The sequence below is a fragment of the Arachis hypogaea genome, chromosome 5 (genome assembly GCF_003086295.3).
Source record: "Arachis hypogaea cultivar Tifrunner chromosome 5, arahy.Tifrunner.gnm2.J5K5, whole genome shotgun sequence".
NCBI classification, from domain to species: Eukaryota; Viridiplantae; Streptophyta; class Magnoliopsida; order Fabales; family Fabaceae; genus Arachis; species Arachis hypogaea.
In genome coordinates this window covers 104,866,335-104,938,423 of record NC_092040.1, presented here as the reverse complement: position 1 = coordinate 104,938,423, position 72,089 = coordinate 104,866,335, and the positions used below count along the sequence as shown (strand labels likewise).

Below are 72,089 nucleotides of genomic sequence, written 5' to 3'. Positions count from 1 at the left end.
TTTTCGACAATTGCTAATATAACTGCTATAAAGTAGATAAATCTATTTGTTATGGTTGTAAACTGCCACTATTTATAAATAGGATTTTAAAAAACCGTAATGATTTTTAACTGCGCTATCCTGTATGCGTATAAAGAATATTTGTAAAATCTTTCTTAAATTAAGTGTGTTTGTATGAGTATAATTTTCAAATATATAAAAATATTTTGAGGGTTATTTGAAATGGTGATTTAGGTCTGAACGTGAGGTTCGGACCCTTTCTGAGGCAGCGTCCGACTTGTGCTGGTATCGAGTTGTTGCTATCTGAGTTCTTCGTGAGGAGGCAGGAGTGGTATCTGTAAGAAACTTCGATGCTTAAATTAGCAAGGGTTTTAAGCATGTTTTTAGTAGATTGGGTTCTGAATATACCTAGGGTTCCGTTAGTATATTTATAGTAAAAAGATAACCATCTTTTGAAGTAGTTCCATCTTTGAGGGTGGGTGACTATTTCTTTTATCTTGGGAATTCATTGAAATTTTCCTTCTAGATAAAGTAGAGAGATAGTAGGAGATACTTCTAGAGGCATTTACTTATTCAGATAAGTAGGGTAGAATTACCTTTATGTGTCCGATCTCTAAGAGGTCGGGTAAGTAGATGAGACCACTTTTTGAGTGAGCTTTTATTATTTTTGGACTTGGTTTAATGTTTTTGGGTCAGGATATAAATAGTACTCCTGCTTGAGTCCGAGCTTTTATGAGGTCGGGCTTGAGCATTTGTGGCTTTAGTTTCCTTCGTCGGGTATACTGCTTCAAGAGGTCGGATACTAAACGTGTTTTAAAAAATTTTTCAAGCGTTGTGCTATTTAATAATACGATGTGCATTACATTGCGGTTTTCTTGGGATCCGTGCGTGTCATTAATGAGGGGTGAAAAATGTCACTTTTACCTCTAGTGTCTTATTATAAATACTCCATTCTTCCCTCTTTCTTTCCATTTCCGCTTCTAAAACTTTAGCATCCTTTCTTCTTTTCTTTCACTTCCTTCTTTCTTGCATTTTGTTCCAACATTCAAGATTTCTCCATCTTAAAACTTTTAGAGAATTTTGTTCGCACTTTGGGAGAGGATCGTTCGAATTTTTGCAATTTGTATTGCCCTTCTGTTTTCGTGTTCCTTCAAGGTTGATGCTTTATTCCCCTTTTGTTATTTTTTTGTATTCTGGGTAATATCCGTGTTTGTTTTGAATGAATGGTAATTTTGAAATGTTGCTTGTGATTGCAACTTTGAATTTGGGATTTTGCATTATGAAAATCTGATTTTGGTTGTTGAAAGATTTTTACTCGCTTTCTTTTCTGTGATTTTCTTTTTTGTGATTTTGAATGAGGGGTTCTATATTGCCCCCAAATGATGCCATTTTCATATTGGAAATTGCCTTATTTCTATATGTGAAAGATATAGTATAACTGTTGTGCTCTGGAAGTGTGTTTTGCAACGTGACCTGACCTCTTTTGAATTTATGAATGCTTGTTTTGCTTATGTTTTACCTTCGGGATGTTGGTGGTGATCTTTAAAATTGACCCGACCTTCTGATTGCTTGCCTTATTTTGTCCGATTTGTCAAGTTATATAATAAGAATGGTCCAATTAATTATTGTGGTGGCATTACTTTTACTTTCTAGATGCATGAATTAACATTACATATTTGATGTTGAAGTTAAGTGCGTTGGCTCTTGAAAGAATGATGGAAAATGTGAAGTGCTATCGGTAATCTGCAAAATCCAAATATTGATTATTGAAGCAAGAAAAAGCAGCAAAAAGAAAAAAAGAAAAAAAGAGAGAAAAAGAAAAAGTAGCTAGAGAATGCACTGCAGATTCCAAGAGAGTACTTGGAGACTTTGGATAAGTGACATAAAATCTCATTGACCGTGGGTTGCTGAGGTCCCTGTGGCGTTAGGGCTAGAGTCTGAAAAGCAGCATTCCCTGATCCGAAAGATCCGACCTTGTCTGTGGCATTTTTAGTAGGATCGCGAAGGGGAGTGAATTGCTTAGATCTTCACCTTCGGCTATAGTGGGAAGCCATGAGCTAACTTTATGAGAGGACATGAGTGTTCAGATATGGTGGATTGCTATGGTTTAGAAAAGACTAACTTGATAAGGATGCTACATGAGTTAGTCAATTACGGCTGCCATTGAATGAATCATTCGTTATTGAAGTAGACAGTAAGAAAAATTAATCCGGAAAGAATACGCATCTCCGAAGCCTTAACTGTATCTCTATCATTGTTTTCACATCAATCTGGCATTTCTTTCATTATTATTTTATTTATGCTTTCAAACAAACAACCATCTTTTCTAATCACCTGACTAAGATTTATAAGATAGCCATTGCTTGCTCAATCCGACAATCTTTGTGGGATTCGACCCTCACTCACATGAGGTATTACTTGGACGACCTAGTGTACTTGTCGATTCAGTTGTGCGGAGTTCAATTTCGCGCACCAGTCGGCTACCATGAAAATGCTTTGGACTGCTAGAAAGAACGTTGCGTAGAGCATACAATTGAAAGAAGCTGGTGATACTGTTGACCTATCCTCGCTCTCGAAGTCAGACTCGGGTGCCTCAACCTTTCTAAAGGTTATTCCCGACTTGACCTCTCGACCAACTCTTCCTCCTTTTAGCTCGACCAAAACAGCAGTCCGTCCTCTACCTTCTACTTCCGAACCGAATCCCAAAAAAATGCAAGACCTTGGAGTCGAGGAGTATATACGAGCAGGCTTTTGATGGCCTTGCTTGGAGTGAAAAGCACATCCTTCCATATAGCTTTATCAGCATAGATGATGTTGCCATCAGAATCCACCTTCAGCTCCTGGCTCGAGGTAGAGTTCAAACGGCCAGTATTTGCACAGCCTTAGCCAGAGAGTTGGAGAAGGCTCCCCTTAATATCACTCAAAGCTCCTTGGCTACCTCACAGGATGAAGTGGCCTCCTTGAGGGGAGTATAAGAAGGAGTTAGAAGAAGAGAGGAACTCTTTGCTCTCCGACCTTGGTAAAGCTCGGGAGAAAGTCAAATAGGCGGAGGTTACTTTGGCCATGTCGGAGGGTTTGAAGAAGAAAGGTGAAGAGAGTTATACTCGAGTTTTTAGGGAAAACATTGATTTGGTGGATGAGGTTTCTAAAGTTCGGGACAAGTATGTGGAGCTAGAGGAGACTGTGGCCGAAGGTATAGATGAGATGGTTGCAAATTTGAAGGCTCAGTTCTGAGTAATTACTCTTGAGGTGAACCTCTCCCTCATCTGCCCAGACAATATAGTTGGTGGACAAAAAAATCGTTCATGCTCTGGATGATGAGAAGGATACTTCTGTGCTAGACCCAAAGACTTTAGGGGAGCAACTTGGACAGACTTCTCAAGTTCCTGATCCTTAATTGGGTGACGAGCTCTGTCCTTTTCCAACTCGCCCATTTCCCGCAGTATCGGTGTCTGAATATGCCCCCAACCTCTTTAGATCAAGCTGAGGATGTTGTCACTAGAGAGCAGCTCCATCCCTTGTAACTTCTTTTATAATTGGAATTGCCTAAGCTTGGGTCTTTATCATTTGTAATAATTGACAATTTTTCTTTTGCCATAGTTGTAGTTTGAACAACTTTGATATTCTATTAAAAAACCTTCCTCCACTATTTTAGTAATGGCTTTTTGGTATGAATGATTGCGTTGTTTGAAATATATATCTTAGTTAGTACAGTTTTTTGGTTGAAATAATTTTTCATTATTTTGACAACTTCCGATGTTATTTTTTGCTAAGTTAGAAAAGACCTCGACTCCATAGGTCGGTCCTTTAGGACTTTGCATACACAATTTGTTTTTCCTTTAAGTATCAACTTCGATTTAATCAAACTTTATCAAGTTACTTTTACATTTTTTTTTGTGTTCGATTCTTTTAAGGTTAGACCATGAACTATTTACATAATCTCTTACACTAATTTGTACCTCGTCGCTTCATCTTGCCGACCATGTAGGTTGGGCAATGATTTTTGCAATTTTTCGAGCTTAAATTAATGTGTTTGTAAATGGAAAAAATGACTTTATTGTTTATAAAAAATAGGATTTACAGAAGTCGGTTTGCTATTAGGGTTTTTTCTTCTTATCCTTAGCCCTTACTATGGTGCCTTATTAAAACCCCCGTCTGGAAAACTCTTTCGGGAGAAAACCATGAAGTTCGAAAAAAGAGTACACCAGTGAGTAAGGTATGCTCTCTAACCTTGGGAGCTTGTTCCCTTTCAGGTTGGACACTTTATAGCAACCTTTTCCTAAGACCTCAGCAACCTTGTAGGGTTCTTTTCAGTTTGCAGCCAGCTTTCCTTCGCCTGACTTCTAGACTCCGATATCATTTCGGATCAGTATAAGGTCATTTGTGGTAAAGCTTCTCTTGATTACTTTCTGGTTGTACCTTAAGTCCATCCTTTGATTTAATGCTTCTTCTTTAATCCAAGCTTGTTCTCGGACCTCTAGGAGGAGGTCGAGTTCTTCCTTTTGTAGTTGGACATTGATAACTTCATCGTAGAATCTGACTTTCAGAGATTCCTCAGTGATTTCTACAGGAATCATGACTTCTATTTCATAAGCAAGTAAAAAAGGAGACTCCCTTGTTGTTGAATAGAGAATTATCTGATATGCCCACAAAACCTGAGAAAACTCATCTGCCCATGCTTCTCTTGCATCTTGTAGTCGGCATTTCAACCCGACCTGTATTACTTTGTTTGTGGATCTAAAGGTTGAGTCGGTGAATTGAGTTCTATTATCTATGGTGATGGAGTGTGGATCTCCAAACCTTGCGGCAATGTTCTTATAAAGAAACTTCTGGCTTCGTTAAGATGTGATGGTCGCTAATGGTTCTGCCTCGATCCACTTAGTAAAATAATCAATTCCTACTGTGAGATACTTTACTTGTCCTAGAGCTTGTGGAAATAGACTGAGGAGGTCAAGTCCCCATTTTGTAAATAGCTAAGGTGAGGTGACACTGATAAGCTCCTTTAGAGGTGCAACATGGAATTTGGCATGCTTCTGACAAAGCGATCATTTTTTAACAAACTTGGTCACTTCCCTTTGCAAGGTCAGCCAAAAGAAGTCAGTTTGGATCACTTTCTTGGTTAGTGATCGTACTCCTAAGTGATTTTCACATATTCCATTATTAACTTCTTCTAAGACCTTTTTAGTGTTAGAGGTCGGGACGCACTTCAATAGAGTTATAGATATCCCTCTTTTGTAGAGAACATTATGGATCATGGTATAATTTTATGCTTCCTTTATGAGCCTATGTGCCTCTTTTTCATCTTTAGGAACAATATCAAATTTAAGGTAGTCGACTATGGGAGTCATCCATCCTAAACTTTGATAGGATATGGTCATTATTTTCGAGTTGTCATCTCCCTTTGACACTGATAGTGCATGGGGAATTTGCTGGATAAGGCTTCTATTGTTACCCCCCGGCTTAGTGCTGGCTAACTTAGAGAGGGCATCTGCTTGGGTGTTGGATTCTCGAGCTATATGTTGGACCTCTCTTTCTGAGAACTGTGCTAATTGTTCTCGTGTTTCTTCTAAGTACTTCTTCATGTTGGGTTCTTTGGTTTGATAAGTGTCATTAACTTGGAAAGTTATCACTTGAGAGTCACTAAACACTATCAATCTTTCTATCCCAACTTCTTTAGCCAGCTTCAATCCAGCAAGAAAAGCTTCATATTTTGCTTGATTATTAGAAGTAAAAAACTCGAATCTTAGTGATAGTTCTATCCGAGTTTCTTGCTCATTTTTCAGGATGACTCCTGCTCCGCTTCCGGCTTTGTTGGATGATCCATCTACATAAAGGTTTCAGGTTGTTGGATTTCCCTGGCCTCTAGTGTATTCAACCATAAAGTTGGTCAGATATTAGGACTTGATCAGTGTCCGAGTTTCATATCTCAAACCAAACTCAAACAGTTCCATAACCCATTGTAGTGACATTAGTTAGCATTAGTGCATTTATTCATCAAGTTAGCATTAGATCACTTGTGCACCATTTGTATATTAAGTTAGCATTAAGGCATTTGTATATTATATTAGAATTTCATAAATTGCATTAGTTCTGTTTTCTCATACCAGTGGCATTAGTTAACATTAGTTCATTTATACATCAAGTTAGCATTAGTTCACTTGTGCATCATTTGTGTATTAAGTTAGCATTAAGGCATTTGTGTATCATATTAATATTTGATAAATTGCATTAGTTCAGTTTTCTCATACCAGTGCCATTAATTAGCATTAGTTCATTTATGCATCAAGTTAGCATTAGTTCACTTGTGCATCATTTGTGTATTAAGTTAGCATTAATGCATTTGTGTATTATATTAGAATTTGATAAATTGTATTAGTTCAGTTTTCTCATACTAGTGGCATTAGTTAACATTAATTCATTTATGCATCAAGTTAGCATTAGTTCACTTGTGCATCATTTGTGTATTAAGTTAGCATTAGTGCATATGTGTATTATATTAGAATTTGATAAATTGCATTAGTTCATTTTTCTCATACCAGTAGAATTAGTTAGCATTAGTTCATTTATGCATCAAGTTAGCATTAATTCATTTGAGCATCATTTGTGTATTAAGTTAGTATTAGTGCATTTGTGTATTATATTAGAATTTGATAAATTGCATTAGTTAGCATGGGCTGACTCGTTTGGGTTGAATTCGCATTAGAATCTGTTATAATTTGGTTCACTTATTTATGCTTTTTTGTTCATTTGGAGATGATATTATGCTACTTTCAGGGTCTTCTTGAAGCAATGAAAGAGGTGATGCCAGAGGCACCACATCGAAATTGTGTGATGCATATGTAGAAAACTTCATTAACCGTTTAAGGATCTGCAAGTCAGAGATGTGGTTTGAGAGTGTGCAAGTTGTTCAACCCCCCTGAGTTTGTAGAGACCATAGAAAAGCTTAAGAAGATTAATGGAGAGGCATGGGAGTATCTTACAAGATTTGATCCTCGGGTGTGGGTGAAGGCTTACCTTAACCATGGGGCGAAGGTTGATTCTTTGACAAATAATATGTGTGAATCCTGGAATGCCGAAATCGAAAAGTACAGAGTGAAGCCCATTCTTACAATGTGTGAAGAGTTGTGCTGTTATGTCATAAGGAGAATGAAGAAGCATATCACTCTACTATCAGCATATCTTGGAAAGCTTGCTCCGATACAGCAAAAAAGACTTGGCCAAATGATTAAGCTCAGCAATAGATGAAATGTAGAATGGACAGGTGAAAATGAGAGGAAGCGGTTTGAAGTGAGTCGCAAGACATCAAGAGTTGATGTTGATTTGATGAAGCATACATGTTTAAGCAATATGTGGCAACTAACAGGTTGAGTTACCTATTCTTATATTAAAAACTTGTTAAATGAGTAAGGTATTCTAAACTTGTATGTGATTGTTGAGTTATAGGAATGCCTTGTGTTCATGCGATTGCTGCTATTAGGAAGAAGCATGATAAGCCAGAAGATTATATGCACAAATGACTTTGCATGGAGTCCATCCATCTGACGTGTGCATACTCTATCCAACCAGTTCCCAGTGAAGAATATTGGCATAGAACAGGTTACATCAAGCCAGATCCTCCACCCATCAAAAGATCGATTGGTAGGCCAAAGGTGCATAAAAGAAAGAAGGATCCAATAGAGGATTTGATCCAAGGGGACAAGGTAAGAAAAATATTTCGCATAACATGCAGAAAGTGTGGCGAGAAGGGTCACAACTACAAGACGTGCAAGGGAGCATCATCTAATCCTAACTGGAAGCCTAAAACCAGGAAGTCAAAGCACCAGAACTCAAGTAGTCAAGCACTAGTGAACTTCCGTTATCCCAATCTACTCCAGAGCCTGAGGTAACAAAGCACTTGAGGATTTAGTTGTCTTTGTTATGAATGATGAAGGATTTATGTGTCTTCAATATAATTGTTAAAGGATTTTTGTGTCTTCAATAGAAAAGTTAACGAATTTATGTGTCTATCTCCATTATAAATGTTGTAGGCTGGCCAGAATTGAACACACAACAAATAGCTCCAGCTGAACAAGCACACGACACTCCAATGGTCCCAAATCAAGTCTTACCATGACCATCAGCAACTCCAGCTGTACCAACAGAAATAACTCCAGCACATGCAGCATCATTCAGCCAAGCATCAATTAAGACAACAAATCGGACTCATTCTAAAGCACCAGCTAAATTTAGACCAAAGGAACCAATCAAAAGGCCACCTGCACCAACTACAACTCAGACTCAAGTTGTTCCACCAACTTCAACAAGTGTGATAACAAGATCGAGTGGAGGAGTATCAAAGGAGACCCTGGCAGCAACAAGTTGTGTCACAACAGGAATGTTCAAGTTTATAGCAAATTCAGGCTTCAAGAACCAGAAAAAATGACCTGTTGTTCCTTAATTATTTTGGAAACAAATATTAATTTTTTGATGCAATATTTGGTTGTAATACATATTGACAAACTTTCTTTTAGCCAATTTAGTTGCTTTCAAATTAGTATTTTGGAAATCGAGGGTTGATATACTTGCTATATTTTCTTTTCCCAGACGTTATTATGCTATGGTATGACAATACTTCTATGTTATGGTTTAGGTTGAATGAATGAATTATTGTTGATTGAATGAAGTATATATGGCTTATTTCTGACTTAGCGGTAAATTGAATGAAAATAAACATTAATTTATACGCATTCTATATCTGTTTCAAGGCAACAAGATATGGATAACTCAAATCTTAATTTTTTCATTCATATTAACCAAAATAGTCAATAGACATAATTTACTACAATCCACATTTTTTTTCATATTTTTCATACCCTAAATAAACAAAGACCAACAACTACAACAATCAAGCCTATAACTATGACCCAGAAGTTACTGTTTTTCTTATTCTCTAGGTAAATTATTCTTTGCTCTAGATCAGCCATTTTATTCTCCAATTTTTTTTCCCAAAATGTTCTTCAACATCTAAGCTCTGATTGTCACCCAATTTTCTTGTTGGCTCCATGCACCCAATTCTTCCAATGTGGTCATCAACCCACACAAAAAATTTGCAATATGGTTGTTTCACCTAAATCAATTCGGATAGTATAAAAATATGTTGGTAAAAAAAATACTCTCAACTTCATCCATATACATGAAAAATTGTGAGCTTACCTTGAAGAATGGGCATTCGAAAAATAGCTTGCTTAAGTTGGTATTTGTCTTCGACATGTAAAATATGGCATACATCCCGCAGAAACATTTTGGAGCGACGCCATTTTTCCATCCCCAGCGTGCACTGAACATGAGGCTACATTTACAACCGAGCCTTCCTATCGTCTGCCACCACCTCCACGTTGTCTCGTGATTGATGAGCTTCCATCATTGGCCATCAATATAAGCAACACCACCATGAACAAATATGAACAACTACTGTATATGTTACTTCAGAAAACCCAATTTAAATCTCATTAGGGTTACCTTTGCAAAACAACGTCGTTTTCATCCGCAAGAACCTATTTGTCCTTCGAACTTTATTTTCTTTTCAGCATGGCATTGTAACGGATACCTGGACACCGTTTTAACTACGTCATCCAGTTCCGTTTGGTGTATGAGAGGCAAATGGATGGAAGGATTAAATTGTCCTCTGTTTATTAAAATTGGAAACTTTTTTGTATTTAAATTTTATCAAGAATATATTTATCAAAAATTTAAAATGTCAGGACCTATTTGTCTTTTTTCCTTAATGTTTTATAAAGTTATCTAGTTCTATACTGTTAACAAATTTAATTAAAGCTTAGTTGATATTTTGTTTATTTTTGTCAAAAGAAAATAATTTTTTGTAATAGCTATAGGTTCATTTTTTTATTTTAATTTTTCCAATGCTAAAATATTTAATTATTATAGAAATAATAATTTTTCAAAAGTTTGAGTGATTTTATTCTAACCAAAAAATGAAAAAAATTAAACGATTAATCATTTTCATTTATATTCATTATTATTTTTAGTCAATAATTTAATATTTTTAATTCAATAATCTAATAATATTTTAGTTAATATTTTTAAATATTATTAATTAATTATTGATTAAAATAAGTAATTCTATTAGTCTTATAAAATTATTGAAAAAGAATATTATATTTACTCCAAAAACACGTATTATGGTATATTAATTAATATATGTTTTTAGAGTACATAATAAATTTATTAGTAATAAAATTTTTTAAATATTTTTATTTAATAAATATAAAATAAAATATATTAAAAATTTAAATTTTTTATATTTTTAATAAAATAAACAATCTTGGTGCACTGATCGCGAGTCGTCAAAGCAAATAGTGAAGGAGAAGGAATGAAGTAAAGATTAATAGATTATCCCATTGGGTGTGGTTAGTGTAATAATTATATCTGATCTCGATTATTGTAACCTCAAATAGCTATGCTACTAATAAATAATAATTAATCAAAGAAATATGCATGCATGGCACCCCACTCCCCTTCTTTGCTGGGTACTTGGTGCCTTGGTGGTGATACTAATAATAATTAAAAGATGATATCATACAAATAAAAAGCTCCTGCTACGTGGGTACCATTTTATGCATAATACATTTAGCATATAGGCAGATATGGGTTAATTAATATGATGATGTGGTCCACTTTAATTAATTATTTAATCGCAACACTTTATTCAAAATTCAAAATCACTTTAGCTTGGTTAGAATTAAGGATCTACGCTTTTATGAGATCAGCAGTATTGACAAAATTACACAAACAATTATAACTTGAAAACAAAGACCATTCTTTACTTTTTTTTTTTTTTTTTTTTTTTTGCTTCTAGATATCAATCATCTACGCAAAGCTTTTAAAGAAATTTTATCCATATTCTTAATGTGGCTTAAGCTTGTTATATGGCATTATTGTTTTTAGGGTTTTACCTTGCCTTTTTCAAAGGTTTGACCTCATTTGTCCTCTTCAAGTCATGATATATCATTTTCTTGAAATGTTTTATAAAGCTTGACTTACATATTCTTAATAGGACTTTTAAAATGAAGTAAAACAGTTAGTCATGAATAGGCTCTTTTTTTTTCAAGGGCCACTAATTCACCATTCTTATTATTAAAAAATCTTTACTACACTCTCAATCTAACTCCACCAATAGAAATCCTATTAGCGTTTTATAGATTAAGTTGATTAATCTAATCATAATTTAATAATTATATAAAATTTAATTTAATTTTTTATTTTTATAATAAATGCTTTTTTTAGTTTTATTTTAGATTTAATTAATTATTATTTTTAAATTTTAATAATTCATTAATTAGTTTATATTTATTATACTTTTCAAGTATTTATAAATTTATATTTATTATATTCTTTAAGTATTTATAGAAAAAATAAAAATAACAATTATAAAAATAGAAAATATTTTGTAGTTAATAAAATATTATTTTTTTAAATTTATAAATATAGTTTAATTTTATTTACATAATATATTTAATTAAAAAAATTATGTATAAAAAATAATATTTTTTTAACTTAACCGAGTTTGACTGAATCGGTTTAAACTGATTTTGTTGAACGAATTTTATCGAATTTTATTAGGTATAACTAAGTTTGACCGGTTTAATTGCTTGACCACTCGTTCAAATAATAATCTAACTTGGATAGATAATCGAGTAACTAAATTTTAAGTTAGTCCGATCGGATTGATCAAATTTGATAACTATGTTAAGAATTTTTGTTTAGAGAGGACCAAAATAAAAAAAAAAAACTAGATAAGAGGCCAAAAATAAAATTAAGAGAGTTAAAACATAAAAATATAAAAATTTTGACTATGCTACGTGTACATTAAAATTAGCTATCAAAATCAGTTATTAATATAAAATACGTGTTAGAATATAAATATACATTGAAAATAAATTAAATCATATATAAATATATAAATACATTATTAGTAGTTGATTTTAGTAGCTAATTTTAATGTAAAAATAATATTTTTGTAAAAACTTTACATGTAAAATTATAAATTTGAGAAGGGCCATTGTTCTCTTTGGACTGTACTAGGTTCTGCCTTTAGTTTTGTCATTCTCAAAATTTTGAACCTAACTAGCTTGATCAATCTTATATATATATATATATTTAAGTTTTGCCAAGATACTTCTAAATGTACTTGGAAAGTACTCGAAAAAAATATTATATACATAATAAATTAAGTTAATTCTATTTCTAATATCATTGTATGTATTCTGTGTTAATAGCAATAATACTAATATAATATAAATATAAGTAAACTCATTAGGTTCGATAGACCTCTAGTCTCCATTGTCCATAGCATGCATGTAACCCCACATCCTTTTAAGTAAAAGGACTTGTGTGGCTGAAGTTTGTGTACTAGCTAGTGATAAATATATTTGTTTCTTAGAGAGTCACACCAAGTTCGATTTCTAGTAGTTGAAAAAAAAAAACTTGGTGTATATGAGTGGGTGTGTATATATATGGCAAAAAAATTTAGATATAAAAGTGGTATGAGTGATATATTTTAATATGATTATTTTTGTATTTTTTAAAATTGTGGGAGGTATATAAATTCAACAGTTCGATTTGTGTTTAAAAAATAAAAAATATTTGGGGTGCACAAATCGGACAGTCCGATTTGTATGCCTCTCATAAATCGAACGATTCGATTTTTGTACTTGTACAAATCGGACGGTTCGATTTTTATATTTCTAACAAATCGAATGGTCTGATTTTTATTTCTCTAATTAAATGATTTCACATTTGAGAATAATACTTCAACAGTCCATATTTTAAAAAAATACCATTATCATTTCAATATTAACAAAAAAAGATATATATATATATATATATATATATATATATATATATATATATATATATATATATATATATATATATATATATATGACCAAAAAAAAAGTAAAAAGACTTGTGGAGCTCCAAGGCTGATAAAAATTTATAAGCTTCATACACCATATTCGGGTTCGAGTCTCATCGGAGAGGAGATGAAAAATCCTTAAATAAAAAAAGTGTCGTTAGAGTGTATGAGTTATATGGCAAAAAAGAAAAGTAAAAAGATTTAATCTCGTTTATTTTCATAATTGTTAAATTTAAACTGGATCGGCAGTTCTATCAAAAAATTGACAAACCAAATTTCAATTCAGTAAAGTTGAAGTTTTAAAATTATTTTTGTTATCAAACCGGTCAAACCCGGTTAATAATGGTTAAAATTAAGGGTATTCGAGGTGCAATTTAGATCGATTTTGAGTAAAAAATTTATCTGATTCGAACACTAAGTTTAGTTGGGTGCAGTTTGGATTGGATTGGATTTGCGATTTTGTAAATTAAAAACATTAAATATATATAACAAGTCTCAACATCAAATTTGACATAACCAATAATAACATAACAAGTCTTAATAATATCTTAAAAAACCAACAATAACATAACAATAGAAATAAAATTATAAATTAGTTAAAATAAATAAATAAATCACATTTTAAACATAAAATATTTATTAAATGATAATAATACATGAAAAATATAAAAATGTATAATAAATTGAATATGTTATAAGTATAATTGTAAATATAATAATACAATAATATTATTATCACATATTGTACAGTTTGAATTGGATTAGATTAATTGTGAAAAGTAAATTCAAAATCTGATCCGATCCAAAAATTTACGAAAAATAGAATTCAATCAAATCTAAATTAATACGATTTTAATTAATTTTCAATTCAAATTAAATTAAAATTTAATTTAAATCGGTTTGAATTTTAACTCCCTAATTAAAACAGTTGAAAGTCATGCGATTTTGTATTCGACTGGTTGCAAAGGAGGATTGGACTCATGAATTGTGCACATTTACGGTGCACTAGCAGCGCTGCTAGATCATGCTAGGAAGCTCTCTTTTGAAAACTAATTCACAAAAACACTTTAGAAATAATCAAATCCTGGACCGTAGAGACCAAGGCCATACCTCCCTCGTTCTTGCAATTAAGGTAGCCAATGTAACACTTCCTGTATATAACATTAATAATAATTTTATATAGGTAGATTCTAGCTAGCTAGTATGTTGATATTTACAGTAGATACGTAACTGTTGTTAAGATTAAAATTATTTTTTTATATTTTAATAATATTTTTTAAAAAATCATTGTTAAAAAATTAAAAAATATTATTTTAATTTAAATGATACTTTTTAAAACATTATTATCCCGGTAATTACGATGGCATAATATATTAGAATGATCTTTTTATATGTTGTTTAAAATCTCTTATTAATTGTAGTTTATATATTATGTATTTTTACTTATATATAATAAATACGGAAAGAAATTGGTATAAATTCTTTCTTAAAATACTCTTCATTAATATCTAATTTATAAAAAATATTTTGTTAACTCCAAAAATTGAACTCGTGACATTTTGGTTTTAGTGTAAAATACTTATTATTTTGACTAATTTCAAATATTATTATTATTATTATTATTATTATTATTATTATTATTATTATTATTATTATCTACATTTAATTTAGAAAAAATGATTAAATATACTAGTTTAATTAATTAGGGTTTGAGTGATGTAAAATATTATTTAAATATTCAAGAATAAATATTTTATTTATTTATTTTATCATTTAAAATTTAATTTATTATAATTTTGTATATTTATTTAAATATTACTAGACTAAATGATTCGATTAATAATTTATTGGTTAAATTAATGATCCCATAATATAACCAAATTAATTATCAATTTAATTTTGATAACTATATTTATTTTTTAATCAAATAAACTAGGACAAATTAAATTAAATTGAATATGGCTAGGTTAGGTTGAATTCTTCTAAAAAAGACTTCAAAGAACAGTATGATCTATTTAGAAATTTTCACCTCCCCAATCTATGAACGATGAAACTCATTCTCTCTATTCTAATCACATTGGTAATTGAGTGGCAATGGATGCCTTGATTTAGTAAACATATTTGGTGAAAAAAGGATATTTAGTATTTTGGTTATCCAAATGAATTTTTTTTTTAATTTTTGTTAGGAGTTGTTAAGAGTTGTTAGTAAGGGTGATAAATGAGGAAGTCCGTTCTACTGTGTCCTATCTTAACTTGTTCTATCTAATTAAAAGTTTGTTATCTGATGGACTGGTCCGCTCCTCTCCACTTAGTGAGGTAGTTTTGAATTTCTCTTTAATCTGCGAACTGGTGGGTTGACGGCCAAACCCACCAAATTTTGTTTTATAAATCATTAAATATTAAATAATACATATAATTTCACAACTATTTCAATAAATTTATAATTCTTAAAATCATAAAAGAATTATAATTTTTAAATTCACAAATATTAAAGTCTTTATAATTATAAATATGTGATAAATATAATCATAAATCAAGTTCTTTGAAACAAAATAATAAAATTAACATTGTCTAAAGTAAAACAAATATTGTCCAAAACATATAATTAAACATCTTCAAATTTATAATCAAACATAAAACAAAATCCAAAATATAACTTAGAACATCTTCAATTATCATCTTCATCCTCTTGTAGATCAATAACACCATAGAAATTTGTAAAAAACGACCCTTACAAAAAAAAAGCCTGGCCCGCCAGGAAAGCCGCCCCGCCAAAGCCCACGGATCAGGCGATGCAAGTTAGCCAAACTTTTTAAGTTCAGCGGTTTTAAAGTTCTAGCCCAACCTGCCCTTTTTGGCGCATTACGCGGCTGACTCGACAAGTTTCGACCCGTTTGCCACCCCTTAGTTGTTAGTGAGTCTGTTAGCTGAGCTAACAAAGTAGTTAGGATTTGCTGAGCTGGCCTTTAGTTTATTATATGTTCCTGAAGTATAAATAACCACTCTCACCTCACATCACTGCAATAATTCACTACCTCTAATAATCCATTATTATTTTCTCTTCTCAATATTGTCTTGTACTCTCTCTATAGCCGTCTCTATACTCTGATCACTTTGCTTCACACGCCTCCACATTGGTCTCTGATACCTTTTATGGCATCAGAGTATCAGATTCTAATCCATGGACAATCCTATTGTCCCAATTCTTCCGCAACAAGCACTGTGACATGAAATGCAAACCTCCATCAACACTATAGCACTCAAACTTGATGAAAATAACTTTGTTCTCTGAAAGAGGCAAGTGCTCACATTCATCAAATTCAATGGTCTGAAAGATTACTTGAATTCGAAGAAAATTTCACAGTGTTATGTATCAGAAGAGGATAAAATCACAGAAATCGAATCGCAAACCTTTCTTGCTTGGAAACAAGATGATCAATTCTTAACTTCTTGGTTCTTTAGCTTAATTGACCCCTTTTTCATGAATTAACTAACCAATTGTGAGTTCACATGCACAATCTAGAACTAATTAGAAGAATACTTTCAAAATCTAAAATCGCAGATCAAGACAGTAAAGCTTTAAAACTCAGTGATTGAATACATTACTAAGCCGAAGAAAATCACCAATGCACTTTCTACACTTGGATTCCTGCTCACAAATGAGGAATTCATCAACGTGGGGTTACGCAAGAGTTCGATGTTCGTCACTATGATTAATGAAATTAGGACTCATCTTGAGATAAGCCGATGTCTGTGTTTAAAATGTGGCACCGAAGATTGGGACATCCAGCTATTTCTATGGTACAAAAAATAATAAAATGTATAATATTGGTGGTAAGGGACTCAATAACAATAACTTGAATTTAGTGATTAAGCCATTTTCCAGTGCATGCTGTAAAGGCAAACTACACAACTTACGTTTTCATGACTCTTTAACCATGTATACACAACTGTTAGAGATAGTATTTTCAGATATCTAGGGTCCTACACCCATGGTCAGTAACTCAGGCTTTCGATACTACATAGTGTTCATTAATGCCACAACTAGACACACCTGCATCTACTTATTGCACAATAAGTCTCGGGCACATCAGGCCTTCTTATAATATAAGACTTTCTTTGAGAACAAGATTAACTGCAAGATCAAGACCCTACAAATGAACAATAATAAAGAGTACACCTCTCGAGCTTCACTCGAACATTGATATAACGTGAAATTACACGTAGAATAAGTTGTACTTACATACATGAGCAAAATGATTGTGCTGAACGAAAGCACTGCTATATCACCAAAATAGGACTGACTCTATTGTCCTAAACAGTCATGCCACTGAAGTTTTGGGATGAGGCATTTCTAGCAGCCATACACATCATCAATCAAATTTCTTTACCTTTAATACATCATAAGTCATCATCTGAACTAATGATCAAACAAATATGAGACTACATAGCTTTAAAGACCTTTGGATATGCATGCTACCCTCAATTAAGACATTACTAACACCAAAAATTTAATTTTAAAACCTCAAAATACCTTTTTCTTGGATACTCTTCACATTATAAGTGCTACAAGTGTCTCACCCAAGATGAAAAGATCTTAATCTCTCGCCATGTCATATTTAATGAAACTGAATTCTCATACCTAAGCTTATTTACCACCATTCACAATACAAGCAGTTCTATCCCTTATTAACCACACATAACCTTAATTCAACTCTCTAAACCAGTTCAGCAACCACCACAACCTGTGACTTCGATCTCATCACCTTAACTACCCACCAATCCATCATCCAGTCATACAACCCCTCTTTACCAATCTCTACCTTCAGCAGCAGTAGCTCATACTTCAATCCTAACAGTTCCTGATCTTGTGTCACCATCTGATGTAATACCACACACCATACCACAATCTTTACCCTCCACCATTAACGTTCCTACTTTGAGACTAGACCCATATCACTCCTCTCAGCCCTCATCTTTACCTTTTAACCCAATATTAGGGTCTATTGCCAATGCTACTAATGTCATTCCTTGTTTATTTTCTGTTAAGAATTGTTAGTGAGCCTGTTAGCTGAGTTGATAAGGTAGTTAGGACTTGTTAAGCTAGCTTTAGTTTGTTATATGTTGCTTAAGTATAAATAACCATTCTCATATCACATTACTACAATAATTCACTACTTCTAATAATTTATTATTACTTTTTTTTCTTAGTACTCTCTCTATGGCTCTTTCTATACTCTCATTACTTTGCTTCACACACCTCGACACTGGTCTTTGGTACCTTTTAATCGTAACCATTAAGTAATTATTTATATATAAAAAATTATATTAACATGAATTATTAATTACTTAATATTTGTAGAATTTTGATTTTTCCTTTTTATACTGATTTATTTTTTCCTTAATATATATCCTTCGTATCTCATCATCCACTTTCATTCTTTTCTCTTATGTAAAAAGCAATAGTTACTCTATAAGACACAAAATTTATGAGAGATTGTAAAAAAAATTCGCAAGATTTGTCCATTGTGTTCCACCCTCCAATTTATAAAAAAATTATCCTCTTCAACTATCTCATCGCTAATTTTTTTCAAGTTTGTTTTGCTCTTCATTGTTTCTTTCGATCGACCGCTTCGTCATTGTTGAGAGGTACAATATCGCATGGTCCGTTGATTGGGTTCTCATCTGAACAATCACAGATAGAATAATCACCTAGCTCAGGAAGTACTTTAACACTTTCTTGAGTATTATCAAGATCAAAAACTATAATTTCGATTTCAGTGAATCGAAGATTATTTTGGCAAGCTTTGACTCTGGCAAATTCTCTTGCCTCTAAGAGAGCAGACTCTCTAGTCTTGTTGAAAAATTAAACTCCAATTTTGTCCTGACAATGTAAAAATAAAAAAATAATTAGTAATAACATTAATAATGTGGCTGCACAGTAATAAATAGTGTGGTGGTCACTATTGTTTTGGTGGTCACTATTGTTATAGATAAAAACAAAGGAAAGAAAATGAGAATGCTTACAGAATTACTATTTTATTTTTTAATTTTTTTTGCTGAGACCATCAAAATCTCAAATATTCTTTTTCCACATACATACGCCCAAACATATGCATACACACGCACACGTATACGAATACGCACATGCACGTATGCTCACACACACATACATACACACATGCACGCGGACGAACTAGGGATTAATTTATACTTCTTATGTACGATGAATTTTATTTATTCAATCCTTGAATTCCAACATCTTACTGTATGTTTACGTATATTATACCTCTAAAAATACATAAAAAACATAACTATTAGATTACATACCTATCGATGTCAGAAAATTTTGGAATTTAGAAAACTTGATAGATTATCATTATAATATGATATAATTCATGAGTTGAATTGATAAAATTTATCACACCACAAAAAATTATCAAATGGTGTAAATCGACAAACTTATGCTAAGTGTAAACAAATTCTTTCTAAGTCTCACTATTAAAATAGTATTCTATAAGCTAACATTACCAATTTAAGCTACTCTACTTTCTATTTACCAAATTTTTTAGCTCACTTCTTTTTTTTTCTTTTTCATAATATCAAAATTTCACCTATTTAGAGGTGACAACACTATCTAAATTCGTGAATATCTAGTAAGAATGGATCTAATGCCCACCCCAGCATATATATAGAGAGAAAAATTCTATAACCAAAAAAAATATCGAACCAAATTCAACCAATTTGTTATTAAGGGTTTAAATTCACGCGTGCCTCTTTTTCACTCATAATGTTGCTTCTTTTTCTTTTGTTATTATCGCCGCCGTCACCACCACCACCATCACCACCGCCACTACCACCACCTCCTCTTCCTCCTCCTTCTCCTCAATCTTCATCATCACTATCATCATTATTATCATCATTATCATTATTATCATCATTGGTGTCTTCTTCTCCTCCTCCTCTTTATTTATCTTTCTCTTTCATTATCGTCGCTGTTACCACCACCACGCCACCATCTCAATCTCATCCTCCTCCTCCTTCTTTTTTCATTTGAATTTCTTTGATCTCCTCTTTTTTATTCTTTTTCTACCTCCCACTCTATCATCATTATTATCATTATCATCTTCTTTTTCTTATATGTATAACAGTTTAAATTTAGAATGCACTGAAATTCTTTAATGATGACGACATACAAACAAACTCAACTCAAAACAAGTTCAGACTAAAAGTGTACCTTATTTAAGTCCAAAATACACCGAAACTAAATTCAGAATGCATCGAAAGCATTGATGAACAAACTTGTTCAAAATAAGCACAGACCAAATGCACATTTTTTAAATCTAGAATGCACTGAAATTACTTAATGATTACATCACACAAATAAACTCAATTCAAAACAATCACAGGCCAAAAGAGCACCTTATTTAAATCTATAATGCACCAAAATTCTTTTTTCCTCCTCCTTCTTCTTCTTCATTATCATCATCATCATCATCATCATCTTCATCATCATCATCTTCATCTTCTTTTTCTTCTTCTTTTCTTATTCATCTTTTTCTTCTTGTTTTACCTTCTCATGATTCTTCTTATTTTACTCTCTTACCAAGAATAAAAATTAAAAATCAAACAAAGATGAAGAAAAAAATACAATGTTACAAAATTACTAAAAAGATGAGGAACCTAGCTACATTCATTCAACTAAATAAGATTGCAATGCATTACAAACATGTTCATTCAAGTCTAATATGAGAAGCAATGCTCCTTAAAGAAGAAATAAGAGCAACAGAAAAAAGAAAGAAAGAAAGAAGAATAAAAGGAAGAAGAAAAAAAATACAGCATTAAATAAGACATTTTTGTGCTTTTGTAGCAAAATTTCGGTGTAAAAATTAAAAAATTTATATGTTATTATTAAAAATTTTTTGTATTATTTATTTTGATAAATTTTGCATAATTTAAAATTTTTCATCATCTTTTTTTTGTTCTTCTTTTATTTTTGTCATAATTCTTCTTATTTTGTTCTTTTAAGAAGAATAAAACAAAAAAAAAAGAGAAAAAATAATATTGTAAAATTATTAGAAAGAAAAAGAAGAAAAGAAAAAAAAGGATAGCAACAACAACAATAAAAAGAACAACGATGAAAAAAATACGCAAAGAAAAAGAAGAAATGCGAAGAAGAAGGAGGAGAAATGTGAAGAAGAAGGATATGAATATTTACGTTCATGTTAATGGTTGGAGTGTGTATTTACGCTCTCACTAATGAAACTGATTTTTATTAAATTTGAGCCAACTTGGTTAGATTTAGTTATAAAAAAAATTTAAATGTGCAATAAAATTGATATATATTAAAAGATTAATAAAATAATTAAAAATATATTATTTGATATTATATTATTTTTATGTTTATGCATGTAAACATGTTTATATAAATTTTAAAATTTTATTTTATTTTATAGATTTTAATAATAGTTATGATTTAATTTTTGTTATTTTTAAGTAAAAAGAGAACAAATTTAATATAAATTATTGTAAGACAGAATTAGATCGGACAGAACAAAAATATATCCTGCTGCCACTCCTGTATCCATCATTACTGGTCATCCAGTGTCACTACTATATATATATATATATATATATATATGGTGAATGTTATGGTGCTTATTATTTTGTACTTAAATTATTAAAAAAGGTAAATAAATAATATTTAATAAATTTTATATGATTTACTTTTTATTTTAAATATTTTATTTTTTACTTTAAAAAAGAAGTTAGACAATTTAGGTATCATAATAAAGACACCATAAAACTTACCTATATATATATAAAAGAAGACGGGTAATTTCATCGATCGCCTTAATAATATATATACTTCGAGTTTTTTGCTATTACATCGTTTAGCCTCCGTGCAACAAAAACGAGAAATTAGCTTCTTGATATATGGAATCTATGAAGAAGCAGCTAAGGTCAAATAAAGTGATATTACCCCCTAAGACGATATGGTATCATATTATTAATTATATAATATGGCTTTAACCACTACTCAATATAAGTAGTGGTGGTTGGCTTTCTATGCCATATCAATGCGGAAATTCCAATACCAATAGATTTGTATTTTAGTGGCTTACGTCCATGGAATATACCATCCTCTTCTATAATGCTTCATCCTCATTGGGGTACAAAAGATGAGCCATGTAACTAGTGGTCTTGTCCATGTCATTTCTCATTATTTCGAGAAACGGAAAACAAATCCTCAATTAAAAACCGTATCTTTTTTATCAAATAATTTTATAATAAGTAATGTTATTATTTTCTATATTTTAAAATTGTTAGACAAATTAAAAATATTGTGGCTCTCTCTATCATCATACATATGGATTATATACATATTTTTTTAGTCAAGTGATTAACTATTAAAATAATAAATTTTTATAATAAAATAATTAAATATTTTATCATTAGCATACAATCTTTTCATGAATGTAAAAATACTCACCATTGTATTTTATACTTTTCTTAATATAAATTTTGATTACAAAAGTAAATATGTTTGATTATATTATTTGTAAAATGATTATATAATTGTGAATCAAACTTGATTATATTATTTATAAATTTTGATTATATCATTTATAAAATTTGATTATATATGTGAATATATAATTGCTCCGTATTTTTATATGTATCTATATATGGGTGGCTAATTGATAATTTATTTTTTCATATGCATGTAACAATGTTGAAATCAAAAATTAAAATGATTCATTAACTTTGAGTTGTAAAATTAATGTTATTCTTTCATTATTATCATCATCATCATCATTTATTATTATTATATAACTAGTGTTAAATCAGTCATTATATTTTATATGTATTAACCATGTTTTAGTGATTAATTTTGTATATGAATTTAACCTAACCATATGTATTCTGGTTGTATTAAAACATTTAATGTCAATGTAAACATTTGATAATTTGGGATGAAAAAAGTTTGATTAAATTTTATTATTTTACTATAAAATATTTGATCACTCTATTACAAAAAATTTAATCATTTTAATTTTTAGTCTTTCTGCTAGAAAAATACTGAAACATGTATATATATGATGTCTAATTTATGGTATTTATACAATATTTTCATTTTATATATAGAAAAATTTTGTTACAGTATCCTTGCTTATATAAAGGTACCAACGTCTTTTATCTTATTAATAAATCTAATTTTTTTTAAATTTTAGTTAATGTGCTCTATGAATATTTTTCAAGCACATACGCCATAAACAGACTAATTTTTATAATTTTATAAGATAAACCAATAATATAATTTTTTTTCTTTATATAAACTGTACATAAGAATTAAGAGCAACTTTGATGGGTGAATTTCCAACCTACTTTTGTCTGATAGGATGCAGTTCCATCCGTCGGAGAAAAAAAAAGATGAGTTCTTTCACATGATTTAAGGGAGAAGAGTTTCTCTTCAGACGGATTCTTATAGCGAATGTGGTAAGTTATCTTTAAAATAAATAATTATATTAAATTATAATTAATTAAAATTATTTATGTAAAAAAATTAATTTAATTTTCACAAATTTCAAAATAACTTTTAGTTAGATTATTTATTTTTATTTATAAAATTTAAAAATACTAACCATATTATAAAATTAGTTATTACAAATTTAAAAATACTAATTATATTATAAATTTCTTATATTAATATCTTTAACAATAAATTATTTTTTAATTCATAAATTTAAATAATATTATTGTAAAAAAATTAATTACATTAATTTTAAGTATTTTAATTAATTAATTATGTGAGACCACAATAAGGACTAAAGTTAATTTTTTTTAATGAAGAAGAAAAAAAATGCTGAGTTCCTATTTACTGTTTATTACGCAAAAACTGATGTAGAGTTATTTTTTATAACAGGTGAGCTATAAATAGGAATTGGAATGAGTTTCTTACCGGAGATGGTCTATGATATGAGAGGTCATGGGTCAACAATTCTCCTTTCAGTAATATATACAAAGGTGAAAGCTCAAGTACAGTCGACTTTATGTAAAGTTGATATTTGAGAACCATTACATAAAAATTTAGTCAAATCAGTTAAATCATTTAACAGCTCTTAGTTATCAACTTTACGTGAGAACTGAGTTTTCACCATATACAAAATATGAATATAATAATGCATGAGATAAGGTGAATCAAGGTAAGGGTTAGGTGACCCTAGTGTTTGTAATGTGTGTTTTATTGGGTCAGTCCAATTGATAAGCCAGTAAGGTCACGTCACTTTGTGAATTGTTCGTACCTTATTTAATTAATAGCATGCATATCTTTATCCGATTAAAGTAGGGTATCCCCTTCGGCAAGGTACTTTACATTGTTATTTTTTATTTTTATATGTTTATGAAAAAATAAATTAGATTATGATACTGATTTTTAACCACATGAAAGGACAGTGATGCAATGAACCATCAGATCCCTCAAATCTCTCTTTAGGGTGGGTTTGAATGAAACAGTGGCAGCAATGGCACAAGAAAGTTGAGACCAACCCTTGCCCAAGCTACAGGACATAAAATCAGAAAGCTCAATGCATGTTGTCATTTTTACTAGAATGGTGATATTTCAATGTAAGTTATATATATGGTATATTTATTTATTATTAAATAGAATATAAATTTTGCAATTTTCTTACGTTTTATAAACTAAAAAATATGTTAAAGTGAATGGATTACTTTGAGAAAACTACTAAGAATAGATAGTTTATTACTTTGTTAAGTAATTTTGTTAAATGTTTTGGATTATTTTTTTGAAGTAACCCTTTTTTAATGGGTATCAAATTACTTTATAACTTTTATGGTTAAAATTGCTTATGCTTAATTCTTTTATGGTAAACAATAATTTATTATTAGTTTTAATATATGGTACCGAACAATAGGTAGAAATATATTCACAAAGGAAAATTAAAGAAAAACAAAGAAAATTAAAGAAATAAATTACACTACTTGAGGCAATGAAACAATAATACGTTGACATATGTGTTACTTACCAACACTAGTTACAATTAGTTAGTCTCAATTTCTTCGAGTCCAACATTTATATATTTATTTATTTATCGTTAGATTAGATAGTGAACAAGAAACACTATGTACAAAAGAAATAATGCACCACATGTTCAATGCATCCAATTATTTGCAATTAGAACAAACTTTTTTTTTTTTGGTCTTGTAGAACAAACTTATTTAATAGGAGACTATTATTGTTTGAACCAAAGTCCAAACTATTCATCAATTTCTTCTTTTTCATATGATCATTCATTGGCTTAGTACTAATTTCCCCCACCAATAGAAATGGACCCCACCATGTCTCTCTCTTATGTATGAGCTTGTGAAGAGCCATATGGAAAATCCAAAAATCAGGTGCATTTTCAGGTGTTGGTCGTTGGGATTTTATTTCATATGGAAATGTTTATGTCATGAATTACAATAGATAGATATTGTATGATTTGCTCCTTTACCAAGAGAAAGTACAGACAAATTAACCAGGTAAAAAAGAAATGTGTAGATTATGTTTATGTTTGTCTCGAAGCTGCTGGATATATTTTGATTTGATTTTATAATAAATTGAAAAAATTATTATTTCTATCTATAAAATTTATTGAAAATACTGATATATTTATTTATAAAAGATGAAAAGTATCATTTATATTTATAAAAAATTGATTTTTACAAGCAAAATTATTCAAACTCTAAATAATTAAATAAAATTTTTAAATTATCCTCTAATTCCACCACTATACTAGTCTTCACCTTACATTCACCATTTCTTTTTTCATAGTTATTATTGTCATCACCAATACTTCATATTTTTTTTAATTCAATAACATCAAATACTTTAAATTCAACAACCACAAAAGATTGCATTGGATAGTCCTAGTGAGCTTTTGTAAAAAATAGTATATCAGAAAGAAATTACATTTAAAGCAAATATCAATGTTTCATCATGCTAAGCACATGGATAAAAATATCATATATTTTCACAATTTAACCTCATTAAGAAGACGAAATAATCAGATTGATACATAAGTAATAAATAGAAGAGTAGTGAGAAATCTAGCCAGGATCAAGATTGTTATAGTAGATTTCTACAAGAACTTATATCATCAGGAAGAGTCATCTTTGATAGATTTTCGGAATAAACTAGTTAATAAGATACAGGACGAATATGCTACAAAATTAAAAAGGATGCCTTTGGCTGAAGAAATAAACGAGGCAATTTGAAATTATGAGTCATCTAAGGCTACTGGCTGTGATGAATACAATATGAATTTTATCAATAAATGTTGGGGGCATTGGATCTGAATTCACTAAAGCAGTGATGGATTTTTTTCCGTCAACTAAATTACCAAGAGATTCTAATGTTACATGGGTGTTGCTGGCTCTGAAGTTTGTGGGAGCGAAGGAAATTAAAGATCTTTAGCCGATTAGTATGGTAAGATGTGTGTATAAGGTCATATCGAAGGTGTTGGTAAGGAGAATAAGGTAGGTTATGTCTGGTTTAATTGGGGAGACTCAGAGTGTTTTTGTGAAGGGAAGAAAAATACATGATAGAACTTTGATTGCGTGTGAAACGGTGCAGTGGCTGAAGATGAGAAAGAAGAAATCGGTGATTATTAAGTTAGATTTTCAAAAAGCTTATGATAGAGTTAAGTAGAAGTTTGTAGATATTATACTTCAGAAGATGGATTTTAGCCAAAGATGGAGAGTGTGGATCAAGGCTTGTGTTTGCACGACGTCTATGTTGGTTTTGATAAATGGTTCACCATATAAATCTTTTAAGATAGAACGAGGCTTAAGACAAGGTGATCCTCTTTCTCCGTTCCTATTTGTTCTTGTTGTTGATGTTCTTCATAGAATGGTGGAAGAGGCAGTTAAATATGGAAGAATATCTCCTCTGTTATTTGGGAAGGAAAATATTGAATTGTCTCATTTGTAATTCACGGATGATACCATACTATTCTACCCTCAGGAAGAAGAGACTATCAAAAACTATAAGAAATTTATGTGGTGTTTTAAGCTGATGTCTGGTTTGAGTATTAACTTCGATAAATCTAGTTTGATCCTGGTCAATTGTGAACAAGAGTGGTCACAAAGAATGTGTAGATTGTCAGGGTGTAAAGAAGCTTTGCTACCGGTCAAATATCTGAGAATTTCTTTGGGTGTGAATCTGAGATTGGTCAAGACATGAAAACCAATTATAGAGAAAATGCAGGAGAAACCTAGCTTGTGGAAAGGCAAAATGCTTAATAAAGCTAGTAAGCTGATCCTTATCAAATTTGTGTTTAATGGTCTATCGGTATACTACTTAAGCTTGTATAGGATGCCCAGAGCAATAGCAGAAAAATTGATATATTTGCAGAGGAGATTCCAGTAGAGTAATGAGGATGACAAGCATGGGATACTGTTGGTGAGGTGATAAATAGTGTGAGCTCCAAAACGGTTGGGAGATTTGGGAGTGGGTGATGCAGCGATTTAAAATATAGCGTTATTGTTCAAGTGGTGGTGGCGATTTTTAAAGGAAGAATGCCCATTATAAAAGAAAATTTTATGCTCTTATAATGACTTGAATCCTAATGTCCTACTGTCTTGTCAGCCTATACCTAAAATAGGAGGCCCATTGAGGGATATATGTCAGCTGCAAATAAAAGAACAACAGGTAGGAGATAAGATGGTTAGTGGGTTGCTGTTGGAGGTAGGAGATGGTAGAAGAATTTAGTTTTGGGAGAATAAATGGTTACCATATGGTGTGCTGAACGACATCTTTCCAAGACTTTTCTCGGTTTTAAATCAAGTCGGATCTGTCATAGGAGATTGTGGGTTCTACGATAGGCTTGAGTGGATTTGAAATTTTCATTGGAGAAGAACTCTATTTCAATGGGAGTTGGAATTAGTTAACCAATTTCATAGGGTTATACAATCTGTCAAATTAACAAATGATAGAGAGGACAGGAAAGTATGAAAATTCGATAGGTCAGACGTTTATTCTACTAACTCATTTGTGCAGGTATTGCAGGCGGAAACACTCCTAGAACATTACAAGTTATAGTTTCACTAGTTTTATTTGGAGGGGGATGGCACCACCAAGAGTTGATTTATTCACATGATTTGTGTTAGTTGAAAAAGTCAATACTAAGGACAGATTGAGGAGATTTGGTATATTAATCAAAGTGATAATCTTTTTGTTTTATGTAAAAAACATACTGAGAATGGTTTTCACTTATTTTTGGGGTGTGACTTTACTTGACAAGTGTGGTGTGCTTGGTTAGATGCCTATAATAAACTATGATCAGTTTCAAGAACAATCAAGCAAGATTTTGAGAGTTGGACCAGAGTACCTGTAAGGAAGGAAGAACATAATGGGTAGTTGATTGGTTTTTTTTTTCTATCATTTGGAATACGTGGTTGGAAAGGAATGACAGAATTTCAAGAACCTAGAAGTAGGTGTCTCGGTAGTTATCAACAAGTCGATTAGGAGTTACAAAAAGTGGACTGATCTTGATCCTTAGCTGTTGATGGCAATACCAAAGATGACTTTGGATTAATTTGTATTTGTTTGACTAGTGACTTTATGTACTCTATGTAGTCTAAGTGCTCCATCTTGCTGTGTTGAGCTTTTTTGTTCAAAAAAATTTTTTCACAAAAGATTCAAGATTTTTTTATAACAAAAAGAATAAAAACATTCATCAAATTTAAGGATGAAGAAATGAGCGAGATACATAAAAAAGTAGAGGCAACAAGGTCCACGCTTTGCCACTACTATCGCCGAAGAAAATTGTCTTCTTTAGAGACGCTGCTATTGCTAGACCTGACGACCCTTCTTGTTCTCTTTCACAACAAAGGAAGAATCATGGCAGAGCATGAAAAATGTGGTTACATACAGCAGCAGCAAACCTAGGAAGGGGAGTAACTCGGTGATGGCCTCCTTCAGTTGCGATGAAAACCACTGCGGGAGCATCTCTGTCGTTGCCATCTCCTCCCGATATGCAGCCCGCAGAGTCATGGCAGAACATGAAGAAGGTGGTTGTAGTAACAGTAGCAACGTAGGGAGGAGAGCAGCTCGACGACAGCCTCCTTCAGCTGCGATGGAAACCACTGCGGGAGCACTTCTGTCATTGCCATCTCCTTGTGATCTTTAACCCCTCTCTCTCTCTCTCTCTCTCTCTCTCTCTCTCTCTCTCTCTCTCTCTCTCTCTCTCTCTCTCTCTCTCTCTCTCTCTCTCTCTCTCTCTCTCTCTCTCTCTCTCTCTCTCTCTCTCTCTCTCTCTCTCCCCTCGGGTTCAACATCTCTGCCTCAATTACTCGTCAACCCACGACGGCAACAGCGGTGGCAGTGGCTTTCCGCGCCTTCACACCTGTTCCTTCTCTCTTTTCTTTCGATTTTTTTCCTTCCTTTGAGTGAATAATTGAAAAACAAATTAGAGTAAAAGGTTTTAGCTTTGGGTGAGTTGTGACAGCGAGAGAGAGAGCTATAGATGAAGAATTGAAGAGGATGAGACTCATCAAGGATAGTTTGAAAATTTTATTTAATTATTTAGGATTTGGATAAATTTTCTTGCAAAAGCCAATCTTTTATGGGTACAAATGGTAATTTCCATCTTCTATAGGTAAATATGTCAGCGTTTTCAATTTTCATGGATAGAAATGATAGTTTACTTTAATAAATTATTTCCTTCCTATTCTTTTATGATCTTGGCATTTTTTTTATGGGATCTCCCAATACGATGGATTAAGGACTAATCTGTCTTGAATCAAAATTTTATTTAAGAGTTTGTTGTTATTTAATGGGTTATTTCATGCACAAAGTGAAATGAGATCTTTTGACACTTATTTAAATGGACAAGTAAGGTAACTACTCGACTAATTCAAATTGGTTAAAATTAAAAGGTTAACAAATCCATTGCATTATTTAAACGTTATTAAGAAGAGATGTAATAGGTGTTGGGAAAACTTGTGATCTTGTCTATTCTTGATTTGGTGTTGATCTAAACAAATGTTTTTTTTTCTGTGTTTATATCAATTATTGAAAGCAAATAAAGTTCTAGAGGAGTAGAGGACTACTAATTTTTTGGTTGATAATTGATGAGTACACTAAATTTTTGACGTTCTATCAATTTCTGCATATAAACAAAAATATATAAACTAGTGTAATTTGCACTTACATTACACAGAATTTGCATATAAATTAACATAAGACATGCATGTTTGAATCATTACATTGGTGCACAAAAATATGAGTGTTCTAAAAATGTTTGATATATATAGTTCACAGAGTTAGTTTACCTAGCATGGTTCAATTTTTTTTGGTCGCAGACCATGCTCAATTTTAAATAGTCATGCTCCAGTCACCAAAAAAAAAAAAATAGTCATGCTCCATTAGCACTTACTTGAAGTACATTGGATTTGAGAGAGCTCGTCCTCACCAATGGGCCGCACCAATGGGCCGTATAAGGTTCCAGCCCTACATAACCTAAAAAGTAGTTCCACTTATGCATTATTTAATTATAATTATTTTAAAAATCTTGATCCAATTTTATTTGTTATTTATCCTTTTTGTAAATATTTACTAAAATTATTATATTAAAATTAGGTTAAACTACCAAAGTCATACCCAATTTTTTAAAACGCTGACAATAATAATCTTTATTTTTGGTAGCGACAAAAACGTTTTTAAAAAATTTTAAAATACGACAAAAATACGCAATGTTAAACATATATTTTCAAAAATTATTTTAGATATTAAATTTTGATATGATTTTTTACAAGTATGATTAAAAAAATGAGATAGTTTTATCCTTAAAAAATTTGTGATTTTACCCTAAGTAATATTTTTTTCGGTTTAATTACTCTATTGGTCTCTATAGTTTTGCGAAATTTTCAATTAGGTTCTTATGTTTTTTTCTTTTTAAATGGGTTTTGCACCAATTTTTTTTCAATTAGGTCCCTCTTGGTAGTAATTGGCTTAATTATATATAGACCCAACTAAAAAAAATTGGTGTACAGATTCAAATAAAAGGAACAAAAAAATGTAGTGACTCAATTAAAAAAAAATTTGATGCAAGACTCAATTAAAAAGAAAAAAAGTATAGAAACCTAATTAAAAATTTCACAAAACTATAGGACCAAGATAATAATTAAACTTTTTTTTTCCAATGTTTAGGAAATAGGCAAGAATACTTTAAAAAAAAATTCTAGAGATTGAATTTTTATTCGATTTTTTATAAATAGATATTTAAATATTTTTACAAAAAATTAAATTAAATACATAAGTAATTTGTTAAATGCAAAGTCATTTATTACTTATAAAAAATATTTTTTTTGTTATTTTTATCGTATTTTATAATATTTTGAGAACTTTTTGTTATAAAAAAATGAGGATTATGTTTATCAGCATTTTCAAAAAATCAGATGCGATTTTAATAGTTTTAAAATTATTTTTAAGTCTCCTTTTGTTTTTCTTTTCTTTTTTAATGGATTAGGGTTATTGGTCTTTTTCTTTTAAATCAATAAACTTTAATTATATAAGATTGATGTTTGCAAAGTTTATTTATGTAAAACAAAAGCTATTGACCTTAATCTACTCAAGAAAGTAAAAGAAAAAAGTATAGTGGAGACTTGAAATAAATTTTTACAGAATAATTCGGATCAATATTTATACAAAATAAAATAAATAACAAAAAGATTGGGTCAAAATTTTAAAAATAAATATAATTAAATAGGTTTTTGATTTATTATTATAGCTTCCATAGTCACAATTTTTTTTTTTTTAAGATTGAATAGGGCCAAAGCCCGAAAAAGGAAAAGGCTGTCCTTAGCAAGAAGTTAAACGGCTGGCTTCTATGGGAGGCAAACAAGATTATCATCTGACCCAGGTCTTGGCTGCATCGGGTTCAAATCCTTTTGGAGAAATTTTGAATTATTTGTGTGTACGTTTATGTAGTGTGTGTGAGTGTATAATACATGAGTGTAATGTCTAGAATTAGGCTGTCCAATTTACTTGACCAAAAAAAATAAAGAAAAGGCTGGCTTCCAGACTTAATGCTATTGCCAAGACGAAGGTTTTGGTGAAGAAGTTAGAGCGTTAGATTGCCTGTTTTAGAATAAAAGAAAGCCTACCAAAAAAAAATATATCATCGCACATGATCTTTCTAAATCAAGTACAAGTCTTTACACTTCATCCAATCCTACTCTTCCCAAAGAAATTTTCTGAAGCTTAATAATGTTATAAAAAATAGGGCACAGGGCTTATTAAAGCGCTTTCTAACAATATGCATGGTGGTGCCAAAAAAAAAAAATTTCCAAATAGCTTTTATGCTTCAACACCCTCCCAAAACACAGAAAAAATACAAAAAGATTTTTTCCGATTTCATTTAATTAATAACGAAGACTCCGTAAAAATAAATAAGACTTTTCGTATTGGTCTATGTTATCCATGGTTATACATGCCCATTTGACATCCATTTTAAGGAAATTTTTTATTTTAACAAATAAAATAAATATAATAATTATCAAAATATACAATTTAAAAATATTTTATCAATTTAAATTCTTTTCTCTTATCTCGTTTACAGTGTAAACGAGATAAAACATGTCAGGCTGTCACGTGTATATCTTATTTACAATTTAAACGAGATAAGACCTGTCGACACCTATAAGTATATGTCGTTGACAACGTCACTCTGGGCCCCAATTTGACCTTTTCAACCACTTTCTTCTCTTTTTTGTCATTTTTTGACCCCATTTTCGACCGGATTGCGATGGCACACCAGGGAGAAATGACGGAGACATCAACAGACTGAATGAGACGTTGCATTACGTTGGGACAGCCAACTTTGAAGTTAGTTTTATTCTATTTGTTTAATCTAAGTATGTGGCCATGGTTAGAGTAGTCCCGAAGAACCAGAACGTAGTTGGCAGGTTTATTAGTAGGTTTTTAGGAGAAATTTGGAACTCTATTTGCTTGTCCGCCTCATCCAATGGAATGGCGATATGAATGGGAGGTGGTGCGAGAGGTCGGTCATCCTGTACATAGGTCGAGTGTACAGAACTTCCACAACCACTATCTCCCACCTCGGCGGAGAGCTCCATTACCTGCTCTGCCATGATCCTCCCATGGATGTCGAACATCAGCCGCACATGCTTGTTCCCTTGAAGTCGGAATAGTAGAAACCAGAAAACTCCATTACCCATCGGTGCCAGCAACCTATACCCCACCCTTCTGATCTCCCTCACTTCTGTGCCACTGAACTTGCTCAATATCAAACTCTTCAATTCCGACAACGTATTTACACGTTAAGTACGCAACAATATCGGATTCTCACACTCAAATGTCACCCCGTTGTCGCCATTTCTCATACGACAATTGAGATAAGCACACGCAACTATATATACACTATTTATGGCCATTGTTACCTTTTTTTCGTGGGAGAAAATAACACAAAGAAAGGATATGAAATGTGTGTGGAGAATACCAAAGGTTACACATCCTTTTATAGCAGTTGCAAATTTGTCTCCTTCTATCTCGTTTAAAGTGTAAACGAGATAGGTAAACAAGATAAGTATATCTCGTATACACGCAGCAGGCTGACGTGTCTTATCTCGTTTACACTGTAAATGAGATAAGAGAGAAAAATTTAAATCGGTAAATTATTTTTAAATTGTATATTTTGGTAATTATTATATTTATTTTATTTATTAAAATAAAAAAATCCTATTTTAAGGTGTGGCCGTGTTTTTTCCAAGGTTTTAAAAACCAAATTAATTATTGAACCGTTTTAGTTATTGGTTATTAATTTATTGGTTTAATCAGTTCGACTGTAATTCAACCAAAAAATTTTTTTATAATAAAATAATAAATAAAATATAAATAAACACAGTAAAATATAATTATAGTCTAATATAAATTTTAAAATATCATTCAAATTAAAAGTACTACATAAACCCTAATGTTATACTCTCATTCAAATACAAACTCAAAAGTCAAATAAATAAAAAAAATAAACATAAAATACCAACATCCAAATTTGTCATCAATCATCAAAATCCGCCATAACTTACTAAAAATTTGCTTCGTTAAGATCATCACTTTCATTTCCACTACTTGCGAGCTTGTCTTGTTCCTACTTCAATAGCATGTCTTTGTAGCATTTGGAACACATGTTCATGGCGGCAGGCCTTCCAAAGAAACCACAATTATTAATGAAAAGTACGAGACATTCAGCATCCTGGCATCCTATCTCGTCGTGAGACTCTATTCTTTTATGGCCACTTGCAAGCGTAGCACCTCAGCCTCTTCAGAAAAATAATCAAAGAGAAACATATTTCCTTAATAAAGACTAATAACTGTTGTAAATTGTTGCTGCAGGCGAATTGCCACTTGGATAACCGCTCAAATAGCAATAGCAAAATCACAAATAAACCCAAGGACTACTACAAAACTATATTTAATAATAGATGATTTACTATGTACAATTGATATTAATATGGTTGTTATAACTCAGTCAAATGTTATAACTCGACTCCGTACGTTATAACTCGTTCAAACATTATAACTTGGCTCCACACATTAAAATGTATATCATAACGTTCTAATATAATATTATTCTCCTTTAATATAAATTATTTTTGAAACATAACTGTCAGTATCTCACCTCACATATAAAGGAGGTAAGACACTTTATCAAGGATATGATCATTTTTACACACTGACTGAGTTGAGCGTCGGAGTGCTTTTTGCAGGTACCTCTCCCTTTTGTTCTTTCTGCACCAAGGCATATCTCTTCCCAGACAAGAAGCTCGGAGTTGAGATAAGAAACTTGGAGTTGACTGCCAAGAGGACGAGTTATACCCAGTCAATCCACGCAAGAATAATTGGCGCCCACTGTGGGGCCTAAGAAATAAAAGCCCTTTCTTTTTTCTTTTAGACCCCCAAAATTTCTTTATTCGCCTATGGTTGACTAACCTCCTCCAACACCATCCGAACTTCTTCGGATGGTAACCGAGTTACAACAGGCCAATCAGCGTATGGCGGAAGAAAATCAAAGAATGGCAAGCCAACTAGTCGAGTTGACCAATGTTTGGATTGAAAATAATGACGATCATAATGAATGATCAAAAGATGAGGAACACAATTCCGATCCAACACACATCTCTGAAACTCAACGGCGAGAAGAAGATCCACAAGCCAATGACGACGACGAATTAGACAATGCCGTTGGTCCATTCATCGCTTATGTCATGAATTTTCAAATGCCCAAAAGGTTCACTCTGCCAACGACCTTGACTCCTTATGATGGATTGGTCGACCCGAAGAAGTACATCAAGAAATTTCGATTTACAATGATAGTAAACAGTGTTTCTGACCCTGTTTTATGTCATTGTTTTCCTACCTTTTTAGATAGTCCTGCACTTGATTGGTTTTTTTCTTTGCTTGCAGATTCTATTTCTCGTTTTCAAGAATTGGTGAAACTATTTGAAGATCAGTTTGCTGCATCTTCCATTTATTGCCATGATTCTGACTATTTGAGATGAGATAATCAAGTAAATCCTGAATGCAAAGCTCATCCAACCTCCTCGGAAAGCCGGGAATTACCAAGACATGAAGAATGTAGATAAAGCTTAGGCCCTTGGCGTGTGAAGCACCACACCATTGACGTGCAAAACACCCTGCTATTAATCATTATTTGGCGTTAAGAATGCCTTCATGCATGTATGCTTCGGCCTTGCCTTATGCAACATGGGTTACGCTTTCTTCAAGGGCCACGCTTTTAAAAGCGCGGCCTAAACTTCAAAGCGTGCCAAAATTTTTTCTTTTTTTCTTTTGAGTGCTTTTTGCTTCTTTTTTTATTATTTTTTACAAAATTAATTAAAACAAAGGATTAAAGTAATATCCAACTTAAGCACCAAAACACTCCATAATTAAGTATTATGAATTAATTTGTATATGAAAAAGAATAGAAAAACACAACATAATGCGCATGCATCATCAATCTGGACAAATCAGTTCCTAGGATAAAGTACAAAATAGTCTCCAAAAAATTTAAAAAATCTCAAAATAATCTCTAAAATTTTAAAAACTTTAAAATATTCCTTTCGAATTATTTATATATAATTATTTCTAAAGTAATAAATTTTAATTTTTAACATTTTTGGTCTATTTTTTAGGATTTGTAAAACCCAGAAAAAATAAAAAATAAAAAATTAATAAATTAAATATGAGAAAAGTAGATTAAGAAATTAAAATATATAATTTGAAAAGATAAAATTAGAAAGCAAATTAAAACATTAATTTAAAAAGTTTTAGCCCAAAGTTGTGCCAATAGGCTAAAACGATTGAACCAAGCTTCACCAGGCCCAAGCCCAAGGCTTGAAAACCTCAAACTTAGCTAATTTAGCATCATTTTTCCCATTCATGAGAGAGCCACAGATTGAGAGAAGAGAGAATAGGGGAAGGAGAAACCCTAACCTCTATCATTTTTATTTGGCCATAACTTTTGCTCCAGATCTCCGATTGACGAGTCGTTTGTAGCCATGTGTTTGTCTTGGACCCCTCTTCGCCATCTCTCAGATGAACCACGGCTCACCTCTGAGTATCTGGACCTGTATCTAAAAAATAAGAGATATATACGGAATGAGAACCTCCGACCCATGGGTTCCCAGTACGATAAAAGTGCCAAATAAATACAATGCATTGCAATAAAAACTCACTAAACATCCTAAACTTCCTTTCACCAAATATTCACCCTATGTTCTCGCTAATCCATAAACAGGCAATTGTCATAAGGGAATGCTAAATCTAATTCATATCTTTCATGCTTCCCAACTTTCTAACTTTCCAACAAATCAGAATCAGAATCATAAGCCAAACCATCACCAGTTATTTTGTCTTAGCAATTCTATATTGTTACCTCATATCCTCACCTAGAGCAAGTGAAATCACTTCACTGCGTCTACCCAGGGAGCTCAAATTATCTCATTCTTTACCTAGAGCAAGTGAAATCACTTCACTGCGTCTACCCAGGGAACTCGATTACCTCATTCAATAATCATTATCATTATTCAATTACATCATCAACTCATCTCATCAAGAACAACCCTCAACGTCCACTGACACCAGCATGAAGAACCTTTCAGTTGTACAAACACAAGCAATACAGGCAAGTAATACACAATTAAAGTACAAGTAGAACAAGTAGCACATAATCAGGTAACATAGCATATATGATATTGCAATCCAAAACAAATAGGCAAACCCAAACAATTCAAACATATGCAGATGATGTATGCCTGCCCTATGGCTGATGAGTCTCATCTGTCGGTTATAAAGCCAACCCGACAAGTCCTGGTAGCTAACCATTGGATAGTCCCTCTGTCGTGTATCCCCAACTCGAGTAATTCTCAATCATGAACATAATCATAATCATAATCATACAACACCCACACTGGTGTTTATCCACGGGGGCGAGCTCATCCGGAACTTTCACAGTATCCGGCCGCACTTACGACATAGGGTCAGTAGAGTATCGAGTCTTAACCTGGAGCACGTGGTGGCTAGTCACTGCTTTCATCCAGAAAAACTCGTATCTCAGATAATCATTTCACATTCATTCACATTCCATAATCATTCATCATAACCATATCGTCACTTATACATCACATAAATTACATATTTTATACATCACTCATCATAACCCGGGGCAAGTCGGACGAAACCACAACCCCTTGTGTCCACCCAGGGAGCCTCTATACTAACCAACTTGGAGCAAGTGGGGTGCAACCACAACCCTTGCATCTATCTAAGAGGTACGTTCTCATATGCTCGGAAGGAACCAAGGAGGGGATCCTAACCTCCCACCATCTCGCTGGGGGCAATTTTACATTACCAGGAGGAATAAGAAAGGGGTTCCTCACCTTCCTTCATCTCTCTGGGCTCACACTTTCGAGAAAGAGAGCTTAAGATAAAACAATCATTCAAAGCCATATTTTCATTTCCAACCATAAATCAATATTTATCATAGCCATCCAGCTCATAACATAACTAATAACCAGCCAATAATCATTATTAAATATAACCCTTTGACTCACGGCATACACCGCATTTCCATCATCACACTCAACAATTCATACAGTCATTATTAATCATAATTCATCATTACTCTCCCTTTACTTCACCCTCAAGCTACCACCCTTCCTAGTCCCTTCTCATTTCTAGGCCTACTATAAGGCTTTAAGACTTAAAGGGTGAGAATGGAGGCTTAAAAGTCTAAAATTCGGCTTTAAAAATTCAAAATCAACTTTTGCTGAAAACAAGGTCACGCATGCGCGTCGCCCACGCGCACGCGTGGAAAGTGAAAAAAGGAAGTGACGTGTTAGCGTCGTCCATATGCACGCATGGGAAGCAGAAAGGTAGCGCGACGCGTACGCGTCAGTGACGCGTACGCGTGGGTGCATTTTGTGCTCCTCGCACAAACCCAGCATAGTACCAGCGCAACTCTCTAAATTTTCTACTGGGCACTTGCATCAATACAGCGACGCGTGAGGGAGTAAAAATCGTGGGTGACACGTGCGCGTCGGCCATGCGTGCGCATCGGAGTACGTTTTACCAAAAATTTTACTAAGTTAAAAAGCTGCAGAATTACATTTTCAAACCTTAAACTTCCGACACACATAACTTCTTCTACAAAATTCCCTTTTCAACCATTTCTGAACCGTTGGAAAGATCGTTGAATGAACTTTCATAAATTTATAATTTTGAAGAATTCCAAACTCTGTGGACTGAGTTACGAACCACCAAAGTTGGTCAAAAATAAGTTTTTACCCAAAAATAGAAATCACCAATTTTTCCAATGTTCACAAGCCAAATTTATTTTCACTCATCCAATTGACCACAGCCGAACCACATTCACATAATTACACTCAACCAAAATCAAACATACCTCATCTACATAATTTTACCCAAAACTATCAAATTTCACACCTCAATTCCTCAAACCTTATTATTCAATAATCAAACCAATTATTCACATATTCAATATCTAAAATCCATCCAATCTCTTATATCATCACACAATACACACATCAACTTATCTTCCTTACCTCTTTCCGGCCTCCGGCCCAAATTCACAATTTAGATGCATATTATACAAACCAATATTCATTATCCAATTCATCAAATTCTCAACACACCAAACATATAAATTCACACAATTCTCAATCCAATCATTAATTTATATTACATATCAATTATGCATATTTGTACTAACAATTTACACAATCTAAACTTAATCCTAGGGTCATCTAGCCTAGGAATTCTCATCACACCACATGGTACTTAAATGAAACTTAAACCGTACCTCTTGTAGCTGAAATAACTGAGTCTCTTCTTTGGAAGTCTCCACCAACCTTAGTTCCAAGCCTCACCAAAGCTCCTCAAACAACATCAACCTCCCAATTGTGCACCAAAATCACCCAAAACTCTAACATAATCAATTTTCACACTTATAATCAACCTAGGGTTCATGAAATTGATAAATCACACGGGTTAGAGGGTTCTTTACCTTAACCCACGAAATTAGTTGATGGAACTCACCAATGGATCATACTAGAGTACTCCTAAACAACCAAAATCACAAGATTTCTTCAAAACCCAAACCAAATTCGAATTTAAATGGAAAAAAGGAAAACTAGGTAGAGGACAGTGGAATACTCACCATAAAACTTAGATAGAATCGAAGAGGGCGAGAAGAGCAATGCGTGGCCGCAAACGGCTCGTCAATCGAAGTTCCGGATCAAAAGTTATAGTGATTTGAAGTTTGAGAAGTTAGGTTTTCTTTCTTTCTTCTCTTTATCCGCCCCTCCCTCTCGTTTTTAGGGTAAATGAGCTCAAATGCTCGTAACTAATGTTTATATATGTTGGGTCTTGGGCCCACTTGGATCCGATTCACTTGGTTTAATTCGTTGGTCCAATTTTAGGCCAAAACCTTTAAGATTAGAGTTTTAAATCGTATTTTAAATATTTCTATCTTTCCAAATCATAAATTCTTATTTCTTAAAATTATTCAATTCTAATTAATTTTCTCAGTCACAGTACCGGTTAAATTTATAGTGCGCATTTTTATTCAAAAAATTATATTTTTCGACTCAGAAAAATTCACTGAATCTAAATATTATATTTAAATTATTAAATTTCAATTGCTAAATTTTTTAACCATATTCGCTCCTATTTAATTTATTATTTAATTAATTACAGTTTGACCAGATTTTACAAACAAGCCTAAAGGCCAAAGATCACAGAACAAAAGTAAACGACAAATTTGATAAACCAGGATCGATATATATATTCTTTTCTACTAAATTGTAGAAAAATTTAAGAGTTAAAAATTTAAAATATTATATACACATAAAAAATTAAATTTTTAAATCATTTAATATATCTTTGTATTATAAATATATATGTTATTTAATTTAATTTTAATATATATTTTATATTGACTACTAATTTAGTGATCGACAATGCTAGGAACCAAGAGGATACTAGCCAAAAACTAGTCAAATGCGTCTGGCTGAATTAAAAACCTCTATATGGATGGTGCTTATATTAGGCATTAGGATGTTTCTTCTATTAAGTATCAGAATGTTTCTTTTTCATACTAAATGGATGTTCTTTTATATATTTTTTGAATTTTTTTGTATTGCAATGTGTGAATGTTTCGATTTCTTTAAGAATTTCATAATTTTTTTTTAATTTTTATAGATATCTAATTATTTTTGTCAAAATATAATTGGATATTTCTTTTGTGAAGCATTAGGATGTTTTTTTCATATTAAATGAATATTTTTTTTATATTTTTATAATTGTTCATAATCTCAAATCTTCATTCACTTGAAACTATTCACTTGAAACTATAGTAGATTATTTCGGCTGCTTAAAACCTTCACTCGCCATGGAAGAGTCAACGCCTTTATTATGAAGTATTTCATATTTCAACCTATCTGCAATGGTGTATCTTCTAGCTAGTTTCAAGCAAACAATTCCTGTAAATATGTGAAGAGAGTAAGGTTAAATAAATACAAAATAACCTTCACTGTTGCAAATGAACATAGGTATATGATGCGATTAAGTACGGTGGAGGAGTGACGACGGCGACACAGCTTGAGTTATTGAGTGAAGACGGTGGAGGAGGTAGGCGGCTATGCTTTTTGGGGGAGAGAAAAGGAGGACGACGCTAGTTAAAGAGGGAAGGAAGATAGTGAAACTGAAGACTTACTGGGTATGTTCCGTGATTTTCTCCCAAAATATCACTAACGTGTCTCCTATTTAAATTTAAATGTGGTTAACAATAATTTAAAAAATATTTTAAATTATAATTAATTAAATTGTTCTATTTTTAACTGATTAAAAATTAGTTCCATATACTTTTTCTTTAACGATTGATTTTTTTTATGTAAACACCTAGTATGATTATTTAAAAACTTACACATCTTCGGTTAGCATTTTGTTTGGTAAGCAAACATTAAGTAAACAATACATCCTAATTCTAATATGGTATTCAATTGCCAGTCACATAAGCATCTCACTCTCTGATCTATATTCACCAATTTATAAACTTTGTCGGTCTTGGCATTTTAAACACGATTTTGTTCTTAATAATAAAAAGAAAAAGTCTAAGAATCGAGTCTTTTACTAAAATTTAGTCAATATTTAATTAATAAAAAAATAAATAATTTTACACTATTAAGTATATTCTTACATTATTAAAAATATTAATAATAATTGATTGGTAATTACAAATTACAAAATCGGCTAATTTACTAATACTCTTCTAATAAATAGCAAAATTTTACATTCATCTATCTAAATGTGTAGATAAGCTGAGATAGATGTTCACATTCTTACAAGACGTATTTTAATTTGTTCTCCTCTATAACTCACGAGGAATTTCACCGTTAAATTAACGCCTCATCCTTCTCGCTCAAGCACCTTTTACTGCACTAAGATTCCATTTAATATGTATCAAACTTTACTGTATATCGTAATATCGTTTACCAAACTCCTTGAATTCCTCCATTCTTGGTGTCACAGTAGATATGATCCTCTTTTCCTTCCTTAGGTAGTAGCACTTAAATTGAAAGCTCACATAATAAACATCCTCCAGTAGTATTGTTGTTAGAGATCAGATAGACAACAGTGAGTCATTTCTGAAATAAGACAAAAGAATATTAAACATAACATTATATTGATACCTTATTCAAAACGATTGAGACAAAAATAATATTTAATTCTGGAATTTTCGCACTTTAATTAACATTATATATTTTTGTATTGAATTATTTATTTTGATTCATCTATTGTAAAATGTCCATTAAATTTTATTTTTGTTATATATAATATTCAACCTGGTCAATGAAAGAATTAGGTTAAATTTGGTCAATTCATACTCTTTTCGTTTCATACTATATCTATTAAAAATATCTAGGACATTAAAAAAAAAAATTGACTGTTAAGATTGTAGAAAATATAGGAACAAAAATGGTTAGTCCATCTTCAAAATCTAAAATGTTGAGAGCGATGTAATGTTGGTAGAATAATAATAATTAATATATCAAATTGTCCCTAATTATGTTCAAAGCACTGCATTATTGGGGATAATTACTCTAAATTGGGTAGTAAATTAGCAAACCCTTGTTAAACCACTTTTTTTTTCCATTGACCTTGTACTTGAAGCTTAAAGCAAAGTTGTTTGTTTGACATGACAACTAGCAATAACTAAAGTTTTGGATTTATATGGACCAAACTAAACAAGTCTAAAGAATGAGTACATTCTTCTTTTGTCACATATGCAAAATCTGAAAAAGTTAAGATGTAATAAGAAAGATATAACGATGCTGAATAGATCTTGATGATCATCAAAGACAACATTAAAGCAGAGAGATAACATGAAAGAAGGCTTAGAATCAATCAAATAGAAAAGGAATGGTAATATGGTGACAAAAGTATACTCTCACCAGATATATGGGGATCATTGCTGAGTAATTATTACGTAAAAAGTTAGGTTAAAAGCAAAAGTTCACTAATTCAACAAAAACTAAAACGAAAGAAAAAAGAGAGAAAGTAAAAAAAAAAAAACTAACAACGACAACAAACGCACAAGGAGGCAAAAAAGAGAAAGAAAAAAGAAAGAGGGAAGGAAAAAAAAAAAAAAAGATGTTACCGAACCAACTGAATAATATAGTTCTGCCGCTTGACTTTACCTTCGAAAATTTTCTTTTATTTCTAGTCTTAAAACTTATTAAAAATTTTAATTTTAATCTATTAATAGTGCAAAATATTGCTGAGGAAGTGTAAAAATTTAATTTATAAGTTTTAGAAAGGTAATAGAAATTTTTTTTATTTAGACTCTTACAACAGCAAAAGATTAAAATTGAAAAAATAAAAAAAGTGACATAAGATTTTAGTTCAATTCTAAAATATAATAAGACGTTTAATCTTTATCATAATAATGACAGAATTTTACTATATTCATTACCAGTATTACAAATACTAATTTAAAGACTAAGACCGATAACAAATGAATCAAACCGGTTCTATCTTAGAACAAATGAAAGTACAATTCCAAATTTCACAAATCAAAATGCCAATAAGACCAAACAAAAATCAATGACAAAGACTCAAGTTCAAAATGAAAATATTTTGACTTTTCTTTTTAATTTGTATCTTTTCTTTCATAGGCCTTTTTAAAATAATTAATCTCTTACAGAAACATAAACTAAAACTAAACTAAATTATTCAAATTGAAACCTAGTAAAAAAGAATTATAACTCAAAAGTATAGATATTGTTTTAAATTTTCTCTTTAATTCTTCTTAATAATTAGTCTTCTTTTTATATATAGCGAACGCGAAACTTGTTATTCTTACTAGTCGTTGCTATCAATCATTTCTTATAATGATAATTTCTTTTTCTATTAGCAGCACAATCTCTTCTATATTCTCCTCATATCTTGCTTTTAATATGGTTAATTTTTTTTAATTATAACCAAATCAACATTTAAACCAAATACCAATTCTAAAACTTTATTTCACAATCAATATAATTAACACAAATTCAAATCAATCCTTAAACAACCCAATCAAATATTTGTCATAAAATCTTTCTCAACTCAATACTTTTAACCAAAAGCTAGCATATCACTAGCTCTGTTCTCAAGATTTCATAGCAAACTTGGAATGTTTGACGTTCACACTCCAAACTTGTGAGAGGCTATTGAGTGATCATATCATAATTAGGTGAAGTTGATCTCAATTACTTGCTCTATATATAAGCAATATGTTTAGCTAGTGATCCATAGTCTACTAAGTTAGTTAGGAATCTACTAAGTAAGATTCCATGGTGGCAAGTAAGTTTGATGCTAGAATTAGCTAGAGTTGTTATAGACTTGTATATAAGCTAGCATTTTGTACTTTGCTCAAATATGATTAACTATAATGTACAAAAATTATTTTTTAATAAGAATAAGTTCTGTTTTGATCCCTAAAATTTGGGATCAAAATTAAAATTACCTCTTACCTTTTTTTATTTAAAATGATCTTCAATGTTAAAATTATTTTTAAAATCATCCTTTTGATCCAAACGCTAAGACCAAACAAAAACTAATGACAAAGACTCAAACTCAGAATGAAAATATTTTAACTTTTTTTTCTAACTCATCTTTTTTTCATAGACTTTTTTAAAATAATCTCTTACTAAAACATAAATTAAAACTAAACTAAACTAAATTATTCAAATTATAACCTAGTGAAAAAGAATTATCACACTCAAAAGTGCAGATATTGTATTTTGACTTTTCTCTTTTAACTCTTCTTGATAATTAGTCTTCTTATAGCAAAGACGAAACTTGTCATTTTCATTAATTGTTGTTGTCAATCATTTCTCATAATGATAAAAAAAATTTTCTATTAGCAGCAACAATCTCTTCTATATTCTCCTTATATCTGCTCTTAATAGTTGATTCTTTTTAATTATAATCGAATCAACAGTTAAACCAAATACCAATCCTAAAATTTTATTTCACAATCAATATAATCAATACAAATTAAAATTAATCCTTAAACAACCTAACTAAATATTTGTCATCACAATAATAAATAATAAAATTTTTCTCAACTCAATACTTTTAACCAAAGGCATATCACTAGCTCCGTTCTCAAGATTTCATAGCAAGCTTAGAATGTTTGAGGTTCATACTCCAAACTTGCGGGAGGCTGTTGAATGATCATATCATAATTAGGTAAAGTTCATCTCAATTACTTGCTCTATAAGCAATATGTTTAACTAGTGTTCCATAGTCTACTAAGTTAGTTAGGAATATACTAAGTAAGATCCCTTGGCAGCAAGTAAATTAAATGCTAGAATTAGCTAGAATTGTTAGACTTGTATATAAGCTAACATTTTGTATCTTGCACAAGTGTGATTAACCATAATGTGTAAAGATCATTTTTTGAGGTAGATAAGTACTATTTTAGTCTCTAAAATTTGAGGTCAAAATCAAAATCACCTCTTATTTTTTTTTTTCTATTTAAAATGGTCATCAACGTTAAAATTGTCTTTAAAGTAAATTTTTTGACCATTTACCCTTATCTCACTAATCTTATCTTCTCATCTCTCTAATCACAATTCCATCTTCATCTCCATCAATCTAATCAGACTAACCATCAAACCTTTTTTTTTTTGCTCTCTCACACACATTCAAATAAAAAAAAAAGAGAATCCAACAGAGAGAAGAGAGTAAGAGCAATAAAGAAAGTGTCACCATTGCCACCATTGATAGTAAAAAGAGAAGGAGAAGAAGACACGGTACTGGCAGGATTGAGTGCCATCGTCGTCGTCGACACAGCAAACAAAAAGAGGGAGTAGAAACAACAGCGACGACAGTTTCGACAATGGTGGTAGCGGAGGTAGAGGAAAAACAAATCTCAAATCTCCTCTTCTTTCTTTTTTCGACGAGCTCGAGCTCGAGCTCTCTTGCTTTCTCTCCCTCTCCCCTCTTTTTCCCGCGTTCTCACTCTCTTATCAATCTCTCTTTTCGGCGACCTAACCAACGGTAGTGGTGGTGAATTCCCTCATCGTCATTGCCAAACTCTCCATTTTCTTTTCCTTCTCCTTCTTCTTCTCTTTCTCTTTCTTCTCTTTTTCTTTTTTTTTCTTCTTCTTTTCCTTCTCTTTCTCGTCCTTCTCATTCTTCTCCTTCTTCTCATTGAGCTCACTATATTTTTCTTGTCTATCTTTATCCTAATTTGTTCTTTCTCTCTTTACAAAAAAAAAAATATGAATTATTATGATGTTGTTGTTGAGTTTAAAAGATTTGATTGTAATGGATGAAATTGTTAGTGGTACAATACTATTCTTAAATTTGAATAATGTGTTTGTTGGAATTGGATTCTTGAATTTGAATACCTGTTATTATTTATAATAGATAAAATAAATAGTTGTGGAAAGGGAGATGACTGATAGTTGGTGGGAATAAGAGAAATGATGGTGGTGTTGGAATCAAAATAAACATAAAAATAAGGTTATTTTTGTCTAAAAAAATTTAAAAGGATTATTTTAATTCGAAATGCAATGTTTATGACTATTTTAAATAGATAAAAAAATTAAAAACAATTTTAATTTTGATCCCAAATTTTAAAAATTAAAACAGTACTTATCCTTTTTCTGATATCTTAGTAACTTTTTTACATTTCTCTATAACAATCTCTAGTTAGATTCAACCACACTATTAATTTTAACAATTTTTATCATATTTTAGAAGAGACAAATAATTCAAATTGTATAATTACTTGTTTGTGAATAGCATATTCATTGGTTTAAACAATATATTCATTTTTTTGGTGTGGTATATACAGAAATTGTAACATAATAGGTAATTCAACGATTTTAGAGGATAAAGCAAACAACAGTAATAGTTATTAAATAGACACAAAAGAAACAAAAAGTTGTCTATCATTGTTCAAAATATACAGAATAAAGTATTGTTTCTAATATTTTGAATAAATTTTAAAGTTGTCCTTAACGTTTAAATCATCCTATTTAAGTCTCTAATATTTTAAAATCTTCTTAATATTATTTTGCCATTAGAAATATGTAAATAATTAACGATGAAACAAAATTGAAATAATTTTAAAATGTTAAAAAATTAAATAAAACGAAAATATTAGAGACAAAAATGTTATATTACTCTTAGAAGAAGAATTACCAAATCAAGTAATGAGTAAATTTTAACAGAATGAATTGCATTACAAATTTAATATTATTACCAAATCAAGTAATGAGTAAATTTTAACAGAATAAATTGCATTACAAATTCAATATTTTACTCATCATAGAATTAATCTAGAATGATTAGTAGATAAACTTCCAAAAAAGAAAAAAAAATGAGTATGATACATATATAATAAAGTATAAATTATACCTTTTTATCTCTAATGTATCGCACTTTTTTAATGTTTAATTTAAATAAACTTTATTTTTAATTTTGAAATAAATTTTAATTTTATTTTTCAATAATATATTATTATTTTTTTATAGTAAGTAGTTATTCCATTATTTTTTAATCACATCTAAATAAATTACTCTTAATCACATTACTTTCATTTTAAGAAAAATTTATTTTTTTTATTTTACTCTTAAATTTTTTTACTCATTATGAAATATTTGTAAAATAACTAGTTCGTAAACTTACAGAAAAAAAGAGTATGATACATATATAATAAAATATAAATTACATATTTTGTCTCTAATGTACTGAAATTGTTTAATATTTAATATAGTTAAACTTTATTTTTAATTTGAAAATAATTTTTAATTTTATCTTTCAATAATATTAATTTTTTACGGTAGATAATTATTCAATTATTATTTTAATTACATCTAAGTAAATTATTCTTAATCACACTACTTTCATTCTAGATAAATTTATTTTTTAATTTTACTCTTAATCGTATTACTTTCATTCTAAGTAAATTTATTCAAAAATAAATTAAATAATTATCTGTCATGAAAAAATTAAAATTTATCTAAAAATTAAAAATAAAATTTAATTAAATTAAGCATTAAAGAAGTTCAGTATATTAGAAATAAAAAGATATAATTTATACTTTATTGTATATGTATCATGTTCTTTTTTTCTTTTTTGGAAGTTTATATACTAGATATTCTACAAGTATAAGTAAAAATCTTAAATTCGTAATGCAATTCATTCCGTTAAAATTTACTATCATTTTACTTAATTTGATAATTATTCTAAGAGTAATATCTCATTTTTGTCCCCTAACGTTTTCATTCTATTTAAGTCTTTAACATTTTAAAATCGTTTTCATTTTGTCTCACTATCAATTCTGTTAACATATCACTAATGGCAAGACAACATTAAAATTATTTATTTTAAAATATTATGAATTTAAATAGGACGATTTAAATATTAGAAATAATTTTAAAAATTACTCCAAAGAGAATAAAATAATACTTTACTCAAATATATATTATGTTTACCACTTTGTATAAAATATATTTATCATACGCAAGTGTATGTAATAGATAGGTTTAATTTTGACTTTTTATTTGATAATTTCTGGTCTAATAGGTAATGCAACAACAATTTTGGAGCATATGGTACGGTTAACACAAAGTCATATCCGGAAAAAGATATATTTATTTTTATTCAAAATTCATGTTTACTTATGTATGTATATTATGTTTATTGATTTGTATAAAATATATTTGTTATAGACAAATGCAATGGATAAATTTAAATTTTTTGGACTGATAGTTGTTAATCAATGTAATTCAAGAACAGTTTTGAAAGAAGATCCATATCCAGTTATATTTTAAAAGAGATACTAAATTTGTATTGTTTCAAATAAAAAAAAAATCGTGATATATGAAATAATAATAATAAAAAACTTTGCACATATATGATCCATTAATATTTTTATTTTCAAAAAGTACCCTTATACGTTACACCGTATTATTACTGTGTTTAACACTACTTTAATCTTTATTCACGTGGTGTCGTTCCCATAATTAGCAGAGATGCTATCATATTAATCAAAGCACACAGTAGACCGAAAGTAGAATTTCTGATTGAAATATCCAGATTTGACAAATTAACGTTTGTGCTTTAATTTTTTGTATTTATTTTTCCTATTTGGTTATTTTTATATTTTTTAAACAAGAATTTAAAAAATCAAAATGCTAACCAAGCATGCGTTATTGTTCTCAAGGAACAAGAACCGGATAATGTGATGTGACTCCGAACCATTAGTTGTACTTCCGTTTCGGGTGCAATAAGAATTGCCCCAGTTATCATATCTTTACCGACACTTACTTCGTCTATATATCAACTAGGGACGCCGATCTAGTCTGAAAATTCGGTCTAGATTCAAATACTTTAGAAGTAATTTAGAGTAATTTAATTGAATTTAGAATTGGATAAAAGTTTTAAAAATAGACTTGATTATTATTTAAGATTGGATCCGACTCAAAATGAATTCGATTTCATTCGATCTATATACATCTGACAAAGAGTAAAAAAATATATATTTTAAATTAATTCTAATATCATGTTATATTAATTATAAATTTATTTTATTTTTAATTATATTTATTAAATTAAAAAATAGATCAAAAAATATAAAATTTAAAATTTATGGACAAATTCAAGTTCAATTATAATTATTAGCTTTTCTGTAATAAATATTTTTTTATTTTTATAAATAAGTGTATTATAAGTTTTTGATATAAAATTTATCAAAATTTAAATTTCATCTTGTCGAGACCCAATTTTAATGTAACTCGAAAGTAATATGATTTTATCAAATCTAAAATTAGATATGATTTTTAAAAATAAATCTAATTATTATTTATAGTTGAGTCTAAATCAAACCAAATTTAATTTTACCGGACCTTATGTGTATTCCTAATATCAACGTTTTGTTGTGTAACAAATGTATTGACTTTGCATATGTTTAACGAATATAGTATAATATTATTATGTTAATTAGCATGTTTGAGAATAGAGTAACAGTTAAGTCATAAAAATTTTTATTTTAAATTAATTGATTTTTTTAAAAAAATATTAATTTAATTTTTTAAAATAATAAATAATGAATACATTATATTTTTTATCGATTTATCACATAAATTTAAAGAATGTGCTTATATATTAACTATTGTAACGTGTTTATTTATAAAAAATCGTTACGTAAATAATAATTTTTGAAATAAAATTTTATATATTTTAATAGGATTCGTGATAAATAAAAAATAATTGATAAATATTATATAAAAAAGCAAAAAGATTATGAATAATATTTCATTATTTAAAAATATATTATTTTTATGCTCATGTGTCAGTAATAAGACAACACTATTATAAATAATGAAATATATAAATAACTCAATTTCGTTTCGTACTATTTATTGATGGACATACATATCCATTATTTATTATCACTTAATTGATAATTTTTTTTAAGAGCTAATTAGATTGATGTCGAAATCTTTAAAAATATAATGATCACTTTAGTCTTTATAATTTAAAAGGTATCATATTTGAGATCGAAAAGAGATGAGAGAGATATGTGTAAACTATGAATGAATAGTCAAATTAATCTTGAAAAGATCACTCATTCCTTAAATTAATTTTTACAAATTTTTTTTAATCAAATTCGTCTTTTAAAAATTTTAAATTAATCATTTTAGTCCTTCCATCACTTCCACGGCTAATGGTGTTAGAGTCTATTGATGTAATACATTAAGTAACATCATGATATACATACTTAATAGTCCTAATTGACTATTAACATTATTAGTTTATGAAATTAGATCTAATCAACCCTAAATAGAGGGATTTTAATGTTTCAAGTTCTTCTCTCAATTAGGTTTTGATTTGATTTAATTTTATAAATTCGTTATATTAATAGTCAATTAAGACTTATAAATGTGTTTTGTAGTGTCACTTAATGTGTCATATTAGTAAATTTTAACATCATCAACAAAAAAAATGACGAAAAGACTAATTTAAAATTCTTAAAAAATAAATTTAATTAAAAAATATTTCAAAAACCAATTTAAAAAATAAATCATCTTATAGAAATTAATTTGTCTATTTACATATTCTGTAAACTAACTATTGAACATGATATGTAGCACCATTTAATGGCATTTATTATAGAGAGTGGAAAAGGCTCCCGAATACGGAAGAGTTACTCATGAGATTCGCCTATATAATAAGCATGACAAACAACTTCATCTACTTCATATTGTAAATTGCCTAAGCTTATTTCTTAGTCGTTGGCTGCTACTAGTGCTTCTGAAATTTGTACAAACCATTTTCAACTGTTCCATGAAGCAGCACCTCTTTTGCCTCCTGTGATTTCACACAGTAATGATAATGTAGTTTAAAGAAAATATTGATGTCCTTGACAAATTTGTTTACACTTAATTAAACAATTTTGAGCTCAAATCATATTTAAACAAAGAGTTTCCAACATCTGATTTATTTGAAAACTTGATCCATCTCCAACTATGACCTGATTACATCCATCATAAAGCCATTTCTGCATTAGATTGTAGGATCTAATGTCATATGATGTGTAGCTACTACACTTCTTTTTGCCATATTTAATTTGCTCTTGGACCTGAACTGGAATAGTTCCTTGAATCATAACTTCTATCCCCTTCGAATATTATTAGATTTTTTAGAACGAAACAATACTGTATTTATTAAAATAATATTATAAACAATTCAAGAACAATATAACCAAATCAAGCAAAGCACGCGACAGTGTAAAGATACAATAATTAATTAATTAATTGATTAATTAAGCTAGCAAGCCTAGCTGCTAGTATTCAATCACAAGTCTATAATTATATTATATGTAAACTTATTATTGTCTTCTTCTTCTAGAAATTAAAGTGTGTTCGATCTATGCTTGTAGTTGTATAGTTGTATAGCACTGAATGGCTGATCAAAGATACAATAATTAATTAATTAATTAATTAACAGAACTCTCTCATTCTCAAGGCCAGTGGCTAGCTTGGCTTTCTTTTTTGTCCCAAATTGTTCCTACAAAAGAAAAGAAAAAGGGTCATAATGCATTAGTAAGAAAAGCAAATGGTTATTATTATTTGGAGGATTTAATTGGTATTAAAAAATCAGAACAATCTAATAAGGATGCACATAATTAATTATAGAAGAATGATAATTAGGTTGATCCGTGGGTAGCTAATTCGTCTGTTTAAATAAATGTTAAAAATTTAAATTATACTTTGTGTATAAAATAATTTATTTGCCAATGATATATCATTAAATAGAGCTCAAATCTACTGCACCAGATTAATCCTTAACTTTTTGGATTGAAAATACTGTGAAAAACAAATTATAGAAGAATGGTATTAATTAATTATTATATTATTGTGAGTTATAGGGGAAAGGCTTGTATCAAACGTTATGCCATAGAATCTGTAAATCTGTAAAAGAAAAAGAAAGATTTAAAAAAACTCAAAGATAAGGAACTTTGGTTCCTTTATTTGCTCTATTTATTGGCAATGATGGGGTGTGATGAATGAATACACTTTTGCAGAACACTAAGATCTCTAACAATCAAATCAATACAAGAGAGAAAAATAATATAATGTCACCAGTTGGATTACCACCTGGGTTTAGGTTTCATCCAACAGATGAAGAGCTTGTTAACTATTATCTAAAGAGGAAGATCAATGGCCAAGAAATTGAACTTGATATCATTCCTGAGGTTGATCTCTACAAATGTGAACCATGGGAATTAGCAGGTTTCTTTTCTTTTTTTTTTCCTTCTTTCTTATAATAATTAACTTCCTTTAGTTTTCTTAAGTCTTGTTTTTTTCTTCTTTGGTTTAAAACAATTTATGCATTCAAGTTTTAAACTTCTTATATCATTTCCAAGTCATTATATCTTAAGTTCACTAGTCAACTAAGTTAATTCGAAACTAATTATACATTCATGTTTTTAATTATTTCTTCCTTTGTTTTATTTTCCCTTTTTTTCTCAGACGATAATATTTGAACATCACTAGAATTCAACTAATAATACTATTCTAAATGACTCAGTACATCATTCACTTTTCTTTTTATTCCCAGTACATTTACATTTCTAAATTTCAAATATAAAAGAATTTTCATTTTTGATATCTCGCCAAAAATAATAATAATAATAATAATATATAATACTGATTTTCAAATTCCTGTATACATTTTGAACTGTAATGAATCAATTTATGTGTTTTACTTTGTTATCCTCAAATATATTCATGAGATACATTTTGACCTAGCATTCTAGCTAGAGCTCTTCAATGTCAAGAACCATTTTATTTTTCAAAAGCCTAAACAATTATTTGATACGCATGCAGATGAATGATTATATATCTAAAAGTCGAACATTTTGCTTGTTTGTAGAAAAATCATTTTTGCCGAGTAGAGATCCAGAGTGGTATTTCTTTGGACCAAGGGACAGAAAATACCCTAACGGATTCAGAACAAATAGAGCAACACGAGCAGGGTACTGGAAATCAACAGGTAAAGACAGGAGAGTTTCAAGCCAAAGCAGACCAATTGGTATGAAGAAGACTTTGGTTTATTATAGAGGAAGGGCTCCTCAGGGAATCAGAACTGATTGGGTTATGCACGAATATCGTCTCGATGACAAGGACTCTGAAGACACCACCGGTTTACAGGTATTATCGTTGTCTCCACATTCATTTAATCATTTTTAGAACTCTAATTACACCTACTTTTGGATATTCATAAATGGGCACCATAAGGTTTATTTAGTTGCACCAAATGCTAAGAGTGAAAAATGTTATATGAGAGTTGGTTTCATAAGCTTTCAAGCATTTACAATACCCTACATTGGTACATGATTAAAAAAAAATACTATTCATACACTAAAATCATTCACTAAAATTATCTACTAAAATATTTATGTATAAATATAAGTGTGATTTAATTTATTTTTTATATATATTTATATTCTAACATATATTTTATATTAATGACTTACTTTAGTTACTGATTTTAGTATACACATAACATAGTTGATATGATAATTTTTATACGTAAATTCTAGGGAGTTCAATTATATACTTAGGATAAATTACATTTAACTTTATTAATTGCTTTAGTCTAGCTTAGGTTATATTAACACAACAACCTTGATTTTTCCTGTCAAGAAGCCTGCTATGCTATATGTATAGGAAAATTAATATATATTTTACAGATAAAAAAATAACCATAATATTACATGATTAAGTTATTTTAATAATTTATTAGCGTAATAAAAATTATTTAAAAAATAAAAAGAAGAAAATTTTTTTATTAGATTTGATTTAAAAAAATATTTACCTAGTATTTCTTTAAAAATAATATATATAAAATCGTCTAAGTTTATGAGAAGTCAGTGAAACTTATTCTTATTATTTTGTTACAGTTTTAATAACTTTTCATAATAAAGTAGCAGACAGACTTAGTTGTTACTTAGACTTGTATAGTTATTACTGACTTACTGTATCATATCATAGGTTGAACATAAATTTACAAGTCAGTACAGTCTTTTATATAGTTACTTTTACTATTTAAAAAAACGGTTATTCACTACTTAATTAAAATTATCATTTCTGTGTCTCAGTTTTAGGGAATATATAATTATGCTGCTATGTTTATCATTCTGAGGTGGTGAATTAATTAAAGACAATTGAAGGGAATAATGATGATGTCCTAACAATTTCCGGGGACAAAATAATTAATTAAGGTGTGTCTCAATTTTATTAGACCTCGGAGAAGCTAAGAAAGGGAATGGTAGTTGAAGAAGTGGGGATGAATTAAAGACTTGAATATGATGATGATGATGAATAACAGAATTGAAAAACCTTTACATGTCACATCGTACAAAAGTAAATGTTTTTGTTAGCTTCAAAACTGTAGTCTCTGGTGGCCCACTTCATCCTTTTCCTACTTTCAGAAACTCAAACACCCTCTACTCTCTTTTTCTTGTGTGTGTATCCACACTTGTCATCACCATATATTTGACCCAAAAAGCATCAAGTTCCATGCTTAAACCAATTACAAAAGCTTTTTTCTTTCATTATATTATTTTCATTTGCAAAAAAACTTTATAAATTTCGATAATGATGACAAATAACCAAACTTATACTCTAATGATATATAAAAGTTTATTTTTTATCAATTGCATTAATCAATAATCATCTTTAATTTGGTCCGTCTTTTATACTAAAGACAATATTTTTAAAACAAAAATTTAAAAGCAGTAATTTTCATTCTTATTGTGATAATTAATATTACTTCTATATATTTTTATTTTTTTATATAAATATATTAAGCATTCACGTATGAATATCATTAGTATATAATTAAGCAGTAAAATTATTGAAAAAAATATTTAACTTAAATTAATCGAATAATTAGTTCACTTTTGTTTAAATATTAAAAGTTCGATTCATATTCAATGTATATAAAACTTTATTGGCCAAATTAAGAGTCATAGACACTAGAAGTATAAGATGTTAAATTAGGACGTGTGTAAACAAATTGCATGCATGGCTTGCATGGGAAGCCATAACTACTTTTATATAATAGTATAGTAATTCTAATTCTTTCTTCTTTCTCTCTCTATCACACTTTCTCTCACATGTTACTTTCTCTATAAACGTATTGCTGACATATTCGTTGCTTGTGTTACTCTAATACTTCTACATGACAAAGTTCCTCTATACTATTGCGCTTCACATTGTCCTCTATCTCTTTTTTATTTTTTGAGTATTAATTAATGTAATGAGACAAAAGTCCTATACTCCGATCCTTAGGATCCAATAATAATTAACTAAATATTTTAAACTATTCCTTTGATGTCTTTGTCAATTGTCGTTGTTATCTTTCTTTTCATCATCATCCCTGTGTGTATGTTAATGTTATCCTCATCTAGAATTATTAGATTCTATTTCTCTAAGCCATGAATGAAGGGTTGTTTTGGCACCGCATAAAGCAACTCCTTCTCCATCACTTTCTCTCTGTGTCGGTCACTTTTTACTTTATTCCTCCAAACCCCAAAATACATCAATTGATACTCATAGTGTACTATTACACCAACATAGAAGCTGAATAAGAAGAAGAGGAAGAAGAATAAGTAACAATAATAATATTAAATAGAAAAGGTGAGGGGATATGAGGGAAAAAAAATTAATCAATAGATTCCAATCAATAATGAATGCATTACTTTATTGTTAGGTTAAGCTGTAATATAATTTAATAAAGAAAATAATTAAAGATCAGAGAACTATTAGACACAAACACTTTTCATAAATATTAATCAATATTATAGAGTAATATTATATTTTTATACCATTAAAATAAAAAATTTTAAAATTTAATCAATTTTACATTTTTTAATATTATATATGAAAATATATTTGTTAACTAAATATTAACTCAAAATAATAAATTTTACTCAACCTATTATAATATATATATGTTCCTCACTTTTAGTAGGCTATGGTGAGTGTCTTCAAACTTGATTACAAAATGGACAAGACATCTAGTATTCTTTGAATGTTCATCTCATGGATTTGTGTGGAGATTGTACTTTACGGTTTCTACGTACACATTTGTGCAGATCTGTTAGAGCCACAATTTTTGACTAAACTGTTTTTGACCATTGCAAACAATATAAGGCCAAAGAAGACCAAAAAGCAATTTGGGAAGAAATTAAAATATTTTAAATTATTGGATCATCATCACCCTACTCAACAATCTTTGGTGTTATTAATACTTTATAATAAATTATATTTATATTTAATTATTGGTGACTTATTTTATTATTGCAGGATACTTATGCTTTGTGCCGTGTGTTCAAGAAAAATGGAATATGTACGGATGTTGAAGAGCAAGTAGGGCATTGTAGTAACATGTCTTCACTAATTGAGAGCTCACAAACCATAATCAATAATAATAACAATAATAGTAATAATAATAATGAGTATTGTGAAACCATGTCACCAGACATAGCAGGGGTTTCATCTTCATGTTTGGAAGAGGAAGACAAAGATGATTCATGGATGCAGTTCATCACAGAAGATGCATGGTACTCTTCTAATGCACCAAATATGGTTGGTGGTGAAGAAGTTTCACATGTTACATTTACAAGCTAATATATATTTTTCAAGATTGGTGGTCAATAATTAATAACTTTGGGAACATCTCATCATATATATAGTAATTAATAAAAAAATATCTAAATACTTTTTTTTTAATTTACACCATAATTAACTTATTTTTATTATTGAGATACTAGTTAACACTTTCTTTACTCTAATTATTATGGTTAATTAATTGGTGAGGATGGTTTGGTTTGGTTTCTTTTTTTTTTTTGGGTGGGTTTGTTAGGGGTCATATTATTTTGGATTTTTGTACTAACCTCATCTCGAGGTTACGTGGGTGTCACCTGTGGAATAAAGAAAAAAAACTACCACACACAAAGTGTAAGTTTCATTATGTTATTTTTTTTTCCTCCCTATGAAAGGGATTATAACACTTGAAAGGCAATTGAATATAATACTATAGTTCGATTAAAAAATATGGCGCTACCAATTTTTAATGTGCATCTTCTCTTACGAGAATTATTTTAAAGGCATTCAAAACATTATTATGTGTATTGGAGTTCGTTAATAAGCGCTATGCTTGACATGGTCGCCATTAGAAGAGACTTGAGAAGTTTGTTAAAGATATATGTTGGTTAGTGGTTTCATGATTTAGCCCTTTCAGCACGGTTAATAACATCCTAATATTTTTTTAATAAAGACATAAGTTTATTTATGTTAGTTTATTTATGTTTTGCCTCATAAGCTGAAAGAAATGTTATACGTGGTATGAATATTTAAATATGAATATTCTTATCTTGACCTAGATAGAATCAGTTATAAATTAGTTACATATGTATTTTTTGAGTTGATTCACATTTCAGTTTGTTTTTTGTTTGATATAAATAGGTCTGTTGGGTGCTCCATATAACATACCAATAATGACACCAATTACTCAACGAGACCATCAATAATAAGAGTTCTCTCATTCTCTTCACTTCTACTCTATTTTATTATTCTTAGCTGTATAATTCACAACACTTTATCAACACCACTCTCTACCATTTAGATGAGTAAAGGCCTATGGTAGAAGACCTTAGTGAGCAAGACTAATTGTATTAGATAATTATATTAATAGATATGTCCCGAACAGACCATTGTAGCATTGATTCTTGCAGTGGTTGAAGATTATTATAAATACTAGTCAAGGCGAAAATTTGTTTAAAATATGACTTGTATTAATAATATATAAATATATTCTTCAATCATTCCCACTGAAAGTTGAAGATAATATATATGAAGCAATATAGAGATAATGTTTCTAATATTTTAATCCTCAAATATCTAAATTTTGTAACTAACTTAGATTAGTCTAGTAGTTAACTCACTAATCTGCTTATACAAGTGTTAGAGATTCGAATCTCGTGTTTGTATGCAGCAATTTATTGGTAAAAAATAAATCCTTAAATAAAGCTCTGATCTGCCATAAAAAACAAAAAAAGTCTACGTTCTGTCGCTAGAATTGTTTCTTTAGTACGCATCATTTGGCTATAAATAGGAGCTAAAGTGAAACCCCCAATGCACCAAGCAAAGCAACAAAGCAATCCAAAGTTTCGGTATAACTTGTAAGTGAGATTCTACTTGTAACGTAGTAAGTGTAATATTATAGAATTTGGTAAAATTTTAAGTGTTATAAGCGATATAAACTAAGATTTGATTATATTCTCTAAAACTTACTAGGTATTGCAAATCGTATTATAAACTAAGTGTAATACACTATTGTTACGGTGGATAACCGGAGATTAATGGATTGGATGGTGTTGGTTGGCCCAATCGCTTAAAAGAAGAAGCCTTCGAGTGGGTCTGCACCTCGGGGCCTCCGTCCGACTTGCTCGTATGAGGAGAAGGGGGGTGGTACCTGCAAGGACACTCCGATGTCTAAGTTAGCACGGGATTAAGCAGGTTTAGAACGTATTGGAACTTAGAGATACCTGAGGGGTGTTAGCGTATTTATAGTGGCGAACCAATAACCACCGTTGGAGTAGTGCCACCCTTTTAGGGTGTTAACCGTCCTTTTATCTTAGGGAGGTTAAGATATGACTCTGTAAAGTAGGTAGAGAGATTCTTGGGGCAGTTACTCTTTTGAATGAGTATTTATCTGCCAGCTAACCCTCGTACCCGACTTCTTTATAGCAAGTCGTGGTGAGTACCGACTTCATAAGACGAAGATTGGTACTGGGTGAGGCCCAACCCTTTGGTTTATACCTTTTGCTTAATCCTGGGCCTTTATTATTGGGCCAGGGTATGAACAACTATATTGTAATTACCATTGAATATATTAAATATCATTTCAGAGTGTTAGCGCAAGATATTTTGCTTCCTTTCTTCCTGAACTTGTTTTATTGGTATATTAAATCTATCATTCTTCACGTAAATTATTTACCTCATTTCCACTCCGACTTTGACTGCTGCCTATTCCCTAACAGTAACAACTATAGCTTCAAAGTTAAGTAGCTCATGTCATTCCTACGATAAGAATCACAGGTCTATCGGACAAGTTTAGAACCTTTCGTAGTTTCATGGCATGACCGGAATAAGAGACGTGTTCTTTTTTGTTTTCCCTTGTATATATCGAACCTACTTATTGTTTTCCTACTATTGAATAGAGGGTATGGAGTTGTGGTATTCAATCATTCAAGTCCTACTTTTATCCGAGAGTAGAAACTAGAAAGTAAGTCAACTTAGTAAACGAAGAAGAATGAATAGTCTATAGAAAACAACTATTGTAGCGGGTTAGTCAAGCACGATTTAAGTTACATCTACACTCAGCAATTACATTGATACCGATTAAATAGTTGAAAGAAAATTCATGAATTACAATTTAATTAAAAAGAACAAGAAAAATGCACAATATCACCTTACACAGTTGCAATCATGTGTTTCATATCTCACACCTTCCATTGCTCAAATTCTTCACAGCTTAACATGAAAGAGCTTGCGTTTCGATGTCCGCCGCCTCCAAATTCCTAAACAGAGAGACCAAAAGCACATTAGCTACAAGTTTGAGTCCTACAGCAAGTAACATGAACAAACCTGGTAAAAGAATAATTAACCTGTGAGATTGGCGTTGTATCTTCATTTTCCACACTTCTCAGGCTTATTTTAAACTTGTGATCATTTTCAAGCTCTGGTACTTTATATACAATAGCTCCGATACCCCTAAAATTAGAAGTGGATCACAAACATGAGATATGAATTATCGAAAAGAGTAAAAAGTAATGACATTTATTTTGGGTCGACAAAAGATAACGAGAATATGAAATTAAATAAACTTGCGAAACAAGTTTCAGATCCTGCAATCAGTTCTATAATTTCCTAACCATCATCAAGAATGTAGGCTGAATAACAGAATCATACTACTCCTTCTATTCTCTTTGTTTGTGGTTTGTTACAGAATGTTGAACTCAAAGAACAAACCATGAAATTATCCTCAAGTCACTATGCTTCTTAAGGGTGTATTTGTTTAAAGGAAAAGGGTTTGAAGTATAAACACATGTGAGAGTTAAGACTACAAACAGAGTGAAGCTTCCTATCTTACAACCTCTATGATAGTTTATATTTGGGGAAAAAACATGCGAGTTCGTGGATTAACCACTTACACCAAAACCTCTTCATGCCACACAAAAAACTCATTCTATCTACTTTATCAGTTATACCTTATGCCACATGCAAAATTACCACCTTCAATGACAGATATCCTCTTTTGCCTCAATCGTGCCTTCACATGTCTTGCACCCTATCATCTCTTTGCAATTGAGTTCCTATTACTTCTCAGATTCTACGAACCATAAACTTTGCTTCCTAACTTCTTCTGTCCATCAAGAGGACAAGGTGCGGCAAGGCATTTCATGGAACCAGTTATGGTTCATCAACTCATTGATTTCTCAAACCAACTCATCTAGCATGAAATCTGAGCCACTTTTACATTCCATTAATTTTGTTGGGGAGAGAATGGATAGTTATTTAACCTAGTATCTCAAAGCCAATTTCAAGTTTATAATTTTCATATTCCAATCAGGTTTATGTTTGTCAAAAAATAACTATTTCTCAACTTCCAAGTATGTCATGTAACAATAAAATACAGACAAACCCATGTCCTTTCAAGTTTTCCATAAAACCTCTACACTATTTGCTGCAACTATAATATACTTAGGATAGGAACAACCAAAAATGAAATGAACGAACCTCAACTTCATTTTTTGGCTTTTCATAGCTAGTTGATGTCCCAATTCACTCCTTAACTCTGAAAGTGTTGTATCTGCATCAACAGCCTCCAATTACATAAAGATAAAGGTGTTGTTAGCAAAAAGATTTTCGTAACCTTTTGCCATCTCCTTTTAAGAAGCAAAAGAAAAGCGTATAAGGAAATCTACAAAACTTATATCCAGATACCAGGAGAAAAGAAAGATACCAGCACACAACTTCACGGTACAAATTAATAGACCCAAGAGCAACATGAAGTAATTCGCAAATGTAAGTTATGAAGAGGAAACATCAAGCATACCAGGCAACAACCAAATGCACCGTTACCGAGGGCTATCTCATATGACTTGGAGATACAATCATCCATTAGTTTTTGTTTGTGTGATAAGCTCTTCATGCCTTGACTAATAACACAATCCAAGTCCAAAGAAAGCAACTGCCATTATTCAGAAAAAAAAAATAAAAATAAAATTTTGTCACTTATTTCAAGCATCCAATAGTCTCATTTATATCATATATTAATTGTTCAATAAAGATATTTTTGGTGCTTCACCACAAATCCTTCAATGTAGCAAAAAAGACTTGCTTAGATAACATTAGCATATAGCCAATTTTGAATTCCAAATTTGCTTCAGTCTTCACTGAACTTGCACACAAATTTTAAGTTAAAAGAAAGGATAACATCTTCATGCAACTAGAAACTTATCAAACAAGACAAAAACCCATATGCATAATAACTAAGACAACACAGAGTGCAAAAAGAAACTTGCTGAAGTTAGGAAAGAAAATGTAATCAAATACTTACTTGATCAAACATGGAAGGGTTTTTTCTAACATCAAACTCAATGTTCAAATCCTTCAATCCACTGCTAAAAGCTTTGCTGTTATGCAGTTTCCACCTCCAAAGGTCCCCATCTTCAATGTAGCGAAAGAGTTGCCGAACACGCTCAAATTCATCGAGCACATACTGGTGCTTAACAGCATCATGATTCATAAGCTTCTCTTTGAAGTAATCCAAGGCGATAGTAGCCCCACTCCTCTCCATATCAATCACTTTATCAACATTCTTAGCCCCCAAATTCTCACTCCCTAGCATCTCAAGTGCAGTTTTGTGATGGTCCAAAACGATCACTCTACATACAATTCGATACACTCACGTCAAATTAAAATCACAAGAATATTATTGAAGAGAGGAGTTAGTACCTTTGAACTTTGGCGGAGATATCTTGAAGAAAATGAGGAGGGCCAACGAAATCGAGAAGGTAGAGATGGGAGATTTGAGTGAGAGGAAGATCGTGGGGGGTGAGAGGGCGGTAGACGGTGTTGGGGAAGAAGAGTGAAGGGAGACAAGTTGCCTTGAAATAGAGGTGTGCCGCCAGAGCAGCAAAAGCACCGTCCGGACATGGGTAGTGGTAAAGTATTGCTGCTGCTGCCATTCTTGAGTTTCTTGCGGTTGCAGTTCCAGAATCAACTAATTAGTTATTAAATATCTACAATCAACATCAACATTTAAAATCTAAAAACACTCTTGATTCATAACCCTTGTATGAATTTAAATTTATTCAAACTCTGCTTCGGTTTAAAATTAAAATTAGATTGCTTTTATTCATTTTTGACAAAAGAAGATTATAGGTGATTTGGGCCTTTGGGCTACCAAAACACACAAATTAAATCAATAGAAGAATATAATTGATTTAATTAAAAGGTTTAATTACTCTGCAAGACCTTTAGTTTTATCGAATTTTCAATTAAGTTCCTATATTTTTTTTTTCAATTGGGTCTTTATACATTAATTTTTTTTAATTTAGTCCTTATTAACGTTAAACATCAAAAAAATGTTAGTAAATTGTGAAATTACTTGTATACCCTTAGGATCCAATTAAAAAGAAAAAAATATAAGAACCTAATTGAAAATTCGATGAAACTATAACTATTCAATAAAAGATATTCCTATAATCCCTATTCAATTATTTTACGACATGAAAGATATTTCTATAATCCTTTTTATTTTGTTACTATCATTTCTTTGCTTATTTATATACAAATTGTATCAAAGATACCTTCTCTTTTTTTTTTTTACTTTTAAATTACTTTATCTTAAGAACATACAAAAAAAGAATGGATAAAATGAAGCAAAAATAGTAGTATAAAATTCAGTTTCATCATTCAAGTATTTATTATGATCATGTAACATTTTATATTTGTGTGGATTTATAGAATATAGTTTGTGTCTTTATCATATCATGGTACACCATAAAGAATCACAAGGCTATATAATTTGTGTTATTGAAATTTGAAATTTAAAAACGAAAACCATATAAAACGTAATTTGAGTGTTATACAGATAATCTAGAAATCAGTTCTTGTGTTGCAACCTCCCACAACCAGCATAGGGATCAACAATAAAGAGCAGACTTGAGTTCATCAGGTGTTCCAATAAGATAGTCTTTTTCACTAAAAATTTCAATCAAAGCATGGTAGCCTGCTTTCAAAACAAAGAAAATCGGAGCAGGATCATCTTTGTGAGGTCCATTATCTCTTCGGGAATTCTCCGGTCACCACCATATACCCCTCCATTGTTGAAAATATTCACTACCATAAGTAACTATTACTGAACTAATGTCTGGATTGAAAAAAAAAAGATAAGACATAAGGCAATACATATTTTTCAAGTATCGACAAAAGATAAGACATATAAGGCAACAGTCTAAAATTTGGGATTTTAATAGAAATTACACTAGCTTATGTAATCCTCTCTATCATAGAACTACTAGCTATGGACAGAGAAACATAAAAGAGTTCACGGAAGATCCTAGTTCAAAACAATGGTAGTAACAATTTCATGTATAGATTAAAATAAGAACCATTCCATTATATGAGGATGAAAATATAACTAAAGCTAAGGGCATCAATTCACATAACAAAATGGAAGGGCAATTAAATAGATAAACATAAGCATGGGTTCAGCAGTATCTACCTTAACTTCAATCACACTAAATCCGAATCCAAAATTCCCTTCAACTGCAACAAGTCAATGGGGACAAGCTACTGCAGCCGCAATGCAATAATCGAGGCCAACCCTTATGGTCCCCTAAGTCCCTGCATCCAACCTAGTCATGTGCTCTGTCCGAGCCAACACAGCCCTACCTACATTCATGGTGTTTGCACCCTCGGACACCATTACCGGAGCTGACTTCCGACTCCAAAAATTGCATTCTTATGATCCTCATTGGCGTCAAGAAATTGAATGGCAGAACATCCTTAACAATCTAAGCCTTCATCTTTGCCACATTATCCTTAGACTTTTTTCATATAGCTTCCACTCAAGAGTGGTTCCTGGTCAAACAAAAAAGGATCATCTTTAATCTCCTTATTCAGAGTCTCCATAACTATTTTCTCATTACCAACCAAACTCAAATGGGATTTTCTCAGCTCAATCTTTTCCTCACTAATATATATATATATATATATATATATATATATATATATATATATATATATATATATATATATATTGTAAACCTTAAACCATTACAATAAAATTCAGGTCAGATTTAGTATCTTTCAGAGTTGACAGCGCTTCTAAAATTATTGCATTGTATCTGGAGAGAAGATAAACAAAAGCAACCAAGTCTCAGAATAATTCAAAAGTCACAAAATACCTTTCTTATTTTGTTGAGGCATACAACCGTTTTAATCAGAATTACAATCTTAATCCACATCATTTAATTACAATAATCCATATAAAATTAGTGACATCAATTCGCATGCCGCAGAGGATTCTTAGCATATTCGTCATTTTGAGAGGAATCACCCACAGCAATAAAAGGATCAGGTTGATGATAAATCATAGTCGTGACAGGGGTAGCATCTTTCTCAGAAACAACAATGGCATTACCAGCAGCAACTGCGGTAGCAGCAGGGCCGCAGCTTTATTCTAGAAATCCTAGATTTTTCTTTGGATCCTTGAGTGCCATTGCTCAAATTTCGTCACTTATCCTGAATTATCACAAAAGAACAAGAATTAAAAATTCTAAAACCCTTACTCAGTTTTCTCAAACTCAAATTTCACCACTTATCCAGAAAATGAAATACATGAAGGGGAATTAGACATATTGCGGTGAAATTTAAAACCCTAAATTGAGATAAGACACAAAAATTGAAAAGGTTAATTAGGAGAATTTTCACCTTGAGGTTGATGTTGGAACGTGAAGTGAGAAAGGGTGCGAATTGGGGATCTTTGAGAATATGCTTCTGATTACCCATTTTTTATTTATTTCTTCTTTTTTTTCTTGAATTCTTCAGTTCAATGAATTCAGTTTAAGAGAAAATGAAGAGCTTCCTCCAAAGCTGTGGAGGTAACCAAGACTTCGATAGTGACGTCTGTGTTATGGAGTTGCCACTAATAGCGCAGAGCAGTGCAGCACAGACCAAGGACGACGGACGACGATAGATGCTCACGCCACCAAAGACGACGACAAAACAGATGGACGATGACACCAGCGAACAGAGGAGAAACGCCACCGACTTCAGAGGACAAGCGCTGGCTAGGGTTCTACAAAATGTCAAGAGTAGTTTTAGAATTTTGAAAAATTGGAGGTAGGTTCAGTTTGCTTTTTTAACCCAATTGTAAGAATATTTGATTTTTTAACAGAATATTCTGTTATCTTAAATAATTTTGTCATGGCAGGGGCTAAATTGAAAAAAAATTAACATCTAAGGACCCAATTGAAAAGAAAAAAGTATAGCTAGGGACCTAATTGAAAATTCGGTGAAACTATAGGGACCTGCAGAGTAATTAACCTAATTAAAACTATCTCGTTTACTTGAATTATTTTTACCATTTATTTTTTTTAGAATTAATACTCAATTTGGTGCTCGAACTTCATGCAAATTTTAATTTAGTTCCTAAAATTTTAATTCTCTTTTTTTAGTCTCCAAATTTTACAAACGTCTCAAAAAACAATTTCTGATACAAAAACATTAATGAAGGGATGACATCAACAACCAAATGCCATACTGAAATTTGTAAAATGATGTCATTTTGGTTTTGGCGCTCAAATAACCCAAAAAGGACTCCGGATCACTTGCTTTAGGAAGAAAAGTTTCAATTTATTTTTGGCTATTTGAGTGCCAAAACAAAACGACTTCGTTTTACAGAGTCCACGTGGCATCTAGCTATCTACGTCAATGTTCGGTTAACATTTGTGCGTCGCAAATTATGCCAGAGACTAACATGAATTACATTCACAAAGTTTGAAGACTAAATAGAGACAATTGAAATTTCAGAGACTAAAGTGAGACTCCCGTGCAAATTGAGAAACTAAAATTGAGTATTATCTCTAAGATTATACTAACTTTTTATTAATATTCAAAATTTAGTCATTTTAACAAAGTATACTTGAATCTAAACAACTAAGTTAACAGAGAAATACAAAAACTAAGCATTACAACTATAATTAAGTTAAATTATAATATTTAAAAAAGGAAACTATAATTTAATTTAATTTAATAAGAGTAGGAGAAGTCAAATTTTGTAAAAGATTTGTCTAGAGATGTTAAAACATATTAGTTTTGTTTTTAAAATTACATTTTTTTGTAAAATAATTTTACTTTTTCTTTTTGGAAAGTATTTGAAGTCATTTTTTTAAATGTACTTTAGTCTATTGAAAATAACTATTAGACTATTCCGTTGTGCTATATATACAAATTTTGTTGGTATCCAAGTCTAATAAAGTTAGTCCAAACTCAACAAAAACTAATTTCAAAATATAGAATCTGTAAACACGCACTCGTGCAACTGTTCACTAGCACGAACATTAATATAAAAAATGCTTCGTCTCTCTCGGTCAAAATGGAAACAAAGAAATTTCAAATGACGCTCAAAATATTTCCCAAAACTGAAGGAAAATTCGAAGCCACGTTCCAAATCTTCACCAAGAAATACAGAAAGAGAAGACGAAACATTATTCAGGATACTTAATCATGAAATAGATCAAAGCATAAACTTCAAATAAAGTAAAACACTTAGATTAATAACTCATTAAAAAATGAACATAGCTCCTAACTTAAACAAAGGAGATTAGTTGCTCATGGTCAAAACAAGGAATTGTAAAGTATGGTATAAAAAATGGTTCCCCCTCTGTCCGTGGATAAGGACTTATTTAAAACCTAAACAATAACCTAGAATTTAAATTCAAACTAAATCAAAACAGAACCAAATCTAATTCAAATAAAAACTTTTCTTAATAACTCTTAATTAGCAAATGATCTTCCTTGTAATTGAACTTCAGAACTTGGTGTCTTACTTTGTTGAAATCTTGGGCTTGCAATTTCAATCTTGGGCCAACAAAATACTTGAAGTTGGAGAGATTAATGAAGGATTGTGAAGTCCTTGGATGATAGCCTAAGCCATGCGTTATACGTAAGGGAAGCAAGTAGAGCGCATGACTTGAGAAGTGGCCACTGGAGGTGTTCCAAGCCCATGCGTTATATGCATGTTGTCTCAAGTATAATGCATGGTATCTCAAGTATAACGTAAGGTTGGAGGCTTGCTACTGGAAGTGCAATTTGCTTATGCATTGTACATATGAGGAGACAAGTAGAATCCATGGTTCTCAAGTAGTACGCATGGTTTGGCTTCGGCTCCTGGAGGTGCTTCTTGGCTTGTGCGTATATACGCATGGTCCATGCGTTATACGTTTGGCTTTCTTGGCACTCTAGGGGCTTCAATAATTTTGCATGCATTGAATGTATGATGCTATGCATTGTACGCATGATGCTTTGCTTGGTTCAAGAGCTCCTCTACTTGCTTCCTCCATGCCTTGCTCTTTAGTGCTATGGTTGCTTACTTCTCCCCATACTTGTTCTTACTAGATTTCTTTCAAAATCTCCTATAACAAAAGAATTCAAAGAAACTCTAAGAAACATTGATTAAAACACAAAAAATCTCAATTATAACAAGGAAATCACTAACTTTATTCAAGGAAATAATAAAGAAAACAACTAAAGATGCTTATGCATCAAGAGAAAATTGAGCAAAAAGCCCAAAAATCACCTTCCAGGGTCACGCATACATTGGGCGTGTGTATAGAGGGCTCGGAGGACGCTTGGCGGAACGAGGAAGAAAGGAGGGTCCACTGGGCATGCAAGAGTGGCTGCTGGGCGTGTAGGAGGCCTTGGGAAGGTTCGTTGGGCATGTGTCACATCTACCGAGTGTGGGAGCGGTCCCCTGGGCATCAGAGCTGTCTGCCGGGCGTGTGTTCTTGCGTGCTTTGGCTCCATTTCTTCTCTTTCTTAGGGCATGGTTTTGTTTCTTAGGTCACGCTTTTTATGTACTTGTGTTTTCTTTGTGAAAAATATCTAATTATTTCTTGTTTTTGAGCCAAAGTCTCTTAAACAGAAACACTATCTCGGCTCTAAATATTTGATTATTTATGAAATTCTATTAGAAAACATAAGAAATTTGATTAAAACCCTAGAAAATGAATGAAAAAGAACCCTAAAAATTGCTTAAGATGATGTGTCATCAGTGCAATTGGTTTTTTTGTCCTGCATTTGGTGTAATTAGGCCATAGATTATTTCTGCAGTGATTCTATTGTAATTTTGTGCATGTTTGAGTGATTTTTATGCATTTTTGTGCATGTTTGAGTGATTTGCATCTTTTGAACTAAGTTTGTGGCAAGTAATCACTATGTACTTTCGGTGCTTTTTAACTGAATTGAGGTACAATTGGTCGGTGCTTTTGTCCTGTATTTGGTGTAATTAGGCCATAGAATATTGTTGTAGTGCTTCTGGTTTTATATTATACATAGTTAACTAATTTTGATTAGTTAAATATTGTGTTATTGTAACACCCTAATTAGCCTAAGCTTTACCTCGCGTCGTAAAGCAAAGATTAATCAGAGATTATGATAGTTCTAAGCTCATACATAATATATATATATATATATATATATATATATATATATATATATATATATATAAAGAATAGTATAGTCTAGAAGTCCGATGAAAGATATAGCTCAAAAATAGGATTTCAAAAGCGCAAACGTACTATCGAAGCTACTAACCTAACGCACACGATACAAAGGTAATATAACAAAAAGTAAGTGTATAATATGATAAGAAACTAGCCACAGCTTGCGGAGTTTAAGCCAGCTAGCCATATACAGACCATACAGAAACTTGACAATTTGAAAACAGCTTATACAAGTTTTGTTCTCTCATATACAAGCCTCTAGGCAAAACAAAATACAAAAGTGAGAAATGTGTAAACAAAATAAACAAAAGACTCCAAAAGAATCCAAGATCCTCCGCTCCTGTCACCATCCAAAACAACTCACCGAGGTGGGTTGCGACCTGCATCTGAAAAACACAACAGAAATATGGTATGAGAATCGGAGGTTCTCAGTATGGTAACAGTGCCCAGTGATGTAGGATATAAGACCCCGGGACGCCAAAGGCAATCCTAAGCTCCATATCCATCACAAGATTCAAACTTAAAGCATTTTAAAACAGATGAGCATAACATAAACCTTAACATAAATAAACCGGGTAATCTATCTTAAGGGATTTCTATTCTAGCCAAGCACTGCTGTCCCACAGCCTTCACCAACCTATCCTCCCTGCGATCCCATCGCCACCGCCTTTTGAACCTCCTCAATCCCAGTAGAAAACACAGATAATATACAATGCAAGTAAGGCACAAGTAGAAGTATATAAGGCAAATAATTTAAATAGCAAGTAAGCATGTTATTCAATTAGGCAAGCCATTACAAGTAAATAAAGCATACAAACAGATAGAAAATGCACATGATGAATGCCGGCCCTACTGGCTGTGATATCACATTGTCGGTTCAACTGCCAACCCGACACATCTCCATGGAGACGTTGCCCTTCGGATTTCTCATATGGGAACCCCCGAGATATAGTGCTTAGATCACTGTCTAGGTACCGGCGCCTGCACACTCTATAGATTCGAAGGGATGCGAGTGGGATACTCTTGTCTCAGACCTCACATCTCAACGTAAGCAGGATTAACCTCCGTCCTTACGCCGCTGTCGCTACCTCGACAGGCAGGATTAACCATCGTCCCTGCCAGACGCATAGCGTCTCATAATCCCAGTAAAAACATCATTTCAGTGGTTTTCAAAAAGCATTTTTAGTATACAAAGATCCATCATCTCAATCGGAGTCGAGGACTCATCTCAACCACTGTAATTTCACATCTCAGTTCTGAACTCAATAGTTCCTCGATCCTCATCTCATACATCAACCATTCATCACATAACGTCAAACCATCCTCAGTACGTCAAAACCTAGGCCTCCGTTTTCTAATACTCAAAACCAAGACCAAAAGTCTTAAAATGGTGTTATAGAAGCTTACAACCTTGTTGGGAAGGTAAGATAGTTGAAAAACAAGTAAAATTTGAGAAACAGGACGTGTGAGGCCGAACAAGGGTCTGTGCGTGCGCACGCCCAGAAAATTTCAAAATGTGTACGTAGGCACAGGGGTGTGCGTACGCACAGGTGGCAAAACTTACAGAATCTGTTCACTCGCACAACCTGTGCCAGCGCCCCTAATAGATTGGCCTTCCCGACGTGTGCGTTCGCACAGACCTGTGCGTCCGCACAGGTTGAAATTTTCCCTTAGATATGTGCGCGCACAAGCTGTGCTAGCGCGGCAAACAAAACGCACTTCCCTGCCTGTGCGTGCGCACAAGTGTGCGTTCACACATATCAAAATTTTCGCAGGTTGTGCATCCACACAAGAGTGTGCGCCCGTACATATCAGAAAGCATGAAATTCTGCAACTTTGCAGAAATTCAGATTTTTAACACCAACTTTGAATGATCATAACTTCCTCTACAAAATTATAAATTTTGCAAACTTTATATCGATTTAAAAGGTTTTCAAAGATCTTTAATTCTAGATAAATTTCAATCAATTTCAAAAACCGAGAAAAAGTTATGATCGAACAAAGTTCACCAAAAACCCAATTTTACCAACTTCACCATTTACACAATTTCTTACCATACACATTCTAAATCATACCAAACCATTTAAAAACCTCATATTTCATCAAAATTTACTTGTTATACCATAATACACCAACATCACCACATTCTCCTCCACATTTCATCATCCTCAACATCAACACCAATATATCACACTTTTATAACCACAATGCCAAATCATCAAATTCAACATCACTTACATCATCATTACTCCTTTTCAAGTTACACAAATCAATCATCATTATCATATTACCATCATCCATCAAAATCAAAATCATCAATCATTAATTTCTCATAAATCACCACATACCATCATTTAACAACTCAACAACCAATTAAATTCAATCCTATATCCCATGGGTCACTAGTCTAAGTGTCCATGAATATTATATACTACATAGAGGAAACCGAAACCATACCTTGGCCGATTTCCTATATGTACCAAACCTCTAAATTAGCACAAACAAGCTTCCAACCACAATCCAAGCTTTCAATTCCACTCCAATAAGCACAATTAAGTTCTAATAGCTCCCAAAGCCACAAAAATCAAACTATATACATACAAATCACCTCAAATAAACCTAAGGTTTCAATTAAACATAAATTCACAAGGGTTTAATGGCTCTTACCTTTTTCAACAGATTTGGATGTCAAAACC

General features: G+C 31.2%; 2 protein-coding genes and 1 pseudogene across 3 annotated transcripts; 1 reads left to right on the top strand and 2 right to left on the bottom strand.

Moving 5' to 3' along the window:
- The first annotated feature begins 52,595 nt into the window (after positions 1-52,595).
- On the top strand, positions 52,596-57,561 carry LOC112802438 (NAC domain-containing protein 54-like). Its single transcript, XM_025845660.3, has 3 exons — positions 52,596-52,813; positions 53,457-53,734; positions 56,897-57,561. Exons 1-3 carry the CDS (start codon positions 52,657-52,659, stop codon positions 57,218-57,220), a joined length of 759 nt encoding a protein of 252 aa, XP_025701445.1. The 5' UTR covers positions 52,596-52,656; the 3' UTR covers positions 57,221-57,561.
- Positions 57,562-58,959: 1,398 nt separating this feature from the next.
- On the bottom strand, positions 58,960-63,082 carry LOC112802437 (uncharacterized). 2 transcript variants are annotated; one of them, XM_072237698.1, is made up of 7 exons: positions 62,615-62,982; positions 62,217-62,544; positions 61,713-61,847; positions 61,394-61,479; positions 60,262-60,367; positions 60,066-60,174; positions 58,960-59,066 (listed from the first exon to the last, which is right to left on the bottom strand). In XM_072237698.1, the coding sequence occupies exons 1-6, from the start codon at positions 62,845-62,847 to the stop codon at positions 60,097-60,099; spliced, it is 966 nt and encodes a 321-aa protein (XP_072093799.1). In that variant the 5' UTR covers positions 62,848-62,982; the 3' UTR covers positions 58,960-59,066; positions 60,066-60,096. The 2 variants fall into 2 exon arrangements, with proteins under 2 accessions (XP_072093799.1, XP_025701444.1); XM_025845659.3 differs by lacking the exon at positions 58,960-59,066 and having other exon boundaries at positions 59,894-60,174; positions 62,615-63,082.
- Positions 63,083-63,807: 725 nt separating this feature from the next.
- Positions 63,808-65,262, bottom strand: LOC112803931 (2-hydroxyacyl-CoA lyase-like; annotated as a pseudogene).
- Between the last annotated feature and the right edge of the window lie 6,827 nt (positions 65,263-72,089).

Bases quoted from the DNA above. Each gene is read 5' to 3' on its own strand.
- LOC112802438 (XM_025845660.3), top strand. From the start codon at position 52,657: ATGTCACCAGTTGGATTACCACCTGGGTTTAGGTTTCATCCAACAGAT. The intron at 52,814-53,456 runs GTTTCTTTTCTT...GCTTGTTTGTAG, and splicing joins TGAACCATGGGAATTAGCAG to AAAAATCATTTTTGCCGAGT. The intron at 53,735-56,896 runs GTATTATCGTTG...TTATTATTGCAG, and splicing joins AAGACACCACCGGTTTACAG to GATACTTATGCTTTGTGCCG.
- LOC112802437 (XM_025845659.3), bottom strand. From the start codon at position 62,847: ATGGCAGCAGCAGCAATACTTTACCACTACCCATGTCCGGACGGTGCT. The intron at 62,545-62,614 runs GTACTAACTCCT...AATTGTATGTAG, and splicing joins ATCTCCGCCAAAGTTCAAAG to AGTGATCGTTTTGGACCATC. The intron at 60,175-60,261 runs GTTAATTATTCT...CTCTCTGTTTAG, and splicing joins ATACAACGCCAATCTCACAG to GAATTTGGAGGCGGCGGACA.